The sequence below is a fragment of the Balaenoptera physalus genome (assembly GCF_965194825.1).
Source record: "Balaenoptera physalus genome assembly, chromosome: X".
Taxonomy (NCBI): Eukaryota; Metazoa; Chordata; class Mammalia; order Artiodactyla; family Balaenopteridae; genus Balaenoptera; species Balaenoptera physalus.
The window spans coordinates 132641418-132713506 of NC_138903.1; the positions used below are offsets into that span (position 1 = coordinate 132641418).

Here is a 72089-nt window from a genome sequence, read left to right on the forward strand (position 1 = left end):
TTCTTTCTAGCAAAACCTCTCCCTGAATTAAGGCCAGGCACAGCACAGGTAATTTTGAGGTTTATATTTCAAGTCCTAAGAGCTCCCATTTCCCAGAGCACCAGCAGTTCAGGGAAGAGTACCGCCCCCATCCCTTATTCTCGGTAGAATCTGGCCTTTCCTTTTCAGCTAGCCCTCCCTCTTCCCCTTGTGCCCGATGTCTGGGCAAACTGGTAAGAAAGCCTGGGTGCTCCTTCCTTTGGCACCAGAGGGAGATTAGAACCATGTGTGCCCCTGACCACATGTGAAAACGCTCACCTCGACCCCGCCTCCTCACCATGGTAAAATCTCAGGCCACTCTCTATCCTTGCTCTCACAAGTCACTTCACAGCTGGTTGACAGGCTTGTCCTGCTCTCTTGAGACCCCTTGATTCTGTAAGTAATGAACCATTTCTTGACTTCTTGGTGTGTGTGTGTGTGGTGTCATTGGTCTCCACGTCCAAAGCAAATTTTGGGTGGGGGTCTGTCTGTCTCTCAGGTTACATTGGTGGAAATTATGTGCAAGTCTATGGAACTGCCCCCCCCACCCCCCCCACACACAACCAAGAGAGTCAATTACAGACAGTATCACAGGAAGCATGGCAGAGATTAGAGCCGCTCTGAAAGATGTAGGGGTGGTGGTCCCCATCATATCTCCATTTACTTTGCCAGTCTGTTCACTGCAGAAATTGGATGAATTCCGTAGAGTGACTGTACACCCCAGGCTTCACCGACTAGGAATCCCAGTTGTGGATGCTGTGTGCTGGACGTGGTATAATTGCTCAAGCAGATGAATAAGGCCTTAGGTCCATGTTACGTGGCCATTGATTTGATGAGTGCATTCCTTTCTATTCCAACCAACCAAAGAAAGAGGATAAGAAGCAGTTCACAGTTACGTGGACATCTTTATTTACAGTTTGGCCCACTACCATGTTAACTCTCCTGCCCTGTGTCATATCTGTACTCTCTTATAACATAGTACAAAGAGATGTGGATCATCTAGACAGCCCATAGAACATCAGTCAGATCAGTTACACTGACACCATCATACTGATTGGACAGGAAGAGTAAGAGGCCTCTCTAAGACACATGTGCTCAAGAGCATGGGAGATAAACGCTAGGAAGATTCAGGGACCTGACATTTCAGTGAAGGTTTTAGGAGTCCAGTAAGCAGAGGCATGCCAGGATGCCCCCTCCAAAGTACGAGACAAATCATTGCGTCGTGAATCCTCCACCACAAAGAAGAAAGCAGCACACCTGGTAGGCCCCAGGATTATTGCTGCGGTCCGTGTATCAGGTGATGCAGAAGGCTGAGGGCTGGGGTGCAGGAAGGAACTTGCAGCAGAGGTGGGGTGCAGGAAGGAACCTGCAGCAGAGGTGGGGTGCAGGAGAGGAGCCTGCAGCAGAGCTGGGGTGCAGGAAGGAACTTTCAGCAGAGCTGGGGTGCAGGAGAGGAACCTGCAGCAGAGGTGGGGTGCAGGAGAGGAAGCTTCATAAGAGGTGGGGTGCAGGAGAGGAACCTGCAGCAGAGGTGGGGTGCAGTGCAAACAGCCGTGTGGACCATCTTATATGACAGACCCCATGGTGTCAGAGGTATCAGTAATGGGCAAGGATGCAGTGTCAAGTTCAAGGTCAGCCCCTGTAAGAGAATTGCCACTCAGTCCCCTGGGGTTCTGGAGGAGGGTCATGCCATCAGCATCAGAGATTATATGTCTTTCTAGAAATAGCCTCTGGTGTGTTTCTGGGCCCTGGTAGAGACAGATGCTTGACTATGGGACACCAACTGACTCTGTGTCTGGAACTTCTTTCTCATCATGAGCTGGGTCCTGTCAAGTCAAAATCAGATGGCCGATCAGCAACTCACTGTAGGATGGAAGTGGTGCATCTGGAATGCAGCCTGGGCAGGGACAGAGGTATAAGGTTTGTGAGCAGTAGCACAGGCCCTCATGTTACCCATCACGGTCATACCAGCTCACACTATGGCCACATGATCCCATACAGCCAGATGAAGAAGGAGGAGAAGGTCTAAGCTTGGCTTTTGGATGGATTTGCTTAGTCTTTGGGTACAAGTTGAAAATGGATGGCAATTACATTCAAGCCACACCTAGGGATGTCCCTGAAAGAAAAGGGGGAGGGAAGATCTAAACCCCTAAAATGGGTTAGGGTGGAGGCACAAGGGGTGTTTTTTGTTTTTCTTTTGTCTGTGTCCTGGTTTTATTGTTTTGCAGCAGAATGCCCAACATTGAACATAATTGCAACTATTTGGCTGTGCCAAAGATAATAATGCTTAAGTACAAATGGGAGACATGATTTTTTAAAATAAATATTTAAATAGAAGTTGGTCCTACGACCACCTGAAGTCTAGGTCTGGTCGGAGCTGCCTCACCTGTGGACCCGTGAAGACATCATGATTCCACTCCCTCCCTAATCAGTACACGGACACAGGGTGCCAATGGTCGTGATCACAATGAGCCTTTTGCCAGAGCCACCTCCACGTCTCCACAAACATGGTGAAATTTCTCGAAGATCAATGGTCCATAAAAGTTAAGTATTCTACGTGGTTCTCTTGGTCTGTGTGTCCAGCGGGGTGGGGCCTAGATGACCTCCTTCAGGTCATCATACAGGACCAGCATGAAGGCACCACCCATGAGGCAGAGGACGTTGGACAGGCGCCCTTGAAGAAGGCTTTGCCCCTTTCGTCTTTGAAGATCTTCTGCTAGCAGTTAAGGGCCCCCCCTGTACATGATGTTGGCTCCTTTGTGCCCTGACTGCATCATCATCTGCCACCACTTGGTGCTGAAGGGGTAGGAGACCATGCTGGCCACCGCTGTCACGTTCTTAGAGTCAAGGAGCATGACTTTGGCGCTGTCGTACATGCCAAAGTAGGTGGCCTGGTAGATGATGCTCTGCACGGAGACGCTGAAGCCCTGGCACAGACCCCGGATGCCATCAGACCTGGTGATCTGCACCAGTCTCCTAATCCTTTGAACTCGATGGCAGATTTCCCGAAGTCAGCCGCCAGGTGGGTTCTGGTGAAATCCAGTGGGTAGACGAAGCAAGAGGGAGGTGGATCTGGCCACCCCACCAGAGGCCAGATTGCCAGCAAAATACTTCCAGAACTGCGTGTGCTTGTCCAAGGCCCCCAGGAAGCTCTGCTTATACTTATCCTTGAAGGCGGGGTTGAGGACTTGAGTGGGAAGTAGTGGATGACCCAGGTTGTCCGTCCAGAAGGACAGCACGCCCTGCTCCTTGGGGATGCGCACGATGCAGTCCACGATGCCCTTGTACTGCTTGTCGGCTGCAATCTGCTTGCTGGTGTGCTGCAGCTGCACAGCAGTTTTACCCATCCATCGGGGCCACAGCCATCTGGGAGATGGTGGCGGCAATGCCTCTGGCCAGGAAGTCCTTGGCAAAGGAGAGGGCCTGTTTCGTTGTGGTGGCAGAACGGGCAGCTCAGTGAGTGGAGAACAGAGCGGAGGCACAGAGAGCTGGAGGGTGGGCGCTGCCGGTCAGCCCTGTTGCCGCTGGGACCAAAAATGCAGGCCTGGCATCCCATACAAGATGGTATACTGTCAGGGGATATACTTCAGACTGAAGGATGTGTCTGAGTGGGCGCATGAGCGTGGGATCCTCTGGTATCACACATTGCATCACCCAGAAGCTGCTAGCTTTGTAGCATGCCACAATGTCCTGCTGAAGGTGCAGCTGAAGCACATGCTTAGAGGCGATACTCTGCAGTGACGGGGTGCCATCCTCCAGAATGCAATATATGCACTGTATCTGAGACCTCCATGTGGCACTGTGTCCCCAATAGGAAGAATACGTGGGACTGGGAGACAAGGGGTGGAAGCCAGAGTGGCCCCACTTTCCATCTTTCCTAGTGACCTACTCAGGTGGACATTGTGTGTCACATCTCCTTAGCTCTGGACTTTGCAGGAGAGGATATTCTGGTCCCTAAAGACAGTGCACTCTCACCAGGAGACACAGCCAGAGTCCTGTGGTGCTTATAGATATGACTGCTGCCCGGCATTTTTTTGCTCCCTGTGTCCAGAGAGCAGCAGGCAGGAAGAGTCGCCATTTCAGCAGGGGTAAAGCAACACTTATCAAGGAAGAGGCAGAACTGCTCTGACAGCTGCGGCAGGCAGCAATGTGTGCGCAACACAGATGATGTGCTTAGGTGACTTGGTGCTCATCTGCCCAGTTGTGCCTGTGAATGGCCAAGTGCAGCAGTTCTGCCCTGAGAAGGGTATGGATGCCAGGGACTAAGGCCTCAGGGATGAAGGAGAGTGACCAAGACTGCAGAGGTGATAGCAGAGGGTGAGGGAAGCCTAGAATGGGCGGTGGAGGAGGGAGGTAACGAGTAGCTGTCACAACTGCAAGACCAACTGCATCAATGGCGTTGTACTTCCTCCCACCAATTTCTCTCTTCTAAGTGGACACTCAAGAAGACAGGCACGTGGGAGCCACAGAGAAACTGCTCCCTGAACATGTGTCCATGGAACAGTGGATCTGTGTGGCGCAAGGGGTGGACTGGGGCAGCTACGGAAGCTCACCACTTAGATGTCACTTCAAGAGAGGAGTTCAGTCAGCTGACGGCGTCCAGATGCAATGCTTTCAGGATCCACTGCAGCACTTGCACAGAGGTCATGCTATTCCCAGGCAGCACCCAGTCTACGACTTAGCACAGCAGGGCTACCAGAATCATTTCTGCTCAGTGTGGGACTCCTCAATGGGCCGTCTTTGCACCAGAGCTCCCAGTGGGCTGGCCAAGACTTTCTCAAAGCTGCACCATCGTCTAAGGCGCTCCCTTCCAGCCCTTCTTCTAGCTCCCTCTCCTCCCACAGGTGTCGTACATTCACTGTGGTCTGAAGGCTCTTCCTGCCTACCCCCCTTTATCTTTCTCAATAAATCTTTTGCACTTTCTAACTCCATCTTGGCTTCCTGGAGGACCTGAACTGACACATTTCATTTGCGGCAAGAGAGTACTCCGTCTCTTCTTCCATGGCAAAGGTAGGAGAAAAGCCAAAACACTCTTTCCTCCTAAAAATTTCCTTTAAAAATTACCTTCGAAATATTTTCTCTTCTCTTAAATAGCATTGATGGGATGGTGCTTGCTGCAGTGGCTTTACCATATTTTAGTAAATTCAGCACCGTAGGGGGTTTGTTTGAGGGATTTGGGAGCTGATCACACGCAACGAGCTTTATTGGGTTGCATGTGCTCCGTAGCATGAGACCATCCAGAGGCTTATGGGTGGGCTAAGGAAACACCACCCAGAAGGAGAGGAGGGTAAGGTAACTGTTAAGGGAGAGGGAATCAGAGAGGAGGCTTAAATGTCTTGGTGATGGCACTCAGCAGCATGGCAGGGAGTCTCTAGGTCAGAGAATTCTGAAGGGCAGCAGTGGCTTGGCGTCTTATCCATGGCCAGCGGATGTGGGGTAAGGTGTCCTGGGAATTGCAAGGCAGGCAGGCCCTAACTGACTAATAATCTGCTAGTTTGGACTATTTTAAAAATAATTTAATGTGTAAAAACTGGAGTTTGGCACCAGTGGGATTTTGAGCTAATGAATCTCAGCCTGCAACGAAGAAATAGAAAAGCGAGGGGCCAATACACAGAGGCCATCTGAGGCTGATTTATATAACAAGCATTTTGATGTATTTCTGTTGAGAACGGAGACCGTGCAGGGACTTAGCACCTCCTGTCCTCAGGTTTGGGCTAAAACCCTGAGGAGACAGGCAACATTCCATTTAACATCCTGTTACATATTTAATAAATATGTATTCAATACATATGTATATAGCTATGTTCTGCCATGCATTGCCCCAGGTGCCAGAGACACAATGGATAGCGAAACCACTCACGGTTCCCGCCATCATGGAGCTTTGAATTGCGGGAGGAATTGCACAAATACATATGTAATCATTATGTTAAGTGCTTGAGAAAGGCAAGTACTACAAGACTGCTACAAGAGTGTGTTAGAGAGGAACTTAAGTTAGATGGAGGCAGGAGTGCCAGTTGAGGTGCCCTTGGTGAAGGGACATGAATGCTGAGACCTGAAGGATGAGTAGGAGTTGGCCAGGCAAAGAGTGAGGGAGGTTGTGCTCAGGCAAAAAGAACAGAGCATGCAGTGGGCACAAAAGTGACCTCTACCTCAGCCACCCACTTCTGCTGTCACTTTCCAGGCTTTGTCATCTCATGTAACTGCCCCCACCTTGATATTCAGTGATTCAAGCTTCCCACTCTGATTACAGACTCCCCGCTGTGGTCATTTTCCAACCTCTTCAGGGCCTTCAGGCATTGCCTTTCTCTGTCTCTCCCTATCTGTCAGCCATCTCCTTCTTCACTTAATCTTTATTTAAATGACTTTACTCAGGTATAATTAAAATGCACATATTTAAAGTGTACAGTTTGATAAAGCTTTCTCATACCCCTTTGAAGTCCCTCCCTCCTGTATCCTGCAACCTTGCTAAACTCACTTATTACTTCTAGCAGCTTTTTCTTGGTAGATTCTATGAGATTTTTCTACATAGAAAATGTTGCCTTCAGATAACAGCAGTTTGACTTCTTTTCTAATAATGAATACCTTTTACTTCTTTTTCTTAACATGAGACAGAACTCTTCTCTGTCTTAGAAAGGCTTTTTGCTTAGCTCCTTAGCTTCTGACTCAGTCCTCTACCTCTTCTTTGTCATTGCAATCTTGGCTCCTTAAGTCTCCAATTTTGTGTCTCCAGGCCTGTGAGACCACTGAAAGCTGTGCTGGTTTTTTGGTCCCCAGATATATCCATCTACCTGGATGAAGCCTGGATTCTCAGCCTCCTTCACTGCCCTAGAATTGGCAAATGTCCCCAGAGGAGAAGAAGCTGCAAAATATCAGTGTACCTTTCCATGGTTCTCCTTTCTCCTGCACGTTGGCCCCTTAAGCTCCGATCACTTCAGTAGGTCTCCAGTGGTTTAAACCGATCTTTTTCATCATATTTTTTAAAATTGTTTTTGCTATTTAGAATGTTATTATTATTAAATATTGCATATATACAAAAGAAAGATAATGTATCGTGTACATTAACAGTCCAAGGAATAGTAGAAAACCAAACGCCCATGAGTCTGTAACAGAGGAGAACAAACCTGACTCCATATTCGATCTATTCCTTTAGCTCTAACCTCTGTGCTTAGTCATGCTGGCTCTGAACCTTTGTCTCTTCAATCGGTAAAAGAACACTGCCCATAGCCTGAAATATACAATAGTCTTTTCTCAAGGCTCTGCCTCCCAGGCTTAACCTTTAAAGCCATAACACTTTCATTCATATAGACATAAAAAGTTATAGAACAGAAAATCACATTTGTCTTATTGAAGGTTTACAGGAACTCCGTGACCTGACCTACCTGGACGCCTACAAGAACAAGGGACTATCACATCCTCTCTGGGGTCTGGCCAGCACCAAGAGGTCTGCAGCAACCAGCCACACCCTCTCCCCTTTTAGTATAAAAGAAGCCTGAATTCTACCTTGGGGAAGATGGTTCTTTGGGATATGAATCTGCGATCTTCTCAGTCTGCTGGCTTTCTGAATAAAGTCGCTGTTCCTTGCCTCAACACCTTGTGTCTCCATTTAGTGGCCTGTCATGTGCCGAATAGTATGAGCTTGGAGTCGGTAACAAACGCACCATGAAGGTGAGCTTTAGGTACAGAGCCCCCCGACCCTCCTCACTTACATTCAGCCCTAGTCCACCCTCCGGCCGCTATTCTACATTATTGCTATTTTAAAAATTCATTTAAAAATGAGATATAACTGACGTATAACTGTGTAAGTTTAAGGCGTACAGTGTGTTGACTTCATACATTTATATGTTGCAATGTGTTACCACCTTAGGGTTAGCTAACATGTCTGTCACATCACATAATTTTATTTATTTATTTATTTATTTATTTATTTATTTATTTTTGGCTGTGTTGGGTCTTCGTTTCTGTGCGAGGGCTTTCTCTAGTTGCGGCAAGCGGGGGCCACTCCTCATCGCGGTGCGCGGGCCTCTCACTGTCGCGGCCTCTCTTGTTGCGGAGCACAGGCTCCAGACGCGCAGGCTCAGTAGTTGTGGCTCACGGGCCTAGTTGCTCCGCGGCATGTGGGATCCTCCCAGACCAGGGCTCGAACCCGTGTCTCCTGCACTGGCAGGCAGATTCTCAACCACTGCGCCACCAGGGAAGCCCACATCACATAATTATCATTTATTTTTTGTGGTGGGGACACGTGTCATGTTTTAATGGGATTTTCCTGTGGTTCTCTATAGGAGCATTCGTCTGCCAAAAACTACCCTGTCATACCCATAAGCAGAAGTCAAATCAATAAAATCATGACCCCTTCAATGTTTCTCAAATTTTACCACCTGTTCTCATCTCTTCTACCACCATGTAGTCCAAATTAAGACCATATATCCCCTATATTAGTCCAACAGCCTCCTAAATTGATCTTGTATCCACTTTGCCTCCTTCTTATGCGTTCCTCATATAGCAGCCAGAATTATTTTTAAAAAACAAATCATAGTATGTTACTTCCATGCTCAAAACCCTTCAATTGCTTCCTACTGCTTTCTTACCATAAAATGAAAAACATTTTAAATCACAATAAATGGCATTTGCTGAGCTGTGATAATGCTCAGTGTACCAGGCACAGTATCGTTTGATTTTCAGAGTAATGCAAATGATTATTTCCATTATTTCCCTTGTTTATACCAATGAGTAAGTGGAAATCTATAAAGTTGAATTGAATTGGTTAAGGACACAGTTAGAAGCGGTGAAGCTGGAATTCCAAGCCAGGCCTTTTCAGCTCCAATGTACGTGTTTGAAACAGTTATATAGATATAGATATATAGATACCTGACTTCTTCAGGGCAGGCAGGTAGGCTGGAGACCCAGGGAAGAGTTAATGTTACAGCTTGAGTCCGAACGCAGTCTGGAGGCAGAATTTCTTCCTCGTGGAGGGACTTCAGTCTTTTCTCTTAAGACCTTCAACTCTTTGGATGCAGTGCACTCAGATTATGGAAAATAATCAGCTTTATTTATAGTCCACTGATTCAAATGTTAATCACATCTAAAAATACCTTCACAGCAACATCTAGAGACATGTTTAACCAAGCAACTGGGCAGTACAGCCCAGCCAAGTTGACACATAAAATCAACCACCATACTCCCTGACTATATTTTCATTGTAAAGAATTCAAACAATGGGAAGTGTAGAGAAGAAATACCGAGAGTCACACTCCCACCTCTGTCCCCTACCCTCCACAGAGATGAACACTGTCAACCTCTCAGTGAACATCCTTCCAGAGCTCTGCCTATTCCTTTAACATTCATACATATAAACTATATATATATATATATATATATATATATATATATATATATATATAAAATTTGGTTTATTTTATTTAAATGGGATCATTCTATAAGTATTGTTTGTGTCTTGTTTTCCCTCTTGATTGGTAAGTCACATATATTTATCTTTTATTTTTTTACTTGGACAAAACATTTATTCAGTGCTTACAATATTAGGTGATACAATTGAGTAAAGAGCAAAAGTCCATCTTTGACCCCCTTCCTGAACCTCGCCCTCTTCCTCAAAGGTAAACATTGTTATCGTTTGGTGTGTACACATGCAAACTTTGGACACAATATTACACACGGAGCTGAAGATGACAGAGTGTGACTCTGCATCCCCTTCATGTGCTCTATTCTTCTCCATCCTTACCCCTGCATAATTTACGTCAAGAATGGCATGTTATGACATTGATATTATGTCATGAGACAAAGTCTATATTAATAAGAGAGAAGCTTGTTTGTCTTGCAAGTGTGACACTATGAAGCATATGAGAAGCTTAAGACTATTCCTATGGAGGACTCTCAGTGACTGATGGCTGTAAGAATCACCCTTTCCTTTCAAACCTGGGGCCAGGAGCTATTAGCTCCCAGGTTGGGGGACGGGTATATAAAGGTCAAGAATAATTTTTCAACCAGAAAGCCAAGACTTTGTTTTACTGTGTGGATTTATTACACAATTATCTGCAGGAACTTTCCAACAGAAGATATCAGGGGAAGGGAGGATTTTGAGATGGGGAGCTTATCCTGGGTTATCAGGATGGGCCTTAAATCCAATCACAACTGTCCTTATAAGACAGAAGCAGAGGAGATCTCTTTCTCTCTCTCTCTCTCTCACACACACACACACACACACACACACACACACACACACATATACATACAGAGGAGGAGAAGGTGTTGTGAAGGAGCACAAAGAGATTGGAAGATGCTGACCTTGAAGGCGGACCTTGAAGTGATGCAGACACAAGGCAAGGAATGCTGGCAGCCAACAGAAGCTGGAAGAGGCAAAGAAGAATTCTACTCTAGAGCCTCCAGAGGTAGCTCAGCCCTGTCAACCTTGGATTCAGCTCAGTGATAATAATTTTGAATTTCTGGCCTCCAGAACTGTGATAGAATAAATTTCTGTTGTTTTATACCACCCAGTTTGTGGTAATTCATTAGAGCAGCCATAGAAAACTCATACAGGACCAAGTCTAACTGTTCAAGTGTCAGCCACAACTTCCATACACACCTAGTGTGTCAGTGCTAAATGTCAGATGGTCACAGAGGAGGTAGGAGCTTTGGAAAGGCAATTGCCAACATGCTTGGATCCACAGGCTCCAGGGGTAGGAACAATGCATGAAGATTTTGACCTTGGGGATCTCCCTGAGACTGAGGAATGGGAAGAGAAATTAAAGGGGAATCTGAGGACTTGGATCAATGTTTACTCCCCTGTGAGTGGTTTGTGAGGTAGACAAAGGAAGGCAACAGTAAATAGAGTTACAGGGCCCTCATTCTTTAAGCGAGCACTCCAGGGGAGAGGCTTGGTCAGAGGCCAATGATTCGAGGGACCATATTAATAAATTCTTAATTAATTAGTGGCACTTTGGCAGAATCTTAAAGCTGTAATGAATCTGCCATCACCATGGTGCACAAGAAATCTAGGGGACACGGGATGACTGTGCATGGCAGGATGCTGGGAAAATGGAGACAGAGACTGACTGGAGATCAAGATGCCCGAGACCACCTCAGAGGCCACCTATGGTTGTATGTCAGGCTCAGGGGAAAGGGGGAAGACATAGAAATAGTCACTGCTATTTGTACTCTGTTTAATGCCCTTTAAACCAATCTTATGAACTTTAAAGGAACCAGTGAATAATAATAACTTTAGAAAGACAAATGGCCAAGATTCCTCTGAATGAATATTCCCTTGTTAGTTTTGGATTTGACAAAGTAACTTTCCCCAAACCTTTAAACATTGGCCACAAAACTAATCAAACGCTCCTAAGCATTTAAGGAAAATTACCTGTATATCGGACTGTCTTTACTGTTTCAAATACCCTTAAAAGCCTGGAGGAGAGAAGCTTTAACCGTCAGGCTCACAGAGACAGGGGGCTAGATTCCAAGTCTGTGACCGCACTAGGACCTCCCACCAGCAGAGGGCAGTGGTCCAGACAGCGCGGCCTCTTGACTGGCCGAGGGAGGAAGGCTCTGAGAAGTGATGGGGATGCCGCTAAGCCCGTTGCAGCCCCTCACAAGCCTGAACGGCTCAGGAAGTGCTTTCCCCACAGGATGCTGGGGAACAGAAGGTGTTTCTCCTCGATTCCTGCAGGGAATACGTGTGCGCGGTACACATACCGTCCAAACGGGGGCGGCTCACAGCCCGTCCGGATGTCCCAACCAGAGTTAAAGTGGGCTTGCCGAGGCAGCTCTGGGGAGTTGCTCCGGGCGGCGATGGGTTCAGCCAGGTTATAACGCTCTGGCACGGCTTTTTCCCATTGAGAACACTCAGGGAGGAAGACAAGATCCGATGGAGCACTGCGGCTGGAGAGGCGTGGAGGCGGGAGGAGCGGAGACACCCAGTACGGGGAGCCCGCCACATCCCAAAGGAAGAAGTTGCATTCCTTTTTTCCTTTGTTTCTCTTTTGGGAAATCCTGTTAGTGCTCTTTTCCTCACGGTTTCCACTTCTTTGTCTTCCTGGGAGAGTTACTCAGTGTTAACTTTCAGCTATCTAATTTAGTCATCAACGGTGTCATTCCTTCTATCGGAATATTTTATTTTATTTTATTTCATTTTTGGCTGCATTGGGTCTTCATTGCTGCGCTGGACTTTCTCTAGTTGCCACTAGAGGGGGCTACTCTTCCTTGCGGTGCGCGGGCTTCTCGTTGCAGTGGCTTCTCTTGTTGTGGAGCGCGGGCTCTAGGCGCTCAGGCTTCAGTAGTTGCAACACGCAGGCTCAGTAGTTATGGCACGCGGGCCCTAGAGCATGCAGGCCTCAGTAGTTGCGGTGTGCAGACCCTAGAGTACGCAGGCTTAAGTAGTTGTGGCGCACAGGCTCAGTAGTTATGGCACACGGGCTTAGTTGCTCCGCAGCATGTGGGATCTTCCTGGACCAGGGATTGAACCCGTGTCCCCTGCATTGGGAGGCGTATTCTTAACCACTGAGCCACCAGGGAACCAGAATATTTTCTTAATTCAGGCAACAGAATTTTTAAATTTCAAGAATTCCCATGACTTCTTTTCAAATTAGCCTCTAGTATTCTCCAGGTTAGTTAGTTACATATGTCCCTAGTCTGTTGTTAGTGGCAACAAAGACACTGCTCCCAGAAGGCTTCTGGAGTGAGCATTGACCTTGGCAGCAACCTAGAGGAGACTCCCTGATTTGACATTGCAACCCATGCAGGGATAGGGCACTGAAGCTGTCACTGCAGAGAATGGACAGCTAATGGTGTTGGTGCATTTAAGATTTTAGTTCTTTGACTAGCCTGTCCAGGGCCTAGAAGCTGTCTGGGCTGGCTACCTACTAGCTTCAAGGGCCCAAATACCTGTGGCCATAGAACCTCAACACTTAATTTGCAAAGTGAACAAACATGCTCAAAGTGAAATCTTTTGGAGGCTAACTAGGTCTGGCATTTTCAGACTTGGCTGAGGAAATACTGTTTTTGGCAAAGGCCACCCACACCCTGAGGAATTCTTGAACCACCATTCAGTCACCCAGGGAAATTCCTCCTATGCTTCCAGTTGTCCCTTAGCATCTCCTTTCCTCCTCATGTCCTTGGGGCTGAGGTTTTGGATGTAATCAGTGCATGTTCCTTATTAGGGGAAGGACACTTAAGACTCCCTTTATGGAATATTGGTTATGAAAGCTATTTTCATTTTCTTTAAGAGATACTGATTTAAGTTTAAGCTGTCGCTGAAGTGTGGACTTTAAGATTTGTGACTCATTTCTTTACAGAAGTGAGTGAAACTTTTTGTATACGGCTCCCCAGCCTCTCTGAGATCCGGATGTGAGGAAGTACTGCAAGCGCTCATCGCGCCCTATGGCCTCCAGTGCGACCTGGAGCTTCTCGATGCCTCATGCAGGGGGCCAGAGCCCCTCCCTGGACCCCCACAAATCCATCTGCCATGGCCAACAGCCTCCACCGGATCACAGCAGCCCCAGCGCCTCCCCTCTCAGCATCACTTACGCCCCTCGTGGCCAGGAGGCTCCTCCCCGCCCCCCCCACTACATCCCCCCATACACCCTCCCCCACCCACCACCTGCTGGCGATCCGCTCTGGGCCCTGCAAGCCGGGCGCCCCCCATGCGTAGAGGTCAGACTGCCTCTCTCACCTCCCCACACCGGGGAGTCCTCCCCCGAGCACCCCCAGAGCCAGGGGCTCTCGCCTCTCGCACCCCAGACGCAGAGCCCACCCCTCTTGCCCTCGACCACCCGGGAGCCGGAGCCCCCTTCCTGCCACGAGCGTCCTCCGCCCCACCCCACCCCGCGCCCCAGCGGGAGCGCCCATAACGCCTACCGAGCCCGAGCCCGGGAATCCTCCCCATCGACCCGTGCCTCCGCCAGGAGTACCTCCGCCTTCCTCCCGCCACACGCGGCAGCCGTTAGCCCTCGCCTCGTGTCTCGGCCCGGGGAGGGGGCCCGAGAGTCCTCCCCATCGACCCGCGCCTGCGCCAGGAGTAGCTCCGCCTTCCTCCCGCCACACGCAGCAGCCGTTAGCCCTCCCCTCGTGTCTCGGCACGAGGAGGGGGAGTGGCCCGCCCGTCGCGTACTCCCCACCCCCGCAGCCAGTCGTCCTCTCCTCTGGCCCCCAAAGCCGGCCCCACCCGCCCAGCAGGAAGCCCTCCGCTCAGGGCCCCCCCACGCTTAGCCATTACCCCACCCTCTGCACCCCGACTCCAGAACGCCCCCCACCAGCCACCCCGGCAGCTAACGGTCCTCCCCTCAGACCCGCACACTGAGGGACCCTTCCCCCAGCCCCCCTTCAGCCCGCTGCCCTCCGCCGCCCCTCCCCCACTCCCCATCGAGCAGCGCGTACCCCTCCCCCCACCCCCACTCCTTCCCAGCGCCCCCGGTACCTGCGGAGTCCAGCCCCCGGCGAAGCCCCCGCCTGTCTCCTGACTTTCTCTGACTCTGTGGATGACGCCGGAGTCCCGCTCAGAAGGGGCTGAAGAGCTCGTCTCAGCACTGCAGCCAGGAACTGTGCAGCCCACTGTCCCAGGCACTCTGTGCGAACGCCACGTGGGTTTCCGGGTGCTCCCGGAAGCCCGAGGAAGATGAGGGAGAAAGATCTAGACGTCTCCTTACACAGAAAGTGGTTGGATCAGAAGCGCACGTGAGGAGGCGCTTTGCTACGGAAGCAGCAGTAGCCATGCGCACTGAGGGCGTGAGGTCCCAAGGCTTGGCGCCTCTGGAAGCAAAAGACACGCCCATTGGCCTTCCACCAATAGGAAGGCCTCCCTGCAAGGCTGCGGAGTTGGAGGAGCAAACTTGGAGGTGCAGAGCCCATGGTGGCACATAGGTCAATCTGTCTTTACAGGTGGGTTTGTACTGTGATTGATAATGTCAGAAACCTATTGTTTTTCCTTTTTCTTTTTTTTTAATTTTTTAATTTTATTTTATTTATTTTTTTATACAGCAGGTTCTTATTAGTTATCCATTTTATACATATTAGTGTACATATGTCAATCCCAACCTCTCAGTTCATCACAGCACCACCCCCCCCCCGCCCCCACCACTTTCCCACCTGGGTGTCCATACGTTTGTGCTGTACATCTGTGTCTCTATTTCTGTCCTGCAAACCGGTTCATCTGTACCATTTTTCTAGGTTCCACATATGTGCATTAATATACGATATTTGTTTCTCTCTTTCTGACTTCCTTCACTCTGTATGACAGTCTCTAGATCCATCCACGTCTGTACAAATGACCCAATTTCATTCCTTTGTACCGCTCAGTAATAAAGTAATAGTAATAAAGCTCTTCTTTATATGGACTGATTTCTTGTCTAGTTGTATCAACTAGCCATCTTCTCACATGGCAGAAGAGGATGAGGCAGCTGTCTGGGGTCTCTTTTATAAGGGCAATAATCTCATTCATGACGGCTCCCCCCTCATGAGCTAATCACTTCCCAGGGCCCCACCTCCAAATCCCATCCCTTTGGGGGTTAGAATTTAACAGGTGAATGAGGGGGAGAGGTTTACAAATATTCAGTCCATAGCACTGTCTGTCCATCTATTTTTGCTCCTATGTTCCCTTTTTCCTGTCTGAAATAATCAACTTTTTCAGTTACATTTTAACTTATCTACTGCCTTTTTAGGCAATTATCACTTTTCGCTAAAACTTTACAACTCACCTATGAAATGGAAGAGAAACCCTCACCATGTCTGCGTCTGCAAAGTGCCTACCCTACCCTCTCACTGGAGAGGTGTCCCATGGGTGCTGAGCAGGAATCTGACTCTGGACCCCCACCTTCACCCCCAGCAGCCCTTTCCCTCCATTGCCCACAGCAGAGGCCAGACTCAGCTGAAACTTTCAGGGAAATTTATTAAACAAAAACATTGACTGAAACCATTGAACAGAGGGCATGATGACACAGAGAGGAACTTCTAACGGCCACTGGACCCCACGGGTCCCAGCCCCCCCCCCAGGGTCCCCAACAATGTGCCTCTGCTACACCCCACCCGGCGGCCCTCCATCCCCCCACAGTCTCCCTTCCTGAGGGCCCCACGGGTGGCCTCTAGCCAGGACGATGGGTGCTGGCAATGCCTGCTCCCTGCAGGGAAGCCCCTCCCCCTATGGCCCACATGCCTGGGGCCTGGCCCTGCCCTATGGTGGGCACAGGACAGTCCCACAGCAGGGCACGCACCACTGAGCCGACGACGTGGTGTCCCTAGGAACAACCGGGTGGGCATTAATTGTACTGCTAATTACTTTCACATTTCCAAGTAAATTCCTATTGCAGTGCTGTGTTATCTAGGTTGGGATCACAAACTGTGAGGGAATGTTTCCAAATTGATTTTACAAATACCAAAATTCAGCCTTGTATCAGATAAGTACAAATATATGTGATCAATACCATTCACAAACTTAGAAACTGAAGCTTATTAAATATTATGATTAATATACAGAAATCAGTTGCATTTGTATACACTAACAACAAAGTATCAGAAAGAGAAATTAAGGAAACTATCTCATTTACCATTGCATCAAAAGGATAGAATACCTAGGAATAAACCTACCTAAGGAGGCAAAAGACCTGTACACTGAAAACTATGGCAGTAATGAAAGAAACTGAAGACAACACAAACAGATGGAAAGATAACATTGCATTCTTGAATTAGAAGCATCAGTATTGTTAAAATGACCATACTACTCAAGTCAACCTACAGAACTGCAATCAATGCAATTCCTATGAAAATACCCTTGGCATTTTTCAGAGAACCTGAACAAATAATTTAAAATCTTCTATAGAAACACAAAAGACTCTGAAGAGCCAAAACAATCTTGAGAAAGAACAACAGAGCTGGAGGAATCATGCTCCCTGACTTCACACTACAGTATAAAGCTACAGTAATCAAAACAGTATGGTACTGGCACAGAAACAGACAAATAGATCAATGGAACAGGATAGAAAGCAAAGAAATAAACGCACGCACCTATGGTCAATTAATCTACAACAAAGGAGGCAGGAATACAGGATACACTGGAGAAAAGACAGTCTCTTCGATAAGTGGTGCCGAGAGAACTGAACAGCTACATGTAAAAGAATGAAATTAGACCACTGTCTAACAGCATATACAAAAATAAACGCAAAATAGGGTAAAGGCCAAAATGTGAGACTGGATACTATAAAACTCCTAGAGGGAAACATAGGCAGAACACTCTTTGACATAAATCGCAGCAATATTTTTTTGGATCTATCTCCTAAGGAAAAGAAGTAAAAGCAAAAATAAACAAATGGGACCTAACTAAACTTAGAAGCTTTTTTGCACAACAAAGGAAACCACTGACAAAACTAAAAGACAACCTATTGAATGGGAGAAAATATTTGCAGCTGAAGTGACTGACAAAGGATTAATATCCAACATATATAAACAGCTCATACAACTCAACATCAAGAAAACAAACAACCCGATTAAAAACATGGGCAGAAGAACTGAATAGACATTTTTTCAAGGAGAAAATGCAGATGGCCAACAGGCACATGAAATGATCCTCCACATCGCTAATCATCAGGCAACTGCAAATCAAATCCACAAAGAGATATCACCTCACACCTAGTCAGAATGGCTATCATCAAAAAGAACACAAATAACAAATGTAGGCAAGGATGTGGAGAAAAGGGAACCCTTGTACGCTGTTGGGAGAATGTAGATTGGTGCAGCCACTGGGGAAAACAGCATGGAGGTTTCTCAAAAAACTAATAACAGAACTACCATATGACCCTGCAATTCCACTCCTGGGTATATATCCCCCCAAAACCCCACTAATTCAAAAAGATCCATGCACCCCAATGCTCATAGAAGCATTATTTACAATTGCAAAGATATGGAAGCTACCTAAGTGTCCATCGACAGATGAATAGATAAAGAACAGGTACTATATATGTACAATGGGCTACTACTCAGCCATAAAAAAGGAACAAACTTTTGCCTTTTGCAGCAACATGGATGGACTTGGAGGGCAATATGCTAAGTGAAATAAGTCAGACAGAGAACGACAAATACTGCACGATATCACTCATATGTGGAATCTAAAAAATACAACAAACTAGTGACTATAACAAAAAAGAAGCAGACTCAAAGATACAGAGAACAAACTAGTGGTTATCAGTAGGGATGAGGGAGGGGCACTACAGGGATGGAGGAGTGGGTATAAGACAGGCTACAAGGATGTATTGTACCACATGGGGAATAGAGCCAATATTTGGTAATAACTGTAAATTGAATGTAACCTTTAAAAATTGTATAAAAAATAAAAAGTATTGGCATTTAAAAAATCTTCTATGAAAAAGAACAACATTTGAAAAATCACTAAAGGAAACAGATGAATTTCCATGTCATCATAGAGAACAGGAAAACAAAGTTCTACACACCGGGTTCCCCCAACTCGCCCGGGCCCTCACTACTTAGAAGGCTGACCGCTCCCTCTTCAAACTCAGAGGGAAGGATCAGCCTCCCTTCCTGCCCCACGGGAGAAGCTGCTGGACGTGGGCCTGGAAGGAGCCTGGCTGCTGCTCTGGCTCAGGCCCCCTATGCCTCATCGCTCACAGCCTCTGCACACAGGGATGGGAAGGACCTGGGATCCCATCCACTGGCCCTGAGCAGATACTCCAGGACCTGCCACTTGCTGGTCTCCGCGTGGGCCCGGGGACCCCACAGGAACTCGTAGCGGGCGGGGTCGCTGTGGGGCACCTGCCGGTACTCCAGGTAGCCCTCCTGCACCCACACTTTGGTGAGGAGCTCCCTGGGCTCTCCATAGATGCAGTGCTGCTTCCCTGCATACACCCCCTTGAGGCTGAGCAATTCCCAGACCTCCTCCTCAGGGGCGCGGTCACCGTCCACGGTGATCTGGCACAGAATCAGAACCAGGAGGCCGGCCTTGGGCATGATCTGCCCATCGCTCAGCACTGCATCACAGGTGAGGCCCAGGGTGGGGACCAGGACGTAGGTGCACTCGCGGGGGTCCACCTCCTTCATGTCCACGCCAAACACCAGCTGCATGCACTCGCAAGCTCGGCTGAAGACCACGGGGAAGTGGTCCCGATGGTCACAGAGGACCATATTCAGCATCTCCGCCTTGCAGATCGGCTCCTTGGTGCGATACTTGAGGAGCAGGAACGCCACCAGGTCAGACTTCAGCACAGTAAGTGCCTCCTGGGGCAAGGACTCGGCATAGGCGGAGAAGGAGGGGGCAACGGGGGAGGAGGAGGACGAGGGGGAGGCAGCCTCCTCCCCCGCAGCCCCGAACAGCTGCGCCTCCACCGGGCCCTGGGCCTGGACTGGGTCCTGAAGGTCTGCCTCAGGCTGGCGCAGCTCGCTCATCTCGACCAGGGGCCTGATGACTGGGGTCGGGCCGCCGACAGGAGTCTGGGCAGGGGCGACAGGTGGGGACCACGGGCCTGTGGGAGAGAGGGGGTGTGAGCGGCCTCGGCGGAGAAACGCACCCTGGGCAGCTCTGACAAAGGCCACTTACAGGGCTCGCCTGGAGGGGTGCCCTCAGGCCTCACAGGGGCGCTCCTCCTGGGCGGCCTGTCCCCTGCCAACCTGAAGAAGGAAGCGAGGTGGCTCCTCAGGGTGCAGCCAGCGCAGCCCCAGGTACCGACCGGGGCTGAGAGGGCTGTGGGGAGGTGCGGTGACTTGGGCCTTGTGGGGTTCCCTGTGTTCTGGGAGGGGGAGCCCCTGGGTGCACACTCAGGGCACGCACCTCACCTTGACTCCTGGCGCTGCCTGGGCCCACGCACTGCAACTAGAGAAGCCCACGCACTGCAACGAAAGATCCCGCATGCCGTGGGACCTGACGCAGCCAAATAAATAAATAAATATTTTTTAAAAAACCTAAAAATTGAACTGCCATACGACCCAGCAATTCCAATCCTGGGTATATGTCCGAAAAAAACAAAAACACTGATACATGCACCCCAATGTTCACAGCAGCATTATTTACAACTGCCAAGATATGGAAGCAAACTAAGTGTCCATCAATGGATGAATGGATAAAGAAGATGTGGTTTAAACACCACACTCACACACACAATGGAATACTACACAGCCATAAAAAAGAATGACATTTTGCCATTTGCAGCAACATGGATGGACTTGGAGGGCATTATGCTAAGTGAAATGAGTCAGAGAAAGACAAATACTGTGTTATCTCACTTATATGTGGAATCTAAAAAATACAACAAACTAGTGAATATAACATAAAAGAAGCAGAGTCACATATATAGAGAACAAACTAGTGGTTACCAGTGGGGAGAGGGAAGGGGGAAGGGGCACGATAGGCATAGGGTATTAAGAGGTACAAACTGCTATGTATAAAATAAGCTACAAGGATATATTGTAAAACAAGGGGAATATAGCCAATATTTTATAATAACTGTGAATGGAGTATAACCTTTAAAAATTGTAAATCACTATATTGTATGCCTGTAACACATAATATTGTATAGCAACAATACTTCAATTAAAAAAATGAGTTTTCTGAATTGGTTTTGGGGTTCTAGAATTAGCTCTCTAATCTGATCCGAACTAAAGCTGCTAATGACTCTGTTTGTAGTAAAGACAGCATTGATAGTCCATGGCAATAGAAATATGCATAATATCTCCTCTGGATACTCCTAATCAACCACTTATAAGAAGTGCTGAGGACTTCCCTGGTGGTGCCGTGGTTAAGAATCCGCCTGCCAATGCAGAGGACACAGGTTCGAGCCCTGGTCCCGGAAGATCCCACATGCCGCAGAGCAACTAAGCCCGTGCGCCACAACTACTGAGCCTGCGCTCCACAGCCCGCGAGCCACAGCTACTGAGCCCACGTGCCACAACTACTGAAGTCTGTGTGCCTAGAGCCCGTGCTCTGCAACAAGAAAAGCCACCGCAGTGAAAAGCCCACACACTGAAACCAAGAGCAGCCCCCGCTCGCCACCACTAGAGAAAGCCCGTGCGCAGCAACGAAGACCCAACGCAGCCAAAAATAAATAAATAAATAATAAATAAAATATCAGTGGCTCCCATGGGACGTAGACGGGTTCCCGTGGCCTGCATTCCGGGCCCGGCCTGGCATGGCTCCTGAAAACATTGCTGCCTTGATGTTTTCTTCCTCTCATCCTATCCCCCAACATGGGCAGATGTCTAACCAAGGGCCTGGCTCAGAGAAAGAGCTCATAAAACGGTAGCCTACTCACATTTCATGAGGCTTCACTTGTAGGCTTGGTTTCTGCAGGGGCCACTTGGCTTGGTTCTCCCTTGTTAAAGCTATTTGTCCCCACGGATGGGGTCTACACAAAGCCCACGGCCTATTGGCCAGAATATGTGTGAAAGTCACCTTGTATAGACAAACAGATCCCTGCCTGACTATGCAGACCAGAGCTGCCTCTGCCCTCCCCCGCTCCTAACTCAGCTTACAGAACAGCCTCTGAACAAATTACAACCGCATGTTCAAGCCTTGGGGTTTGAGACGGATTATGGAGTTTTTCTTTCTTCTAATGCCTCCTCAAGAATGAACTCATGTCCTGCAGCACTGAACAGGGGATTTGAATCCCTAAAGCAGGTCAGTGAGGTCAGAACCTCAACCTACCTGCACAGGTGTTATTTGCCAGACAGTGTTGATCCGAGGCTGGCCTCCCCCACCTGTCTGCTGGTGCCTGTTCAGGGAAGGTAACAAACATGGTGGGTGATGGGGAACCCACATGCTTAGGGCGCTGATATCACTCTTGACGCCGCAGCTGACAGTCGGCAGATGCCTCGCACTGGCCTTTGGAATACCTGCCCTTTTGCTACTTCCCTTCAGCCTGAACAGCAAGCATTATGGAAAGCCACATCACTGAGAATTCTGCTGCCCTCTCACGAATTGGAAGTCGTAAGTGAGTTGCAGCTGTATCAGAGACAAGCAAACGACTAAAGCAGTGAGTTGTAATTTCTTCATATCCTTCCAAAAGTTGTCTTTTTAAAAGTTATATCACTTCTATAGGTGTTACTGGTAAGAGTTCAAGCAGAGAGAACCTGTAGCGTGTACGTGTGCGTGAATGTGTATATACATCTACTCCCAAGCCCTACCTAACGTCTGAATCCCCCTCTAAGAAAACCACTGAATAGAAATTACCCATCACATCTGTCTCCAGAAAGACAAAAGCTGTTCTCTGGAGGCACGCCCCCCAAGCTCAAATATTTAAAGGTGGATCCATGTTGGAACAAGTATCAGTACTTCCTTCTCTTTTCCCCCCTAACTTTTTAGTTCATTCCTTTTAAATGGTTGAATAATAGGTCATTGTATAGATATCCAGCATTTTTACTATTCATCCACTGTTGTACATTTGGGTTTATATTGGTATAGATTGGTACGTTGATATATATATATATATCAGGCGTGAGCGACAGAATACCTGAAGATTAGATCAGAAAAGTCATGGAGGACCAGAATCACCTAGCCTTTCCTTCCCGATGTAGTCCCTAAGGGCCCTTCCAGCTCCAACATCACATGCATCCAAAAGCAAAGGTGGAAGGGAAGATGGAAGGAGCAGTTCAGATTACGTTATAAATGAAACAAAACGTAAGTGTGGACAAATCCACCGGCATGCCTTTTGTTTCCTTCAGTTCCTCCGCCAGCCTGACATCTCCCAGGAAACTGGGTCACCGTGTATTGGCTACCTCCAGTGTGCCAGGCAGTGTGGCAGTCCTTGACGTGATTCAGGAATTAAACACCATGGTGAGGCCTGAAAGGTTTCTTAAGATGACAGCTTTAATTTATTCACAACTAATTTGAAAGTAACTGGTTTGGGCTCCCTAGAACAGAAGTGGCATTACTTACAACAGCTGTTTCTCTGAGAGCGTCACAGGAAGCTGCCCATCTGACTCTTCTCACTGGTACTCCTTCCCTGCAGGGGACTGCCTTTGCAGGTGCTGGGTTATGTTGTCTACCCTGGGCTACTGACAGCCAGTGCCAGAAAGCAACATGCATCCTCAAGCGCCAGGGAAGCAGATGTATGGGAAAACCCAGAGCTGGGCTCAGAAGAGCAGAGAAATGATGGAACTATGTAGAAGCTGGTCGCAAATAGGAGTACTCCTGTTGATATGACTTTTCCACTCCGGCCAAGGCTCCCAGTTACCTCTCAAATAACAGCACGATGAGTTGGATGCGCAGCAAAAACACATGCCCTGTCCTGCCTGATTCATACATCACGGAAGGGTGGTGGAAAGATGTAAATGAGTATTTGGGGCTGAGCAGCAGACGTCAGGATGTTGATCTACTTACTTATCTAAATGAGAAGAGGCTAAGGAATAGCAAAAGACTGGTTTCAAATTGTCACTGTGACCCCTGTGATCTGAAATGGCAGCACAAGTGAGTGGAAGAATGAAATGCAAGTTAATGCCCTGCAGTTTGGCTGTTGGAGGCTTAAGTCATGGGAAGGGAGACCATCCATGTGTTCTGTCACAAACTCCAGAAACAGCGCTCCCCAACTACCACTATTTGCCTCGGGCTCAATCAAAAGCCAGAATCTCAAGCCTACTGTGCCCTGTTGTTTGTTTTAGCAAATGAGATCATCTCCGTGATCCACTGTGTAAACTGCAACGTGCTGGTAAGCAGTTACCATTGTTACTATGATAACAATATTGATGCACGCCACAGTAAGCCACTGGAGCCATTTACTACATTCAGGGTGTTAAACGGCTTCACCAGAATTGGCCACTGGGTGGCTGCAGAGAAAGTAAGAACACTCGACAGAAGCAACAGTGCCCTCCGGAGCGTCGGAGGACCTGAGGGCTTCCGGGCCTCCATCAAGGATGAGGATGACCACACGCCATGTACTGCAGGGGGCTGAGTGTTTCAAAGGCATCACAGCTCTATGGAGTACAGGTTCTAGCCCTGTTTTACAAACTTTCCCAGTTCAGTCAGTTTAATGAGCTGACTGACTTAATCCAGTGTCTGGTGAGGTGAGGATCTGCTGATTTAATAAGCAGTCACTTGGCATTTACTATGTGCCAGGCACTGTTGTATGTGCTTTACAGATATTACCTGGTTTTGTCCTCGTAACTGCCCCGTGAGGTAGGTGCTATTGCTGCCCACAGTTTACAGGTGAGGGAACTGAGGCACAGAGAGGTCAGAAGCTTACACAAGATCACACAGCCAGGAAGTGGCAGAGTCAGGATTCGAATCCGGGCTGGCTGGATTCAGAGCCCCTGCTCACAGCCATGTACTTTGCTGCCTCCTTTAAACCTAAGTCTGGCTAAATATTCTCACTCAGAAACAAACACTTTTTTTTTTCTGTAGCACATTCTGTAATTTTTATTACAAAAGGAAGTTCAAACCCTTTATATGGTATGACATTAAATGTCACCTATGAGTTCATTGCAAGCAAACCTCTCAAAAAACGTACATACTATATATATTTACATTCAAGTTTGAGTAGCTGGTGTCAAGGTATTGTTCAGGATCTCTACCCACCCTGTGGATTTGTTCAGCTACTAACTAAACAGCGACTGTATCTTCACTCGGGCACATGGAGAGGTAGAACCTGCTTTTTAAAGAAAACGAACAAACAAACAAACAAAAAACCTGTAGCGCAAACATGAAGATCATTGTTGAAGCAGCTTATACATCAAGGAGGCCCTGACTGTAGCTACCTTTGGTCATCTCAAGACTACATGGAGTCTTGTCTTTTAAATTAAAACCAGATGAAACTTTGGGTAGACGCTCTTCTGAGCACATCAGGCGGTTGGGAGAGCTCAGCACCGAGAACTGCACACGACTAAGTTAGGCAACATGGCAGCAGGGCTAGGCTGGCGGCTGGGCACCTTTTCCCTGATAAGACACAGTTAATACACACATCAGTGGCTTTAGAGACTGCAAATTAACACCCAACTGTACACCCTCAGCTCCGAACTCAGAAGCCACCAAGATACTTCCTCTCCCAAGTGAACCCTCCATTATTTCTGCCAGGCCCGCCTCCATCCCAAATTGAGCTAACAAGTCCAGATAGGGGTGGGGTGGCCTGTGAGTTCTGCAGGCCACGGTTCCTCAGCCTCGTGACTGAAGCTCATGAAGGTGCTTGGGCCTGAAAAGGCTCCCCGGGTTCTGGCCAGACTTAGTGGGGCTCGTTCCGGAGAGGGGAAGTTGCAGGGAAGTCACGGTGGTGGCCGAGGGCAGAAGCCCTTCTCGTCTCGTTCCCTTTTCTTCTGTTTCATCCTGCGGTTCTGGAACCGGATTGTGACTTGGGTGTCGCGCAGCTGCAACGAGTTGGCTACCTGGATGCGTCGGGCCCGAGTTAAGTACTTACGGAAATGAGACCCCTTCTCGAGTTCTGTTGGTTGCTGGGTGCTGAAGTCCGTGCGGATCGCGCTGGAGGAGCTGGCGAATCTGCTTTTCTTCGGGGGAGGCGTTCCTCTTCACTGTCGTCCACTCGAACGTGCTGAAGGCGGCGGGGAGGCCGCGGGGCGGGGGCGCGGACTTGGGGCAGGTGCCGCGGGCGCGGGACGCGGTCTGGAAGGCCCCGGAGTGGCCCTCGGCCGGCTCTTTGAGACACGCCGGGAAGGGGGCAGCCCCGCCGAAGGCCCCGCGCGGTCCGCCCGGCTGCTGAGGAGGAAGGAGCCACCGCCCCGGGAAGACGGTCGAGGCGGCGTAGCGGACGTGCGCCCCGCCGTCGCCGGCCGGCCGCCCGCGCGCGCGCCGGAAGTCGTACGCGGGCCCGGGCCCCGGGGGACCGCAGTCCGCGCGCCCAGCCGCGGCAGGTGCGGCGCCCGGCTCCTCGTCGGTCCCCTCCGCGGGGGCACAGCGCGTACGCGGCCGGGGGCGGCGCGGGAGGCCGCGCCGGAGCGGCCGGGGGCAGGCGGCTCACGAAGGCGCCGTCGCCGCTGCCCAGGGGCAAGGCCGGCTGCGGGACCACTGGCCGGGCGTCGGCGCGGCAGAACTTGGGCGCGAAGCTCAGCACGTCGCCGCCGCCCCTGCCGCTGCCGCGCGACACGTAGCGCAGGTAGGAGCTCAGGGTTCCGGCCCACCCACCTGAGCGCGGCGGCCGGGCCCCGGTGAGGGGCCCGCAGGACCGCCGGGGTCTGCGCCGCTCCGCCTTCCCTCTCTAGCCGAGCTGCCCTCACTGAGCCATGGGCAGGAACAAGCACATTTGTAATTATCAGTGTTTGTTGTCTGTGTGCCTTGACACTTCTGGAAGCCTGCAGAAGGAACTCTGTTGTGTGCCCGCACCTCCTATGAGATGGTGAGCTGCAGAGTTCACACGTCATGCTCCGTGGTCCTGGTGCCCATCATGGGCCTTGGCACCCAGCAGAAGATCGGAAAGTGCCTCACAGCCCACACGATCTGGTTGCATCAACTTTATTTGGCCTCCCACACGTGTAACACGTCAACACGACCATAAACACAAAGCAGGAGCAGTAACATGAGTACACCTCTCTAAACGTCTTTAGAAGAGGTGCCTGATCCTCACGCAGCCAACGTAGACAGAACCGTTTTAGCCCACGTGTAACTTGAAAACATCACATCTTTCGTGAAAACCAGATCCGTGCTGTGAAAGAAGCAAATGATGGCAGGAGAGAGCTCCTCACAGACTGAGCAAGTTGAGACACTGTCCTCCAAGCGGTGGAGGGACGGAGGTGGCACTTAGGAAGAAATGACCAACCAGGCGCAAGAGGAAGGCAAGTTAAGCTTGGGGTTGGCGGTGGGGTGGAATGCGCTACAATATCCCAATGCTTACAGAAGTGTGAGATGGAGCCCCTTCCTAAAATATCCCCCAGCAAACCCAAGTGTTTACACATCCAGTTGCTTTAAATGTAGTCCGAATGAGCTGAGTTTTACCCTTTAGAGCCTGCCTTCTTTGCCTACCCTGCAAAACTGTACCCCAAGCCTGCTGGGCGTAGATAGGATAACCCTGAGGCTATAAGACTCCAAGCCACTGCTGCCTTTTGGAGCTCTCTGACCCAAAGACTCCCACTGTGCCGAGAGGTGGCCTCACTCTCTGATCCCTCCTCTCCTCTGGGACTTCCCTTGCGTCTTGCCCTATTGGGTGGTGAGCCTTTGCCGTTATCTCTGCAAGGCCTCTCGCTGGCTGTGAGGGACTTCCCTTCACATGCCATCCTGTCGAAGTACTGCCCATATAAAGCTTGTCTTATGCTGCTGCCATGTTATGGTCATAACCAGCCCCCAGATCCTCAAACTCACAAACACTTCGGTATGAAAGGGTCTAGAATCAGCTTTAAAAGTAACATACACCAGATTGTTAGTTGTGGTCGTTTCTGAAGATGGGGCTGAATTGTGAAGAAACTCTGTAAAGGGAGAACTATGATTTGTCTGAAGTTTTAGGATTTTTTTCAGCAAGAGTGCGTGCACTATTACTATTCTACTTACAATACTTGAGTAACTCTAACAGAAAGAGTAGCTGTGTGTTAGTCAGCTAAAGTAACTGTGAGTTGACACAACAGGGAAAACCTGAAATTTGAATGGCTTAACACAATACAAGTTTATTTTTGGTGCACATAAGCTCTGACTTTTTTTGGTAGGGGCTCTCTGCTCTCAGGGGGCCCAAGTTTCCAGGCTGTTTCCTTTTTGGAGTTCCACCACAGGATTGCCATGTTTGCTGCTGAGCGAACGAAAGCACAGAAATGGCACGTTGGCTCTGGATGTGACAAGTAATGCTTCCACTCATATCCCGATGGCAACGGCTGGTCACATGACCCTTCCTGACTACAAGTGGACTGGCCATGTAGCATCCCCTGTGTCCAGGATGGGGGAAAGGAAGACAAGATATGGACGAGCACTGGTAGTCTCTCCCATACCGTGTGACTTAGTAGGTGCTTACTTAAGCGTGACCGTTATAATTTGTTAGGACAACAAGCTTCTTCATTTCTTGGAGGGGTTTCTGAGAAGGCCAGATCTGCCTTGCTATCCTCCAAATATTTAAGTGCCTCCTGTATGACAGATGTTTTCACACACAGTATCACATCTCATTTTAAGAGGATCACATAAATATCAGCCGGGTGGATTTGCGCTTCACCACATAGTAGCTTTCTGCACTTACTTCCCTTTGCAATACTGTCTATCATGCTGACTGTAATGTCAGTTGGCTGGGAATGGTCTCCTTCCTTTTGATGCAAAGGTAAAATCTTAACCTGGGAGTCTCAGCGGCCTCCACAGGGCGGAACGTACCTGAGCACCTGCACAGCTGCCCTCGGGCACCCTGACAGCCACGACCTTCCTGTGGGGCAGGGACCAGACAAGAGGCCATGGAAGGATGGTTAATTCTTTTTTCTTTTAAAAGCTGAGCTACCAAGGAACTATGTTTCACCTCCTCGGAGGATCCCACGGTTTTCAAGAGTTCAACCTTAGTAGATGTTGGCTCCGCAGTGGCTTCCGTGGTCCTTCCTCATGTACCATTTAGGAGGGAGGCTTTGGGTGACCTAGGTAAGCTCATGCATCTGTGCATGGGTTCAGTGGCCAGTTTCAAAGAAGGCACCCCATTAAAATCCTGCTGCAAATGTCAGGGAGGTTTCAAAAACCCTCTCTCTCAATTCAGGGCTGTCTCCAAAGAACCAGTCGATTACGTGGCAAATCAGACTACTCACAAACCCAATTGCAAAACATTTTGAGAAAGCGTTGGAGTTGCCCAGAAGGATTACCAGGTGTCTAAAGGTTATTATCCGAAGTCAAAGGGACTGTCGGGGTCAGAGGGGTTCCGGAGTGAGGGATGGGAGAGTCGGAGGATTCTTCTGCAGGGACTAGGAATGCTCTGTGTCGGGGGAGGGCAGGAGATCCTGTGCAGCCCTCAGAAGGGGCAGCAGGTGGTCAGCAGGTTCAGGTTCCAGAGCCTGACAGGAGGGCACGTGGGGGAAGAGCAGGGGCAGGGTGCTGTCACAGGGGAAGGTGCTGGGGCTGGACAGACATGCCGGAACCTCAGCCCGCAAAGACCCTGGGACTCGGGCGGGAGGACCTCAGGTTAATAAAGCTCACAGGCAGCACTGAGGTCGTCTTTGATTCTTGTTGTCGCCTTTCTTGGGCCTGCTTTTTGTCAACTGAAAGACACCGTGTAGCACCGAGAAGAGCAAGGAGTCGCCAGTCAGGAGGTCGGCCACGGGCCGGGGGTGGGGGGGCGCAGCGTGGGCTCGAGAGGAAGTCAGACCAGGGCTCTGGTCCCCACCCCGTCACTTAGCAGCACGTGACCCTGGGAAGATTCCCAAGCCCCGTGGCCTCAGGTTCTTCACCTGTGAAGCGAGTGGGTGTGACGAGCCGTGTCTTGTAGGGGCTGCAGGGATGCGCGTGAGCTTCGTGAAGCAGCTCACAGGACCTGGCGTCTGTGGGAACGTTGACGATGGGCAGTTATTTCTCATATTGTTTGGATCACAGACCCTTCCCCTCTCTCCTCTGGGATTTTACTTTTATTGTCCTGTTCAACACAGTCTTGAGTCTTCTCCAGAGGTTTCTCACGTTCTGTTGTTTAGCTTTGGTTGTTGATACTGTGTTTTTCATTAGTTTCATTTGTCCCTTCTCTAGTTTGCGAGGGTTGGTTGTGGGAGCAGAAGACAGCAGTCTACACTTCATCGCCATCGTGGCAGCTACAGGTAAGGCCCTAAACCTGTAAATAATTTAAGCAGACTTGACACCTTTACAACAGTCTGTTCCCCAGAAATGAATGTGATATACTGCTTGATTTATTTGCGACTTTTTTTTTTTTTTACCTGAATCTATCAGTAAATTTATACTGATGAGTAGCCTGTACTGTATAGTAGCGTCCATTAAGATCTTATATACTTTTGTTAGGCTTCTTCTTAGGTAATTTTTGGATTTTGTCGCTGTTGCGAATGGGGTAGTTTCTATTATATCTTCTAAATAGTTGGTGCTTTTTGTGTGTGTGTGGCAAGGCTCTTGGTTGTGATCTTCCATACAATATTTCTCTGGTCTCTTATTAACTCGAGTATTCCATGTACCGATTTCTTTGAATTCTCTAGGTAGATGACCATATTGTCCCAAAATATTATCTCTTTTTCAATATTCATACTTCTCATTTACTTTGATATGCATAGTTCTGACTGTGTGTTCCAGTGAACTTTTGCATTGTAGAGGGGAGAGCATACATCTATGTCTTGTCCCTGTCTTTAATGGGAGTGCCTCAAACATTTCACATTTAAGTATGTTTGCTGTAGATATTAGGAAGGGGCAGTTCCCTTCTAATCTTAATCTGCTAAAAGTTGTACTCATGTTGAATTGCTTTCAGAGGCTTTTTCCATACCCACTGACACGCTTCAATGTTTTCTCCTAACTTGTTATTGTGGAGAATTACAATTGAACTATTTTCTAGTTTAAATCATATTTTCATTCTTTAGCCACACCTGTCTGTTCATTTAACTCACTGCTACATTGAATATGCTATTAGTTTGCGTAGGATATTTGCTACTGTGTGGGTGAACTTGGCTCAAGTGTTCTGTTCATGGGAGGAGTGGGGTACTCATCTGGCTTTATAGTCAAGCAGAGCTAGTCTGGGAAAATAAGTTAAATCACTTCCCAGTTTTTTTACGCTTTAGAAGACTTTACTTAAGATGGTGATTAGTTTTTCCTGACCATTGGTAGAATTGGCCACCCAAAATGCCTGTCCTGGAGCATTTGCGGGTAGCTTGGGTGTTGAATGCAGTTCAAGTTTGTATTGTTTAAAGTTTTCTATTTCTTTATGGACCGATTTGGTCTTTTTTTTTTTTTTAATATTGTCCATTTCACCCAGGATTTCAAATTTAATTGCATGATATTTATAATAAAACTTTTATTACAGAAACTGTGAAACACACACAACAGTAGAGAATAGTATAACGAATCCAATATACTTGACACCCAGCGTCAATAATCTTCAGTACATGGCCAGTCTGGTTCCAGTGTACCCTCACCTTCCCCACATCTCTGCCAATAGAATACTGTGAAGGTAGTCCAAGACATCACGCTATTTCATCTCTAAGTATGTCAGTATGCATTTCTAAAAGACCAGGAATCTTTTATGCAACATAAACCCAAAACAATGATCATTCCTAAAAATTTAAATAAGTTTTAACTTCACCAAATATCTAGTCATTTTTCACATTCACCTTATACATTAAAAAATGTTTTTTAGTTTGTTTGGATCACAAATATGGTCTATATATTGTGATTTTTTTTGCTTAGGTCCCTTAAGTCTTTTTTAATCAGTAGGTTTCCCCTGTACCGCCTTTTTTTTCCTTGTAGTTTTTTTGTTGTTGTTGAAAATAAATCAGGTCTTGTACTTTGTCAAGTTTCCCGTTATATGGATCATGTGGAATGAAACACTTTGGTGTCATTTAACATGTACTGTGGCCCCTCAATAGTTCTTTAAGTTGGTAGTTACGGGTAGGAGCTTGATTAACTTGTTTGTTTATTTACAAGACTGCTACATAGGTGATGTATGCACTTCCATTAGGAAGAACGTAATGTTTGCTGTCCTTTGTGCTGAAGTTGGCAGTCACTGATGATCATCACCTTCATTTATCCATTGGGGGTTGCAGAGGGGTAATTTTCAAATTCTCTCATTCATTTGTAGTTTATTACCTGAAATACTTTCATATGTAGAAACTTTTCCTTGTCCACCATTTGCTTATCTTGAGGGAATCATATAACATACTTGCTGTGTCTTTACATCACTTAAATATCTTTTGCATCTATATTTTATACAGTTTTAACTTATCTTGTTTACTTGTTATTTTTTCTTTAATATCTGGTCATATTTTCAAAAAAAGTCTGTTTCATAAATATTTTCAAATAATTGGCATTTGTTTGTTGGCCTTACTCTTTTCTAATTCATTATTTCTACACTTATCTTCATTATTTCCTACCTTCTACTACTTAAGGTTTAATATAATGTTCATTACCTAGCTTCTTGAATTTCTTGGGTGATTTAAAGATTTCTTCTTTTCTAATGCATCTAGTTAAGGCTATATATTTCCCTTTGAGTACCATTTTGGCTCTACTGCACAGGTCGTACTATATAACTTCATGTGTATTGATTGAATTGTTTTACAAGTTGACTAAATCACTCTATTACTTAGGTTATTAGAATTTTTTCAATATATATCAGAAAACTAGGGAGTGTAAAAATTATTTTTGAGAAGGCTGTGAAGATGATGATGAGAGATGTGTTATTTGGGGGAAGTTTCAGAGCCCGGGGGTGTTTTATTTGATTATTATTATTATTAATTACAGAAGAGACAATCGTATTTAACTGCTGGTGACAGAGCTGGGTTTATCCCAGTAATGCAAAGAAGTTTAACACTAGAAGATCAATCAATATAATTGGCCACATGTAACAGTCAGGGATTGTCCAGGGAAATAGAAAGCACTGTAAATATTTAACACAGAGGGAATTTAATGCAGGGGATTGGTTACACAAGTGATAGAGAAGCCAAGCAGTGGAGACTTGGGAAACCCATTTATTAGCAACACGAGAAAATCACTCTCACGTCTAGCACGGAAGGACCAAGAGAGGAGATAGTGTTACTGGAACCTGGGTGTTGGATTCAACAGGATCTGGAGCCATGATGGGTCAATCTGATGGTGGCTGAAGCCATGGAGAATACATAACCATTGAAGGAGAAGCCACCTGATGCAGAGGAAGGAGAAAATCTCTGACTGCTCTATCTTCCAGGGTTCTAATCTCTTGATGGTATTTCCAGTTAGCTGAACCAAAATGGCAGCCACATGTTGGCTAGTTTGAGTTGCAGCCTGCAGGGGTCAGCCCCTGTATAATCTAGAGCAGAGCAATGAGGAATGAGGGGTGCATCTGGGAATGAGTAAGCCCAGGATTGCCTTATTACAATAACAGATTGAATGAGAAAAATCAGATCTAAATCGACACAGGCAAGTATCTAATAGAAATCGACATCCATTCATCGTAAAAAGAAGTGTTAGTCCAAAGTGTTCAACTGGGATTATGAGTTTTGGGGAGGAAGACCAGAGAGATAAAGTGCCATTCTGATGACATTATATCAAGGGTACATACTATCAACATGATTTATCACTGTTGATATTTACCTTGATCACCGAGCTGAGGTAGTGTTTGTCAGGTTTTCTCCTCTCTTGAGCTCAGATGTAGAAGTAAGGAAGAGAAGGAAGAGAGGAATCTAGCACTTGGATCATTTCCTAAATAACCAGCCCAGGAATCAGTGCTAACTGTGGCTAACTTGTCACATGGATTACAACCCAACACAAAAAAATCAGCCCTACTTCCTGCAGTGTAAGAGAAGTCGTCCACCGTGGAAAACAATCAGTAGGATCACAGTGTGTATAGAGAAGATATGGGGGTTTGTGTCCAACTTAGAGGGGCCCTGAATATCAGAGTAAGGGGTGTGGACCTTATTTTATGGGTGGTGGAGAATTAAGCAGCAGAGTGACATGATCACATGTGGGCTCTTCTCATCCTTCTTAGTTCCTTTTGGGTGTGGGGTTTGGATCTGTTTTCTCATATACTGCCTGTCTGCCAACTTTCCTCACGGGGTATGAGGAAGGCTTAAACGTTTTCAGTTTGAAGTGTACCTATGAATACCTCCAAAGAAGGGTGCCATTTAAACTCCCATCTGAGAACAATCCTTTGCTCATTTTGAGATCAAGGTGTTTCAATAAGAAACACATTCAGGACTACAGTTCTGCAGCCTGTGGAAGGAAAACCACATTCACAGAAAGACAGACAAAATGAAAGGCAGAGGACTTTGTACCAGATGAAGGAACAAGATGAAACCCCAGAAAAACAACTAAATGAAGTGGAGATAGGCAACCTTCCAGAAAAAGAATTCAGAATAATGATAGTGAAGATGATCCAGGACCTCGGAAAAAGAATGGAGGCAAAGATCGAGAAGATGCAAGAAATGATTAACAAAGACCTAGAAGAATTAAAGAACAAACACCTAGAAGAGTTAAAGAACAAACAAACAGAGATGAACATTACAGTAACTGAAATGAAAAATACACTAGAAGGAATCAATAGCAGAATAACTGAGGCAGAAGAATGGATAAGTGGCCTGGAAGACAGAATGGTGGAATTCACTGCCGCAGAAGAAAATACAGAAAAAAGAATGAAAAGAAATGAAGACAGCCTACGAGACCTCTGGGCCAACATTAAATGCAACAACATTCGCATTATAGGGGTCCCAGAAGGAGAAGAGAGAGAGAAAGGACCCGGGAAAATATTTGAAGAGATTGTAGGTGAAAACTTCCCTAACGTGGGAAAGGAAATAGCCACCCAAGTCCAGGAAGCGCAGAGAGTCCCAGGCAGGATAAACCCAAGGAGAAACACGCCAAGGCACATAGTAATCAAATTGACAAAAATTAAAGACAAAGAAAAATTATTGAAAGCAACAAGGGAAAAACGACAAATAACATACAAGGGCACTCCCATAAGGTTAACAGCTGATCTTTCAGCAGAAACTCTACAAGCCAGAAGGGAGTGGCACAATATATTTAAAGTGATGAAAGGGAAGATTACTCTAGCCAGCAAGGATCTCATTCAGATTCAGCGGAGAAATCGAAAGCTTTACAGGCAAGCAAAAGCTACGAGAATTCAGCACCACCAAAGCAGCTCGACAACAAATGCTAAAGGAACTTTTCTAAGTGGGAAACACAAGAGAAGAAAAGGACCTACAAAAACAAACCCTTAACAATTAAGAAAATGGTCATAGGAACATACATATCAATAATTACCTTAAACGTGAATGGATTCAATGCTCCAGCCAAAAGACACAGGCTCGCTGAATGGATACAAAAACAAGACCCATATATATGCTGTCTACCAGAGACACACTTCAGACCTAGGACCACATACAGACTGAAAGTGAGGGGATGGAAAAAGATATTCTATGCAAATGGAAATCAAAAGAAAGCTGGAGTAGCAATCCTCATATCAGATAAGATAGACTTTAAAATAAAGACTGTTACAAGAGACAAGGAAGGACATTACATAATGATCAAGGGATCAGTCCAAGAAGAAGATCTAACAATTATAAATATAAATATATATGCACCCAACATAGGAGCACCTCAGTACATAAGGCAACTGCTAACAGCTATAAAAGAGGAATTCGACAGTAACACAATAATAGTGGGGGACTTTAACACCTGACTCACACCAATGGACAGATCATCCAGATAGAAAATTAATAAGGAAACACAAGCTTTAAATGACACAATAGACCAGATAGATTGAATTGGTATTTATAGGACATTCCATGCCAAAACAGAAGATTACACTTTCTCCTCCAGTGCACACGGAACATTCTCCAGGATAGATCACATCTTGGGTCATAAATCAAGCCTCAGTAAATTTAATACCCCGAATAGCCAAAGCAATATTGAGGGAAGAAAACGGAGCTGGAGGAATCAGACCCCCTGACTTCAGACTATACTACAAAGCTACAGTAATCAAGACAATATGGTACTGGCACAAAAACAGAAATATAGATCAATGGAACAGGATAGAAAGCCCAGAGATAAACCCATGCACCTACGGTCAACTAATCTATGACAAAGGAGGCAAGGATGTACAATGGAGAAAAGACAGTCTCTTCAATAAGTGGTGCTGGGAAAACTGGACAGCTACATTTAAAAGAATGAAATTAGAACACTCCGTAACACCATACACAAAAATAAACTCAAAATGGATTCGAGACCTAAATGTAAGACCAGACACTATAAAACTCTTAGAGGAAAACACAGGAAGAACACTCTTTGACATAAATCACAGCAAGATCTTTTTTGATCCACCTCCTAGAGTAATGGAAATAAAAACAAAAACAAACAAATGACCTAATGAAACTTAAAAGCTTTTGCAAAGCAAAGGAAACTACAATCAAGACGAAAAGACAACCCTCAGAATAGGAGAAAATATTTGCAAACGAATCATCGGACGAAGGATTAATCTCCAAAATATATAAACAGCTCATGCAGCTCAATATTAAAAAAAAACAAACAACCCAATCCACAAATGGGCAGAAGACGTAAATAGACATTTCTCCAAAGAAGACATACAGGTGGCCAAGAGGCACATGAATAGCTGCTCGACATCACTAATTATTAGAGAAATGCAAATCAAAACTACAATAAGGTATCACCTCACACCAGTTAGAATGGGCCTCATCAGAAAATCTGGAAACAACAAATGCTGGAGAGGGTGTGAAGAAAAGGGAATCCTCTTGCACTGTTGGTGGGAATGTAAATTGATATAGCCACTATGGAGAACAGTATGGAGGTTCCTTAAAAAACTAAAAATAGAATGACCATATGACCCAGCAATCCCACTACTGGGCATATACCCGGAGAAAACCATAATTCAAAAAGACACATGCACCCCAATGTTGACTGCAGCACTATTTATAATAGCCAGGTCATGGAAGCAACCTAAATGCCCATCGACAGATGAATGGATAAAGAAGATGTGGTACGTATCTACAATGGAATATTACTCAGCCATAGAAAGGAACGAAATTGGGTCATTTGTAGAGACGTGGATGGATCTAGAGACTGTCATACAGAGTGAAGTAAGTCAGAAAGAGAAAAACAAATATCGTGTATTAACGCATATATGTGGAACCTAGAAAAATGGTACAGATGGACCGGTTTGCAGGGCAGAAGTAGAGACACAGATATAGAGAACAAACGTATGGACACCAAGGGGGGGAAAGCAGGGGTGTGGGTGGTGGTGGTGGTGCTGGGATGCATTGGGAGATTGGGATTGACATATATACACTAATATGTATAAAACAGATAACTAATAAGAACCTGCTGTATAAAAAGTAAATAAATTTCAAAAAAAAAAAAAAAGAAACACATTGAGTTCACCTGTGTTCTCTTTATTCTTTCAGGTCAGGCTCCGTCCAGTGGCTGCTCGACATCGTGGCCCCAGACCCAGGCAAGCATGAAGTCTCGATGAGGGGCCAAAAACACCAGCTGAGCATCCTCATTGTGTATTATGAATTCTCTAACCTATGGTTGGTCATGTGCACAATTGCATTTCCATCTGAATTTTGGTCATAGGCTTATTTTTTTGCTTAGGTATCTATCAACTTACTGTCTTGACCTCTCTGTCACTAGAATGGTGGAGCTGCTAACCAAACACAAAAGTCTTAGGTCCTTTTGACTTAAGCAAAAATGACACTAAATTACTAAATACTTGTTTCGTACGCTCACTTTTCTGTAATAATGATAGGAATGTGAGGCCTGGAATTTGGACTGTGCAGGCACTTGTTTCTTGTGTACTGACATTTAACGTGTACACTAGCTGGGAGGGGCCAGAATGTTTATCCTGTTAGGAGGAGAGTCAAAGGTCTCTGTCTCTTGAATGTGCCAGAGGATAATTTAGGAAAGGACTTGGTTTTGTGCTTCTGGAACTCATCAGAACATTGTGCCCCTCCCCAGACCTAACCTGCCCTCCTACTGCGCCTGGTTGGCCATTTCCTCCTAAGTGCCACCACTGTCCCTCCAGCACGTGGAGGACGCTGGCTCAGCTTGCTCGTTCTGTGAACAGCTCTCTCTTGCCATCATTTTTTTTTACAGAGCTTTTTTTCCCATTTATTTGTTTGTTTATTTATTTATTTATTTATTCATTCATTCATTCATTCATTTATTGGCTGTGTTGGGTCTTCATTGCTGCACGCGGGCTTTGTCTAGTTGTGGTGAGCAGTGGCTTCTCTTGTTGTGGAGCATGGGCTCTAGGCACGCAGGCTTCAGTAGTTGTGGCTTGCGGGCTCTAGAGCGCAGGCTCAGTAGTTGTGGCGCACGGGCTTAGTTGTTCCGAGGCATGTGGGATCTTCCCGGACCAGGGCTCGAACCCATGTCCCCTGCGTTGGCAGGCGGATTCTTGCCCACTGCGCCACCAGGGAAGCCCCTCTCTTGCCCTCATTTTGTTCTTTCACAGCATTGATGTGCCTGTGTAACGATCAGGCACCTCTCCTACAGATGTTTGGAGACGTGTGCTTGTGTTACTGCTCCTGTTTGTGTTTATGGTCATGCTGACATGTTACATGTATTGGAGGCCAAATAAAGTTGATGCAACCAGATCGCGTGAGCTGTGAGTAAGATGTTATTTAACAAACACTTTCTGATCTCCCACTGAGTGCCAAGAACCATAGTGGGCACCAGGACCACAGAGCATGACACATGACCCTTACCCGGAGGTGCTCACAATCTTGATAGCTTGGTTGCTGCAAACCTTTGACTGTTTTTCAGAGTTCTGACAAAGTTGGTTCTGACAGTTTCCGCTTGATTTTTTGATGTTTCTCTGGTTCTAAAGATTTCCTCTTTAGAAACTTTAAACGTATGATATCAGTTCTTGAACAGTTGTAGTACTATTCAGGTTATGCATTTCATCTAGGGTGAGTTGGGTAGTTTCTGAATTTTGAGGAATTGTGCAGTTCCATTTAGGTTCTTGAATTTAGGTACGTAGATTTGTTCTTAGTGTTTCCTTCCGATCCCAACATCTTTAGTGTAGGGCTTGTAGACTTGTAGTGATATTCAGTGTTTCCTTTCTGATATTAGCAATTCATGTCTTCTCTTTTTTTACTTTGTTTATCTGGCTAGAGTTTTATCAACTTTATTGATCTTTTCAATGAACCAGTTTTGCTTTCCATGATTTTCTTTTCTTTCTGATTTCTATTGTTTTCTTCTGTTTTTTGTCTGTTTATTGGTGTGTGTTTGTTTTCTGATTGCTTTGGGTGAAGTTTTTTCTTCTTTTTCTTTCTCAGTTAAGGTGGAAGCAAAGATTATTGATTTGTGGTCTTTCTTCTTTCTTAATCTAAGCATTAAATGCTATAATTTTCCCTCTTAACACTGATTTAGCTGCATCTCAGAAATTTTAATATGTTGCACTTTCATTTTAATTCAGTTCAGTACCGTTTCTATTTCCTTGAGAATTTCTCTTTGACCTATGGATAACTGTTTAATTTCCAAGTGTTTTGAGATTCTTCTTATCCTTCCATTATTGTTTGATTTCTAGTTTGATTCCTTTATTGTCAGAGAACATACTCTGCATCATTTAAATTTTTTAAATGTGTTTTTATGGCACAGGATGTAATCTATTTTGGTGGATGTTCCACATGTGCTTGAAATAAATGTGCATTTTGCTGTGGTTGGTGCAGTGATATTTAGATCCATAGTGTTTGTGAATCACCCAGGGCCCAGTCTGACCCTTGGGCAATTGTTCAATTCGCCATGCTTTTCGTATTCTGTTTATGGTGAGACTTCTGCATGCACAGCTCAGGTCAAACCCAGGAATTCCTACAACTTGATGGAACCCCTTGCTTATATTTGCTCCTTTCCGCTATCTTCCCTCACTCTCTGGCCACCAGGAGACTCCCCTCCTGGTCCTCTAACTCTGTGTGCGGGGTCTTTAGTCTCCTCACTCTGTTGTGTACGTCCCTTGAATGGACTTGCCTAGATGACCGAGTGATGAGATAATAGAAAAATAGCAAAACAGTTACCTCTCACGTTTTGGACAAAGGTTTTCCCTTACGGAGAGAAACATTACCCTCCCTCAGAGTTTTAGGTGTCTGTCATGCTGTTACTGAGGCTCCCGCCACAGGGTTACAGCTTCGGGCCTGGGGCTTTTGCTTCTACCTACGTTATAAACCCGTCAATATATTCGTGTTATTTTGCTTTACATCAGTGGTCAACAAACTTTTCCCGCAAATGGCGAAATTGTAAATATTTTTGGCCTTGTAGGCCGTATTTTCTCTGAGGTAGATTTTGTATTTTCTTTTTGTATTATATTCATGATAACTATATGTTTATGTATTCATATTTAACATTTATCATTAATTTAATTACTTAATTGCTCAACTTAATTACGTAATATTAATATTCAATTTAATACTTATAATAGTAATTAATTTATATTATATTTTTATATTTAGTCTTTACCTAATGTTCTTTCTTTTGTTATAGGATCACATCCAGCATACCACGGTCCATGTAGCTGTCATATTTTCTTAAACTTCTCTTTGCAGTGCCAGTTTCTCAAACTTTACTTTTTTTTTTTTTTGATGACATTGACAATTTTGAGGAGTACTGGTTAAGAATACTGTAGAATGTCCCTCTACTCGAATTTGTCTTGTGTTTCTCTCATAATTAGAGTGTTGTTATGAGTTTGGGGGAGGAAGACCAGAAAGGTGAAGTGCCCTTCTCATTGCATCATATCAAGGGTACATACTATCAACATGACTTCCCACTGCTGATATTGACCTTGATCACCTGGCTGAGATAGTGTTGTTGAGGCTTCTCCACCAAATAGTTACTCTTTTCCTCCCCTGTTTCCATACTCTAGTATTTGGAAGGAAGTCACTATGTGCAACCCACAGTTAAGGAGTGAGGGTTATATGTTCCACCTCCTTAAGTGGGGGAGTGTCTACATAAATGATTTGAAATTCTTCAGCACGAAAAATTTGTCTCTTCTCCCCCATTTATGTATTTATTCAGTACTTTTGAAATCTTACTATGAACTCATGGATATTTATTCTATGCTTTGGGTTATAATGCAGTATACTTTTATTTAATTGCTCAAATTGTTCCAGATTTGACCATTGGGAGCTCTTTCCATTGACTCCTGTGGTCCTTTGACATACCCCCATCATTGTTTGTTTGTTTTCGAGCATTTCCTTGCTTTATGGCACAACAAGATGTCCCAGGCTTATCTTGTATACTTCCTGCCTCAGCTCTAGAATTATCCATTTCTCTAAGGATCCCTGGCTTCCTTTATTGGGAAATCAGATTAGAAACCAATGCTAGGTGTGTCCATTGCTACTGGTGTGTCCTTGCTTCTAGGCCCTGTCAGCTGACAGAGCAAGGAAATATATGTGTGTATATTCCACTTATGTTTCATAGTTCTCAGGTAGCTGCTTCATAATTTTTCCTAAGGTTTGTATTTGCTTTAAGTGGGAGGGACAAGGAAGAGTATGCTTAATCCATCTTGACCCTAGACCATTTACATTTAATGTAATTATTGAGATGGTTGGTTTAAATATACTATTTGCCTGCTGTTTTCTATTTGTCAATCTGTTCTTCCTTTTTTCTCTTTTCCAGACCTTTTCTGATAAATTGAGAATTTATATGATTCCATTTTATGCATACTATTTGTTGACAGCTATATATCTTTTGTGTTTTCTTTGTGGTTGCTCAAATGTTTTCAGTATCAAGTTTTACTTACCACAGACTATTTTCAAATAATATTATAACAATTCGGGCATAATGTTATATCCCTAAAATAGTAAACTTCCATTTTCTCCCTCTCATTCTTTGGATTATTGTTGTCACAAGTTTTACTTGTACGTATTTTATAAATTCTTCAATGTATTGTTGCTGCTTTTGCTTTACACCAGGAGCCAGCACACTTTTCCCATAAAAGGCCAGATAGTAAATATTTTAGGTTTTGCAGACCATCCAGTCCGTAAAATATATGTGTTTAAAACTACTCTTGGGCTTCCCTGGTGGCGCAGTGGTTGAGAATCTGCCTGCCAATGCAGGGGACACGGGTTCGAGCCCTGGTCTGGGAGGATCCCACATGCCGCGGAGCAACTAGGCCCGTGAGCCACAGCTACTGAGCCTGCGTGTCTGGAGCCTGTGCTCCGCAACAAGAGAGGCCATGACAGTGAGAGGCGCGCACACCGCGATGAAGAGTGGCCCCCGCTCGCCGCAACTAGAGAAAGCCCTCGCACAGAAACGAGGACCCAACACAGCCATAAATAAATAAATAAATAAAAACAATGCAACCTGGCTTTAAAAAAAAACCAAAAAACAAAAAAAACTACTCTTCGTTCAAAGGCTGAAAACAAACAGAACAATCCAGATTTGGCCTACAGGCAGTAATTTGCCAACCTTTGCTTTAGACAATTATCTTTTAAGGTGTCTAAATGTAAGAAAAAATTATCTTTTATATTTACCCTAATTTTTACCATTTCGGGTGCTCTTCATGTTTTGGGTATATATCCACATTTACACATATTAGTATACTCCACCTGCCTGAAGAACTTTCCTTAAAATTTCTTACACTGTATTGCTGGCAATGAATTATCTCAGATTTTGTTTGTCTGTAAAACTCTTTATTTCCCATTCATTTTTGAATAATATTTTTACTAGGTATAGGGTTCTGGGTTCAGAGGGTTTTTGTTTTTGTTTTTCCCTTCTTTTAACACTTTAAAGATCACTCTTTTGGGGACTTCCCTGGTGGTCCAGTGGTTAAGGCTTTGCCTTCCAGTGCAGGGGGTGCGGGTTCGATCCCTGGTCGGAGAGCTAAGATCCCGTATGCCTCAGTGCCAGAAAACCAAAAAACATAAAACAGAAGCAGTATTGTAACAAATTCAATAAAGACTTTAAAAATGGCGCACATCAAAAAAAAAAAAAAGATCACTCTTTTGTCTTCTGGATTACATACTTTGTGATGAGAATCTGCTGTAATTCTTGTCTTTGCTTCTTCGTATATAATTTTTATTTTTCTTCTTGTTGCCCTTATTTTCTTCTTGTATATTTCTCCTTATCTTTGTTTTTCAGCAGTTTGAGTATTAGGTGTCCTTCTTTTTATCATGCTTAGTGTTCCATGAGCTAATTGGATCTGTGTGTGTGTGTGTGTGTGTGTGTGTATGTGTGTATTTTCTCTTTCAGTAATTTTAGAAAATTCTTGTCCATCATCTTTTCAAATATATCATCTACCCTGACCTTTCTCTCTCTCTTTCTTATTCTGGAACTCCACTAACATACAAACTACATCATCTGATATTGTCCTACCACTCTTGGATGCTCTATTCGGTTTTTCACTCCTTTTTTTCTCTTTGTATTGATACTATGTCTCTCTACTGATTTGCCTATTCTGTATATTTCATATGAACGCAATAATAAAGTATGTGGTCTTTTGTGTCTAGTTTCTCTCCCTAAACATATGGTATTCAAGGTTCATCCATGTTGTACTTCGTTTATTTTTACTGACAAATAATATTACATTGTATGAATAGATCATATTTTTATGCATTCATCTGTTCATGGACATTTGGGTTGTTTCCTGATTTTGGTTATTATGAATAAGGAATGCTGCTATGAACATTGTGTATAGGTTTTTGCATGGACATACGTTTTTGTTTTCTTGGCTATATACTTGGGAGTAGAATCGATGGATCGTATAGTTACACTCTATGTTTAAACTTTTTGAGGAACTGCTGACTCCTTTCCACAGTGGCTACACCCTTTTATGTTCCCACTAGCAATGTATGAGGATTCCAATTTCTCTCTATCATCACCAACACTTGTTATTTTCTATCTTTTTCTTTCAGCCAGTGAGTCTGAAGTCCTATGTCACTGTGGTTTTGATGTGCACTTCCCTAAAGATCCTGTTGAGCATCTCTTCTTTTGCTTATTGGCCACTTATATATCTTATTTGGATAAATGTCTATTCAAATCTTTTGCCCATTTTTAAATTGGTTTATTTGTGTTTTCTTAGTGGAGTTGTAATAGCTCTTTATATATTCTGGATACTAGACTTTTATCACATATATGACTGTCAAATCTTTACTCCCAATCTGTGGATAGTCTTTTCATTTTCTTGATGATGTTCTTTGAAGCACAAGCAATTTTAATTTTACTGGAGTCCAATATATCTTTTTCTGGTCACTTGTGTATTGGTGTCTGCTGTGGACTAAAATGCGTCCCCTTCAAATTCATATGTTGAAACCCTACCCCACCATGGGATGGTATTTGGAGATACGCTTTGGGGAGATAATTAGGGTTAGATTAGGTCATGAAGGTGGAGCCCTCATGATGGGATTAGTGGCCTTAGAAGAGAAAGATCTCTCGCTGTCTCTCTCTCTCTCCATTTTTCCAAGTACACAGGAAAGGCCATGTGAGGACATAGAAAGAAAGTGCTCATCGGAGGGTTCTCACCAGAAACTGAACCCTGCCAGACCTTGCTCTAGGATTTCCGGTCTCCAGAACTGTGAGACATAAATTTCCATTAAGTCCTCTAGTCTGTAGTATTTTGTTATGGCAACCCAAGCAGACCGTGTCATATCTAAGAAATCATTGCCTAACACAAGGTCATTAAGATTTACTCCTATGTTTTTCAGTAACTATTACTCATAATAGTTTATCATACTTACACATACTTGAAGCATTTCATGTTCAGTAACACTTGTGAGACTGTCCTGTGGAAAAGAGATGCAGAAAGGGGAGAATGGGGCATTCCAAAGAGTGGACCTCCCTGGGTGAGTGAAGAGAGTATCCACTCCACGAAGTTCTCCCTGAACCCAGCAGGAGACGGCAGGAACAGTATCCACATGTCTGTGGCTGTCTGTGTGTGGGATGTGTCTGGCAGTCTGCAGGGGTAGCTGACAACCCAAAGCTGAAAAGGAGACACAAGGAAGAATAGTTATCGCTTGTTTTCTGCAATAGAGAATGCAGCCATTGCTTCCAGAATCCAATCAGATGTTCAAGCCCTGCCTCCATTTACAGTACAATGAAATAGAGTTTCAAAAGCAAACTAGGTTGTGGCAACCACAAGTCCCTCTTTATCCCTCACCACTTTACTCATTTTTTTAAAATTTTATTTATTTGTTTATGGCTGTGCTGGGTCTTCGTTGCTGCACGCGGGCTTTCTCTAGTTGCGGCGAGCAGGGGCTACTCTTCGTTGTGGTGCACGGGCTTCTCACTGCGGTGGCTTCTCTTGTTGCGGAGCACGGGCTCTAGGTGTGCGGGCTTCAGTAGTTGTGGCACGCAGTCTCAGTAGTTGTGGCTCGTGGGCTCAGTAGGTGTGGCTTGCGGGCTCTAGAGTACAGTCTCAGCAGTTGTGGCACACGGGCTTAGTTGTTCCGAGGCATGTGGGATCTTCCCGGACCAGGGCTCGAACCCGTGTCCCCTGCATTGGCAGGTGGATTCTTAACCACTGCGCCACCAGGGAAGTCCACCACTTTACTCTTGAGCTCCACACACTGCAAGACACTCTTGCTAACCCCTGGGTTGAGGTGGGGTGCACACCTGTTTGGGTACCATGATCCTTTTCTCACCTTAAAAGACAACTCCATGGACTCCTACAAGAAAGCAGTGGGAGTTCCAGGAAATAGATTACAGCCACTCTCAAGTCAGCACAGCTTCTGCAGACATTGGTGTTTACTCATCACAAGAGCAACTGCAAACAGTCTGTGGGAGACATGGAGTTACCATTGTAGAGAATCTCTCAAGTTCCCAGAGAGGGGTAAGGCGACTTCCTCAAGATCTCACCCTGGAGAGCTAGCGCTGTGTGTGGCCTCCCATGGCTGGCAGTGGTTGGCGAAAAGGGTTTTGTGGAGGGAGAGTGGGAAGGACCCAAATACAGTCAGAGTGGGGGTAGAGTGGTCCTTGTCCTGGTCTCTGTAAACTTGGACTTTGGGTTCAACCCTGTAGCTGGAGAAATGGCCTGGGAAGCCCAGGGTCGGGGCAGAGGGCTCCTCCACATCGAGAATGAAGGTCCCTAGGACTTCCCTGGCGGTCCAGTGGTTAAGGCTCCACGCTTCCAACGCAGGGGGCACGGGTTCAATCCCTGGTCTGGGAACTAAGATCCCGTCTGCCATGTGGCACGGCCAAAAAATTTCTTAAAGTTGAAAAAGAAAAATGAAGGTCTGTGTTTATTCTCTCTACAGATGTTGGAACATGGATGCCCATCTCTTTGGGAGACATTCTGACTCCTGAGACTCTGGGGGTGGGGCTGGGGGAGGCCTTGGCTCTAATCCAGGCCAGGTAGATCTCTGAGCCTCTTCATTCATGTAACTGGAACCAAGAGTAATTCTTCACTTTGTAAAGGATTAATCAAATGTCTTTCAAGTTCACTCCAAAGACAGTTCAATTGATGAAAATATACAAGACCCGTTACACCTGAGGGCCCTAGACCAGGTGCAAAACTTATAGTAGGACCTTAGGAGAGCAGAGTGCTCTAGAGATACTGTTAGACAGCTTTCACCTGTGTCTTCTGCTGTGTTGCGTCTTGCTCTGTCACATGGTGCTTCTTAAACTTGACTATGTGGTGATAATTGTGGAAGCTGGGAAACAGACTCACACTTTTCTCTGTGTGCATGTGTGGAGGGGAGGTGACACTTTCTGAGTAATAAATGTTTGAACCAGAAAAGCAATTCTTACCAGTAGGTGTCCTCTAGTCCCATTAGGTGTTCCTGCTGTTCAGTCAGGGATGGCAAGGGAATTTGAAATTGGAAAAGTTTGACAACTTAAAGATTCCAATTAAAGAAACTTAAAACAACCTGAAAAGGATTATGATCCGTAGGCTAATTTCCAGAGTGTCATCTGGGATGCTGTACTGGAGTTGGGACAGCAGCTCCTGAGGGATGTTAAAAATTTTGCTCACGACTGTGAACTGTTTCTTGCTTAAATCTGGAAGTATCACATGGGTGAATGAAAGCAGAATTGCAGTTAGGTTTACTCCGCTAAAGGAAAAGCCTCGCTAGCAAGGAGGGATGGAGTTGAAGCAAAAATCTTGACGTGTTGATATGATACATTTATAAATTGCAAGATGATTACTGACATAGTACTAGCTACCACCTCCATCCTGTCACATTTCTTTTTTGTGGTGAGAACATGTGAGTTCTACCCTCTTAGCAACAGTCAAGTATATGATACACTATTATTTGCCATAAGCACCATACTCTACATTAGATCCCCAAACTCGTTAATCTTATAACTGGAAGTTTGTACCCTGTGAGCAATATCTCCCCATTTCCCCCATCCCCCAGCCCCTGGGAAACACCACTCTCCTCTCTGTTTCTCTTGAGTTTGTCCTTTTTATATTTCACATATAAGTGGTATCAAACAGTATTTCTCTTTTGCTGTCTGACTTATTTCATTTAGCAGAATGCCCTCAAACTCCATCCAAGTTGTTGCAGATGGCAGGATTTCTTTCTCTCACGTGGCTATACATACCACATCTTCTTTATCCATTCATCCATTGACGGACACTTAGGTTGTTTCCTTATCTTGGCTATTGTGAATAATGCTGCAATAAACATAGGAGCGCAGATATCTTTTCAATATCATGTTTCCATTTCCTTTTGGATGTACACCCAGAAGTGGAATTGCTGGATCATATGGAAGCCTTCGTGTTCTTTGATGCACAGAAGTTTTTAATTTTGATGAAGTCCAATTTATCTATTTTTTTTCTTTTTTTTTTTAACCTGTGTTTTTTGGTGTCCTAGCCATGAAATCATTGCCAAATCCAATGTCATGAAGCTTTTCCCTTATGCTTTCTTCTGATAGTTTTATACTCTTAGCTGTTAAGCTAAGGTCTTTGATCCATTTTGAGTTAATTTTTGTATGTGGAGTAAGGTAAGGGTCCCAGCTTTATTCTTTTGCATGTGAATGTCCAGTTTCTCCAGTATCATTCGTTGGAAAGACTGCCCTTACCCATTGCACGTCATGGTGCACTTGTCAAAAATCATTTAACCGTACATGCAAGGGTTTATTTCTGGGCTCTTTCTTCTGTTCCATTTGTCTGAATGTCTGTCTTCTTGCCAGTACCACATTGTTTGATTATCTTTGTAGTAAGTTTTGAAATCAGGAAGTGTGAGTCCCCCAACGTGTTCTTTTTCAAGATTGTTTTCGCTACTAAGGGTCCCTTGAGATTCCATATGCATTTCAGAATCAGCTTTTCCATTTCTGCAAAAAAAGTTTGTTGAGATTGTTTAATAAGGATTTTTTGAACCTGTAAATTGTTTTGGTTGGATTGCCATCTTAACAATATTAAGTCTTCCAATCCACGGACATAGGATATATTTCCACTTGTTGAAGTCCTCTTTAATTTATTTGAGCAATGTTTTGTACTTTTGGTGTACAAGTCTTGCACCTCCTTGGATACTTATTTCTAAGTATTTTGTTCTTGTACTTATTTTTTTACTTCTTTCCCAGTGTGGATGTCTTTTATTTCTTTTTCTTGACTAATTGCTCTGGCTAACGCTTCCAGTACAATGTTGAATAAAAATGGCAAAAGCTGGCTTATTTCTGATCTTAATGGGACAATTTCCGCCTTTCACCATTGAGTGTAATGTTAGGTTTGGGGTTTTATGAATGCCCTTTATCATGTTAAGAAAGTTTTCTTCTATTTCTAGCTTGTTGAAAATTTTCATCATGAAAGAATATTGGATAGTTTACTTTTCTTTTGATGTCTTTGTCTGGCTTCACCATCTTAGTAATGCTGACCTCATAGAATGAGATGGAAAATATCTCTTCCTGTTCCAAATTTGGGGAAGAAACTGAGAAGGATTTGTGTAAGTTCTTTAAAGTCTTGGTAGAATTCACCAGTAAAGTCATCTAGTCTTGGGATGTTCTTTCTTGTGAGATTTTTGATCACTGATTTGGTCTCTTTACATGTTAGCTCTGTTTGAATTTTCTATTTTCTCTTGAGTCAGTTTTGGTTGTTTGTGTTTCTAGAAATGTACCCATTTCATTAGGTTATATAATTTCTTGGAGTACAATTGTTCAGAGCATTCTCTACTAATCCTTTTTATTTCTATAAGATCTGTAATACTATCCCCACTTTCAGTTTTTTGTTTTTTGTTTTTTTTTAAAATTTGGTTGCGCCGGGTCTTAGTTGCAGCACGTGGGATCTTCGTTGTCATGTGTGGGATCTTCTTTGTGGCATGCGGGATCTTTTAGTTGTGGCATGTGGGCTCTTTGTTGTCGCATGCGGGATCTCGTTCCCTGACCAGGGATCAAACCCGGGCTCCCTGCATTGGGAGCGCAGAGTCTTAGCCACTGGACCACCAGGGAAGTCCCCCCACTTTCAGTTTTGATTTCAGTAATTCAGTCTTCTCTCTTTTTTTCCTTGGTCAGTCTTGCTAAAGGTTTGTCAATATTTTTGATCTTTTCAAAGAACCAACTTTTGTTTTATAGGTTTTTCTGTTTGTAGAGTGAGTTCTATAAACTATTTTTAATGTTTGTAACCAAAATTAAAATCCCAGTCTTTTCGGATGTTCTGTGTGTGTGCGTGTGTTGGGGCACAGCACACCACAGAAGGTGACCTAGTATACTATTTTCATTTCCTGCCAATTTAAGAGTTTTCCTGAACACAGTAATACCATCATCATTCATCTAGTATCATTTTGGAAAATAGTCATACTGTATACAATAGCAGAGTTTCACAATGGACAGTTTTATGCTGGTTATTCCAGGGGCAGCTTGAGAGGATCATAATTGTGATACTCATGATTTGCCATGATGTGTCACCTTTAATCTGAGAACTTGGAAACATTTCTCAAATTCTAATAAGGCTTTCTAACACTCACCGGAGAATGTGTATTATTATATGTTAGTTTTAAGGATGATTAACATATAGCAAGTTTGTCAGATGTTGAATCAGAGGGGCTCCATTTTTGGTCCAGCTATCCTGCCCACCCTTTTGACAGAGTCCAGTTTCCATCCCTGAGGCGTTTCCCAGTGAATGTTCAAATACAGAAGAAGAACCAAAGCACACAGGAGTTCTATAACGTGCCCTGAGCCATACAGCTCGTTAAGGGTGTAGGAACAAAGATGTACCTTGGGGTCCGGCTTACTCTGAAGCCCGTGATCTGGTAAGAAAGAGATACTTTCCCATGCAACTCAGCAACAATAACAAAAAACAAACAACCCAATCGAAAAATGGGCAGAAGAACTAAATAGACATTTCTCCAAAGAGGACATACAGATGGCCAAAAAGCAGATGAAAAAAGATGCTCAACATCGCTAATTCTTAGAGAAATACAAATTAAAACTACGATGAAGTACCACCTCACGCTGGTCAGAATGGCCATCATTAAGAACTCTACAAATAACAAAGGCTGGAGAGGGTGTGGAGAAAGGGAACCCTGCTACACTGTAGGTGGGAATGTCAGTTGGTGCAGCCACTATGGAAAACAGTATGGAGGTTCCTCAAAAAACTAAAAATAGAGTTTCCATATGATCCAGCAGTCCCACTCCCGGGCATATATCTGGACAAAACTCTAATTCCAAAAGATACATGCACCCCTATATTCATAGCAGCACTATTCACAATAGTCAAGACATGGAAGCAAGCTAAATGTCCATCGACAGATGAATAGATAAAGAAGATGTGGTACATATATGCAATGGACTACTACTTAGCCGTAAAAAAGAATTAAATAATGCCATTTGCAGCAACATGGATGGACCTAGAGATTATCATACTAAGTGAAGTCAGACAGAGAAAGACAAATACCATAGGATATCACTTATATGTGGAATCTAAGATATGACACAAATGAACTTTTATGAAACAGAGAGAGACTCTCACAGACATAGAGAACAGACTTGTGGTTGCCAAGGGGGAGAGGGATGGGGGAGGGAAGGATTGGGAGTTTGGGATTAGCAGATGCAAGCTAGTATGTATAGGATGGATAAACAACAAGGTCCTACTGTATAGCACAGGGAACTATATTCAATATCCTGTGATAAACCACAATGGAAAAGAATAATTTTAAAAAGAATGTAAAGAGAAAAGAGATACTTTCCTGTGGACAGATTGAGCAGCCCAAACTTAGCTACAGGTGGCTTCAATCCAAACAGGCATGAAGAGTTAGATTGTCAGTTCAGACACCTGAATAACAGACACTGTTGCCCTGTCAAGAGCTTCACAGACAGAGACCAGGCAGGCTTCTCAGAGTCCAGAGCCTGGAAGGCAGGCACCACTTTGATGAGGTCCCAGGGAGTCCTGGAGCTGCTGCTTTGCAGGCCTATAAATTCAATTTTAGCAGTTCCTCCAGAGATAACCAGGTCCTGGAGGTTGCTCAGTAGAGACAATGGGACACTAACACACAATTTATCAATCTCAAGGTTTTTCACTATTGAGTGGAAATTTGCAGAGAAGCAAGCAGGGGAGGCAGTAATGATCTATGTGATAGTGGGTCAGAGTTGGAGACATCAGTAAGCACTCTTGTTTAGCTTAATATATATGCAGATGATTACATATAAAATATTTAGAGATATATAAATAAAGAGTAGTAAGCACACATATAATTCTTTGCTCTGTCAGCCAAGGGGTCCTAGAAGCCAAGACACCCCAGTAGCAATGAGCACACGTAGTGCCCAGATCTAGTTTTTTCATAGCATTTTACAATAAAAGGAACAAGGGCTCCATGGAGAAATTGATGATTCTAGAATTGGGACAGGAAATATGCAAAATGAGCCTGGGGTATCTTGTAGTGTGTGAAAAGAAAGTACTCAAAAAAAAAAAAAAAAGAGCAATATTTCCAGGGGTATGACAAAGGTATGTACGAAGGGAGCTAACAGGAAGAGCACCGAGGGCCAATCCTACAACAATTTGAAAATAAAAATATATAAAGTTACATTGGATTTTACCCCCAAAGTGTCATACAAATACCATGAGTCCATACTGAGAAAAATAAATGATTTATTAATTACATAAATAAGGAAGAATAGACACATCTCCCATAGAGAAAACTTCCAGTTTATACAGGTACTTGCACTTCAAGAAAGTGCAGCACAACTCCTCGCCCCTGAAGTATGGACCACACGTAGTGACCTTCTTCCAAAGAGGACAGTATGAAAAGGGGGCACAAAACAGTCACTTTACAGTGTAGACACCTGACAAGCACTACCTCAGCCAGATGCTCAAGGTGAACGTCATCAGTGCTCAATCGTGCTAATAGTGTGTACACACTTGGCATGGTGTGATGAGAATGGCATTTTACATCTGTAATCCTCCTCCTCCACACTCATAACCCCAGACTAATCATGAGTAAAATAGCAGACAAATCCCAACTGAGGGACATGGTACAAAATATCTAATGAGTGCTCCTCAAAACTGTCAAGATCATCAAAAACAAAGAAACTGTTAAAGCTAAGAGGAGACCAAGGAGACATTACAACTAAATGTCATGTGGTGTCCTGGCTGGATTCCTGGAGTGGGAAAAGGACATTTAGGTAAAAACTACAGAAATCTGAGTAAAGTATGGGCTTTAGTTGATAATAAATAATGCATCAATACCTGCTCATTAATTGTAATAAGTCTATCATATTAATGCAAAATGTTAGTAATAGAGGGAACTGGGTGAGGGGCATGTAAGAATTCTGCTTTCACAAAATGTTTTCAAATCTTAAAGGAAAAGGTCAAAATAAATAAAGTCTATTGACATTTTCAAAATAAAAAGGACAAAAGGAAACTTTGGACAAAAGGTGATGGGTATGTTAGAAAAGGAAATAGAAAGGAAACCAAACACAAGCACACAGAGCCTGTAAGTGTGAAACAAACCCTTCCTAAGTTATCTTCAGCTTTCCCTCTCCCTTAACCTCCAAGCCCATATGATACACAAGCCCGGCCTCTTCCACTGCATAAACATATCTGGAATGCACTTTCTTCTCAAGCCCCGCAGTCAGTGCCTTGATCCAGCCTCATAGATGTTTGCCTGGACTACGGCAGGAGCCCCCTAATGAGGCCAGGTGTAGACCTGGAACCCCGTACTTGCTCGAGAATGGCTTTAGGATATCTGCCAGTGTTACTTAAAGAGGTCTGTCAAGACCCAGGCAAGATTCAGCTTGTTGCCGAGGAAACGGGAGTTCAGAGCAAACCATTAGGTATGCGTGGGGAAGCACGGGCTTCTCAGAGGAGCGGGACCTTGACTGAGAGTCCTCAAGCCAGGGCTGCTGTCTAATCTTCCCCACTCTGGGTAAGATTGGTTTGGGAACTGCGTGGTGTGTGCCCACACAGAGGCTGCTGCTAAAGATGCTGGATCCTGGAAATGCCTCCAGATAAGTCAGCGGGGTTGGGGGGGTTGCTTTGGGCCTCTTAGCTGCCACGACCCTGAGGCAAGACGTCACCCACACCTGACGGTCGCCTCCAATAAGGGGCAAAAGGAGTGTCTGTTTCCAGAGGTGCACTTCTTCCATCCTGGAGTGTCCCACAGGGACGTGTCCCAAGAGTACACATTTCATGATGGGGTCCAGGGCTACAGCCTGGGGAAAGGTAGATCTTGGATACGCAGTAATAATAGCCCCTTGGCATTGAGCACCTACACTGGGTCAGGCACTTCATATGCAGGTGACACCTTGTGGCATATTTGTTTGGGGTTAAATTATGCCCCCCAAAAGATATGCTGAAACCCTCATCCCCAGTACCTGCGAGGGGAACTTATTGGGAAATAGGGCCTTTGCAGATGTAGTCGAGTTAAGATGAGGTCATTACAACAATCCCACTACTGGGCATATACCCTGAGAAAACCATAATTCAGAAAGAGACATGTACCACAATGTTCACTGCAGCACTATTTACAATCGCCAGGACATGGAAGCAACCTAAGTGTCCAACGACAGATGAATGGATAAAGAAGATGTGGCACATATATACAATGGAATATTACTCAGGTATAGAAAGAAACGAAATTGAGTTATATGTAGTGAGGTGGATGGACCTAGAGTCTGTCATACAAAGTGAAGTAAGTCGTAAGTCAGAAAGGGAAAAACAAATACCGTATGCTAACACATACCTATGGAATCTAAAAAAAAAAAAAAAGGTTCTGAAGAACCTAGGGGGCCGGCCAGGAATAAAGATGCAGACGTAGAGAATGGACTTGAGGACATGGCGAGGGGGAAGGGTAAGCTGGGACAAAGTGAGAGAGTGGCATGGACATATATACACTACCAAATGTAAAATAGATAGCTAGTGGGAAGCAGCCGCATAGCACAGGGAGACCAGCTCGGTGCTTTGTGACCACCCAGAGGGGTGGGATAGGGAGGGTGGGAGGGAGACGCAAGAGGGAGGGGATATGGGGATATATATATATGTATTCATTTTGTCATACAGCAGAAACTAACACAACAATGTAAAGCAATTATACTCCAATAAAGATGTTAAAAACAAACAAACAAAAAAAAGATGAGGTCATTAGACTGGGCCTAATCCCATATGACCGGTATCCTTAGAAGAAGAGGGCAAATTGGCCGTAGGCATGACCAGAGGGGAGACAGCCATGTGAAAATGAAGGCAGAGACTGGAGTAATCTAGCCATAAACCAGGGAACACTTGGGGACATCACGAGATGGAAGAAAGAAGAAAAACCCTCCTCCAGAGCCATCAGAGGAAGCATGGCCCTGCCAGCACCGTGATGTTTTTCACTTGAGCCTTCAGAAAAGGGAGAGAAGTCGCAACCCCACTGGCGACTTCAATTTGTGCTACCTTGTTGGGCGGCTCCAGGAACCGAACACAATCTCATATCAAGGCTCAGAAGTTGTACTGTTACACTCTCCATTCTACAGATGAGGACGCTGAGAGCCTGACGCCGGACCCTGCCCACGGGGACTCTCCTAAACCCTGTCAAGACGCCACCTCCCCTGAAATGAAGATGAGGCCCTGGAGGAGAGGTGGGATCTAGCAGAGAGGGCGTGAGGATGGAGAAGGTTTCGTCTGGACGTGGGGGTCCGAGGCACGGCCCTCTGAAGGCGGCTCTTCTGCGCAGGCTTGGGCCCTGCTCTCTCCTTCCACTGCCCACTCTGCTCCCGTCTCTCCCGGCGGCGTGGTGGCCCCACCTTCTCCTGCAGGCTCACTTCCCCCGGCAGACTGGCTGTCAGGCAGGCGGCAAGCCTGCATTCAAAGCACGGGGACCGCCGGGCTGGAGGACTCTCACAGTGTCCTCACGGGCGTGAGTGTCTGTGCCCTTCAGGGCCCTGTGGATGACCTCCTCTGGATGCTTGAGCGCACGTGGCTTTGCACCCTGCTGCTGTCTTGTGAATGTCCCTTGGCTTCACACCCTGCATCCCGCCACCATCCCAGCCCTATCCCTGTGCCCAGCCCCGTCCCTGTGCCCAGCCCCAGCTCAGGGACCAAGGACAGGCAAAGGCCCGGGACCCCTTACTTGCTCACGAAGGCCCCTCAAGCAGCAGCCGGCGATGTTTGCCACAGAGGAGGGTAGGCGAGAGGCAGGCAGGAGGTCAGCGCTTTGCCAAGGGGGCTGGAGCTCAGAGCAGACTTTAGCTGGGGCCCGGGAACGGGGGCTTCTCGGGAAACAGGGCCACGGCTGAGACAACTCACACCAGCCCCTCACGGGGCAGGCTCAGGGCACGTAGAGGACGTCAGACCTTCCCGCTGATGGGCAGGGAGCTCCCGTGTGCTCTGCCCCGCCCTGGTCAGGACTGGCTGGGTGCCGGGGTGGTGTGTGCTCGTCCAGAGTCTACTGGGGAGGGTGCTGCTGCCCCCCTGAAAAGTGCCTCCCGGAATGTCCCTGGGGTGCTCTTGGCGTGTCCCGGCCGCTGCTGCCCTGCCTGCCGCGGCCGTGCCTGGGCTAGCACTGTCCCCCATCAGTCAGTTCACTGCACAAACGGGCACTAGGAATCCCTGCTTTCCCCCGGGAGCGCCCCACGGGGGTCTGGTCCTGGAGCACCCATTTCCTGCTGGGGTCCAGGGCTGCAGCTCGCCGGCAGAGGCGCCTGCTCCCACCGGCCGCCCCCGGCCAGCCCAGGGCGGGTCACACGGGGTCTGGTGGGCGCTGCCCCTTCCCCCTCTCTGGGGCGGCTGACCCTCTTCACAGCCTGCATCACCGGGACCCCAAAGCCCTCCCCTGCCTGGCTCCTTTCCACATCCTCATGCGGGTCTGCGGGTGGCTGGGGCCTGGGGGAGCGTCCTGGGGACCACCCCTGCCATCTGCTGCAGCCTGGCCCTCTGCTCAGACACCCTGATCGGGGACACCAGAGTCCTAGCCGGCTCTGCGCGGGGCTCACAAGACGCCCCTCTGCCTCTCACACTCAGGCTCAAAAACCAAAACCTCACGGTCACATTCAGAAGGCCATCAGTGTACTCAAACATTTGGGCATTACGTAGGGAATGATTTCAAAATAACTCGGAAGCACAGAGATTCGCCCCACATCCACGCGGCCATGATTATCATTTACCAACCACGAGGAGACTCGCCGAGTGGCTACATCACATCCTGCCAGCTCCACCCGAAGCATGATATTGGTGGGAGGGGATGCTTCTCTGGCACTTCCAGATAAACACACATGCATGAGGTCATCAGGACCGGGGCCTAAGCGGCTCTCAGTGCGGGGACAGGCAGGGCAGAAGCCAGGCTGCGCAGACCGAGGCCAGGTTCCGGAGAGAGTGGGCGCTGGGGGCAGCGGGGTCACCCCCGGGGGGGACTCGGGGCTGGGCCCCCCGAGGACGCCCCCGACCCCAACAGGGCCGTTTGGCAGCTGGCGGCTGCCCTCCTGACAGAGACTCAGCACAGCCCCGCAGGGACGGATGGGTGCAGCTCAGGGACCTAAGGGTGCGGGTGGCTTGGGGGAATTCCCTCCGCGGGCTCCCTGTGGGGCAGCCTCTCTCTGGAACACCTCCAACCCTGCCCAGGGCCTTAAAGGCACAGAGTCTGGCATCTCACATCTAAGGGTCAAAGGTGCAGGACTTAAGACCCTGGGGGAGGAAACACAGTGGTCTGTGTCTGTGTTGTCATGCCTTGAGGATTAACCCCCGGCCCCGCTGTGCCTTCTACACAGTTGGCCGTGACAAAAGTGCTTCTGCTCAGAATTCAGTGGCAAAAGGTCATCACATGACCCCTCCTAAGTAAAGAGGACTGGCAGTGCTGTGTCCCCATTTGTGCGGGGAGGAGAGGAAGACAAGATGGGGACGAGCACCTGACGTCTCTCCAAGTCCACACTGCCTAGTAGAGGCTCAACAGAAGCAGCGCTTACCATTTGTGATGACAAAATCCCCTTCTTTTCCGGCAGGAGTGTCTGAACACGTCACATTGGCCTTGAAATTCTCCTCCTTTTCCAAGTGCCCGCCTGCTATGTGGCAGGTGCTTCAAATCCAGGATCACACGTAACGTTCACGTTGCTCTACGGCGCTCAGCAGGGAGGGCTGCCTCTTTAGCCCCCGGCGCCGTCTGCACCTCCCACTGCAGTGACCTCACAATCTCATTAGGCCCAGAAGTTGCTCCTTCCTTTCGATGCCAGGTCACGGCCCGAACCTGTGGGTCTCTGATGCCGCCACATTTCTGAACCTGCCTGAACCCGGGGACACTGGCGGACATTGCTTCTTTAGTGGCTAGGACTTATTTCTAGTATTATTCTGATCCCAGACTCTGTCCCTCTTTCCTCTGGAAATTCTTTTCTTTTCATGACATCTCAGAGAATTTGCAGCTCCATAGGAAACGGAATAGAAAACCAGCCAAAATTGCTGCTCTGTGTGTTTTACTCCTGGAGGATGTATTATTCAATTTGGACGTGTGTGTGTGTGTCTGTCGGCGGGGAGGGAGGGGTGGTGTTTTCCCCAGCTCGGCGCAGCTCACGCAAAGCTCCCAGGATTCCAGTCACACAGCGAGCCCTTTCCGCTTTGGCAGCCTCTCTTCGTTCAAACCACCTATTTTCATCCGTTTCATCCCAGTGAAATCTAGACCTTGCTCACAGGTGGCCAAAGTAAACTCCAGGTGACTAAAATAGTCGTTTCAATATAGTTGGTAACTGGCTCTCCCAGGGCAGGGAGAGCAGGGCCAGCCCAGGGAATACTGAGCAGTACTTCAAAGCGCAAGATCCTCATTTCTCTGGAAATGCTTGCAGATGGTGGGGATAAAACACCTGCCGCTTCAGTGTCTGCAGGGTCTGCCTGGTCAGGGTCCTCTGTGGGCCCGCCCGGAGGGGCCGTGTATTCCCTGAAACAGCGGGAGCCCACGCAGTAGTAGCAGAAGGGGCTCAGGGGCCGAGGGATCAAGGTCAGGGAGGCGGCAGGCCTGGCGGCCACCTCGGGCATCCAGGGGGCGCAAGAGGCAGCGGCGCGGCCACCGGGAGCCACGCGCGGGGGCAGGCTGAGAGCTGGGGGGGCGCGGCGGCCAGGCCCAGCACGGGCCAGGGAGGACTCATCTGGGCGGGAGGCCAGGCGAAGCAGAGCCCTCCCCTCCCAGACCCCCCAGCCAGGGGCCGTCCCAGCCTCTCTCTCCCAGTGCGGGACCTGGAGCGCCCCTGCCCCCTACGCCGACCCCGGCAACCTGGAGACCCCCTCCCGCACCCCCCATCCTGAGTCAGGAGCCCCTCCCCCTCCCACCAGCACCTGCCCCTTTGCAGCTGGAGCCTCCATCCCCTCCCCTCCCTCTCCCCCCGCCGCCCGCAGACAGGAGCCCCACCCCCTCCTCGCCAGCGTGACGGGACCGCCGACGCCCCTCCCGCCCCCACTGCCTGTCGGGGCAGCCATCTGGCCCCTGCCCAGGGCGCCCGCGGTAATTCTGGGGTCCCGCCTGAGCGAAGCCCCTGGTCGCGCGCTCACTTTCTCCGACTCCGTGGGCGCTGCCTGCGGGCTGCCGAGCGGACTCCAGAGGCCACCTCGAAGCCCTGGACGGAGCCTGAGAGCCAGAAGAATGCGCCTCAGGGCTGCACAGTCCAGGGGTGTCCCAGGCCCTCCGTGCTGAGGCCACCGTGGGCTTCCCACTGCTCCCAGAAAGCCCAGGTGGACGAAGGAGAAAGGCCTCAGCGTCTCTGTGCAGGGCAAACGGCTGGGTCAGGGAGCCCTGGAGGCGTCAGCGTTGCCGCAACGGGACCTGCTTGGTAAGGGCTTGATGTGGCAGGGCTCGGAGCATCCAGGCACACTCATCGGCCCTCCAGCAACAGAATGGCCTCCATCGGTAACTGTCCCAAATGTGTCGGGGGTGGGGTGCCGGAAGCCAGGAGTTGTGGGGGCAGAGGAACCTAATAACAGGACCCCACCCTGCACTCACATCCTGCCCTCATTAAGCCTGGAATCTCCACAACAGACACAGGCTGGCTGTTCCCAAGCCAGGAGCCTCATCACACCTCTTCACACTGTAAAGCCTGCCCTCAACCACCCGGGCAGCCATGGCATTAGAAAGTGTGTGGGCTTTGGGTCAGGTGAACATAAAGTCTCTTAACAGCTGAGTGGCCTATACAAGTCACTGAATATCTGTGCCTCACATCTGTGAGTAGGCAATAGAAAAACTTTCCTATTTATGTATTGCTGGATTTGACTTGCTGATAGTTAAATATTTTTGTTACACTGTTCATGAGGGGTATTTTTCCATAATTTCCCTTTTTTCCAAAATCTTTTTTATCAAGGTTTAGTACTTAACAATCTTCTAATCACTTCTTTAGCTGTCTCCCACTAATTTTGACGTTTTATTTTTATTATTATTCCATTTGAAATATTTTCTAAATTCCTTTTATGTTTTCTTCTTTGACCCATGGGTTTTCTAGAAGTATGATGTTGAATTTCCAAATATTTGGAGATATAGTATGGTTATTAATTTGTAGTGGAATGCCACTGTGGACTCAGATAATTTACTATATAAAATTTCTCTCTTTCTGTTGAGACTTGTTTCATTGCCCAGCATTTGATCTACCCAGGTGAATGTACAATGTGCCCTTGTAAATAATCTATATTTTGCAGTTGTTAGGTATACTGTTCTATAAGTGTCAGTGAAGTAAAGGTGATTGGTTATGTCATACAGATCTTCTATATATTTACCAATTTCTTGCCTAGTTGTTCTATCAATTGCTGAAGCAGCAGTGTTAAAATCTCCAACTAAAATTGTTGAAATATCTGTTTCTCCCTTTATTCTGTCAAATTTTATTTCAGATATTTTAAGTTCTGTTATTGGGTGCAAATACACTTATGAATTCTATGTGTTCCTGATTAATTGATCCTTATATTATTATTACCCTTTATCTCAGGTAATACTCATTGTCTTTAACTCCACTTTGTCTAGTATTAATATAGCCCTTCCCATTCTCTTATGCTTACTCCTTGCATGGTATGTCATTTTGCATCCTCTTACTATCAAACATCTGTATCTTTATATTTAAACTGAATCTCTTGTAGACATAAAAGGTCTTTTTTATCTATTCTGATAATCTCTGCCTTTTAATTGGAATGTTTAGCCCATTTACATTGAATGTAATTTTATAAACGGTTGGAACCTAGGTCTATCCTTTCACTATCTATCCCACTTATTTTTGTTCATGTGTTCCCCTTTCCTGTCTTGGTTAATCAAATATTTTTTAAGAATTCCATTTTCATTTATCTGCTATATTTTTGGCTATACCTCTTTGCAGCGTTTTTTAAGTGGTTGTTCTAGAGATTATAATATATATATCCTTAACTTTTCACTGTCTGCTTAGAGTTAATATTGTACATAAATGTAAGAACCTTTCTACTACATAAATTTGTTCCCCCTCTACCCCATCCTTTATGCTGTAGTTGCCATATATATTACATCTACATATGTTATGAACCCTATAATACACTTTCAACTTTTTTACTTTAAAAAGTCACATGTGTTATAAAGAAATTAAGAGAAAGTATTAATATTTACCCACATATTTACCATTTCTGGTATTCTTCAAGTCAAGGTTTCTCTCTACTGTCATATTTATTCAGATTGAAAGCATTTATTGGCATTTCTTTTAGTGCAGATCTGTTGATGAATTCTCTTAGCTTTCATCTATCTCAAAATATACTTATTTCACCTTCATTCTTTAAGGATATGTTCCCTGGATATAGAGTTCTGGGTTGAAAGTTTTTTCCCTTTCAGCACTTTAAAGATGTTGTTTTGCTGTCTCCTGGCTTCCACTGTTTCTAATGAGAATTTAGTGAAAATTCTTGTTAATGTTCTTCTATATGTAATGCTTCATTTTACTCTGACTGGTTTCTTTTTCCTTGCTAAAATTTCCTATTTTATAAATTCATTATTATTCCCTTCGACCATGTATTTTTTATTTTTACATTTTACACTTTACATTTATATTTTTACATTACACACTTGATTATGTATATAGGTCATAATAAACACAAGAGCCAAAGTGTTATTTAAGTAGTAGGGTTGATACATATCATTCATTCATGTATTGATCTATTCAACCAGCATCTACTATGTACCTACTGTGTCAGACATTGTCCTAATTCCTAAGAATTTAGAAACAAACTAGAAATGGTCTCCAGAGTGGTAAGGAGAGGCAGGGGATAATATGATATGACTGAGGTGGTGGTAAGGTGTATACAGAGTATGGCAGGCGCAGCAGGTAAGAAGATCTATTAGGAAAGGTCAGAAAAGTCCTCACAGAGAAGGTAACCCTTGCATTGGTGTAGAGGAGCTTAAAGAACATCAGCGGAAGGTGTCCAGTGGGCAGATGGGCATTGGGATTTGGAGAACAGAAGAGAATTCGGCCCTGGAGATCCAGGTTTGGTGGTCTTTAGATTTGAGTTGGTTTGTGAAGCTGAGGGGATGGCTGAGATCCCCCAGGTGGCCCTACAGGTTGCCTAAGAAGATGAGGGTGAAAGAGAACTGGTCTGAGCCTTAGTCAACAAAGGAGACCTGGGCAGGACATGTTAGAACTGAGGGCCAATCTCCAAGCCTGAGACACCCAGAGTAAGCTTATCTTAATACTTTAAGAATACAGACTCTGGATCACACAAATCTGCTTTCTAACGCCAGCTAGAAAGCAGTGTAGCCTTAAAGAGATTGCTTAAAATCTATTTGGCTCAGTTTCTGTAACAAGAGAATGGGAGTAATAATAGTACATGCCTCAGGGTCATTGTAAGAATAAGATGAGATACTATTTATAAAACAGTGCCTGGCACATATCAAACAATCATCAAATAGTAGCTTTTGTTATCAGTTCATTATTTTTTTAATAAATTCTTTAATTATTTATTTATTTTTGGCTGCGTTGGGACTTCGTTGCTGCTGCACGGGCAGGAAGTGGGGGCTACTCTTCGTTGCGGTGCGCGGGCTTCTCATTGTGGTGGCTTCTCTTGTTGCAGAGCACGGGCTCTAGGCATGAGGGCTTCAGTAGTTGTGGCACGTGGGCTCTAGAGCACAGGCTCAGTAGTTGTGGCACACGGGCTTAGTTGCTCCGCGGCATGTGGGATCTTCCCAGACCAGGGCTCGAACCCGTGTCCCCTGCATTGGCAGGCGGATTCTTAACCACTGCACCACCAGGGAAGCCCCTCAGTTCATTATTAAGATGGATGTGAAAGACTAGGGAACATATTTTAATCCCTTAACCACCAGACTGGAACACAGATGTATTCATGTATTTAAGAAATATTTTTGAGCACCTATTATATGCCAGACATGGTTTTTTGGTTTTACTGGGAAAAACAGTATCTGTGACCTTAAGATATAAACCTGACATTAAGAACTCAAGGAATCTGTAATTGAATGGGGGAAAATTCATATTTATTTTTACTCAAGCAACTAAAATATAGCATATCCTTCAATTATGAATGTGGACAGCAAGCCACAGTACTATTAGCAGTACATGTTACTTCATCACCAACAAAAATAAATATTTCGGGCTTCCCTGGTGGCGCAGTGGTTGAGAGTCTGCCTGCCAATGCAGGGGACACGGGTTCGAGCCCTGGTCTGGGAGGATCCCACATGCCGCGGAGCAACTGGGCCCGTGGGCCACAACTACTGAGCCTGAGCGTCTGGAGCCTGTGCTCCGCAACGGGAGAGGCCGCGATGGTGACAGGCCCGCGCACTGCAATGAGGAGTGGCCCCCACTCGCCGCAACTGGAGAAAGCCCTCGCACAGAGACGAAGACCCAACACAGCCAAAAATAAACATGATAAATAAATAATAAATAAAAATTTAAAAAATAAATAAATAAATAAATATTTCTATATCCCATTATAGTTATTGCAGATATCTAGAAATATTTACTAAAAATAGCATTACCTCAAAATTAGACAGTTGGTAGACCAGTTTTAGATACTGTTATATTTTGTGTTAATGAAGAAGCACATATATCACTGTAAAAATATAATTATGAGCATGCTTTATGTCCTTAAGCGTATTTATAATAGCTGCTTTAAAAATATTGTCTGTGAATTATAGTATCAGGGTCAGTTTCCTTTGAATGTTTTTTTTTTCTTGAGTGTCACCACATTTTCTTGTTTCGTCTAGTAATTAAGCATCATATCCTGGACATTGTCAATAATGTGTTCTAGTGGCTCTGGCTTCTTGCTTTCTGTTATATTTCTCCAAAGAGGTGTTATTGTTGCTGCTGCTGCTTTAGCAGCCAGTTAACTTAGCTAAACTCAGACTCCAAACTCTGTCTCCCCTGTGTTGAGCGTCACCTGAAATCTCTGCTCAGTTATTTTCTTGGAGTCTACCCTGTACATACACATCCCAGTGTCACCAGAGATTTGGGTAGAGTTTATATGCCAAATTTGGGTTCTGTGCCTGTGGTTCTTTCCTGTCCAGGATTTTCCTTCTCACTTTCCCTCCACTGTGGTCACCCTGAACTGTGTCCTCTGGGTCTCTGAAGTTTTAGCCACCCAGCATGACATCCTCTGCAGCCTGCCCTCACATGTAAACAAATATGCAAGCGGGAATATCAAATTCTACCAATTATTTACGGAAGAAATAATGTCAATATTACACAAACTCTTCCATAGACGTGAGGAGGAAAGAATACTTCCAACTCATTCAACGAGGCCAGCACTAGCTTTATATCAAAACCATTCAAAGACATCATATAAAAGAAAATTACAGACTGATGTGTTTCATCAACATACACGCAAAAATTCTAGACAAAACTTTAGCAAATGGAGTTCAACAAGATACAAAAATGATAACATATTATGACTAAGTAGTCTATAATGAGAATACAAGTTTAAACATTTGAAATTTTATCAACGTAACTCAGCATATTAACAAAATAAAAATAAAAACAATATGACATATCTCTTAGTCTATTCAGGCTGGTATAACAAAATACCACAGACTGTGTGGCTTATAAACAACAGAAATTTCTCACAGTTCTGGAGGCTGGAAGTCCAAGATCAAGGTGCCAACATGGTTGCATCCTGGTGAGGGCTCCCTTCCTAGTTAATAGCCAGCAACTTCTTGCTAGGTCCTCACATGCTAAAGGAGCAAGGCATCTCTGGAGCCTGTTTTATAAGGGCATTGATCCCATTGGGACCTAAATACTTCCCAAAGGCCCCACCTCCTAATACCATCACCTTTGGGAGTTAAGATTTCAACATACGATTTTGGGGGGGGGGCAGGGGGGATACATTCCGACTATAGCAATATTCTCAATAGATGCAGAAAAAGCATTTGACAGAATCCAACATCCATTCATGATAAAAAAAAAAAAAACTCCCAGAAAACTAGGAATAGAAGGGAACTTCCTCAACCTGATAAATGACATCTATAAAAAACCTACAGCTAACATCATCCTTAGTGGTGAAAGACTGAATGCTTTCCCCCTAAAATCAGAATGAAGACAGGGATGTCCACTCTTACACTTTCTATTCAACATTGTATTGGAGGTTCAAGCCTGGGAAATTAGGCAAGGAAAAGAAGTAAACAGCATCCAGACTGGAAAGGAAGAAGTAAACTGTCTTTGTTCACAGATGACAAGATTATCTATTTAGAAAATGCAATGGAATCTATAGAAAAGTTACTAGAACTAATATGTGAGTTCAGCAGGCTGCAGGATATAAGATCAATATACAAAAATCAATTGTATTCCTATATGCTAGCAATGATCAATCAGAAATTAAAAATTTTAAAAACAATACCACTCACAATAGCATCAAAAATGTGCAATACTTAGGAGCAAATCTGACAAAAAATATGAAAGAACAGTGCATTGAAAAATACCAAATATTGGTGAGAGAAATTAAAGACCAAAATAAACGGAGAGAGACCTAGTTTATGGCTCAAAGAACTCAATATTGGTGAAAAGATGTCAATTCTCTCCAAATTGATCTACAGAATTTAAACCAGTCCCAATCAAAATCCCCAAATCCCATTTTTGGGAATGCAAGAAAACCTAGACTAGTTAAAACAACACTGAAAAGAACAAAGTTATAGAACTTACACTATCTGATTCCAAAGATTATTACAAAACTACACTAATCAAAACTTCATGTTATTGGTATAAAGATAGAAAATACATCAATAGAACAGTATAGACAGCCCTGAATCCACAAATTTCTGGAAAACTGATCTTTGATATAGGCAAAAAATTACAGTAGAGATAGTCTTTTCAACAAATGATGATGAAATAATTGGATATCCACATGCACAAAAATGAACTTTGACCCATATCTCACAAAACACACAAAAATTGACTCAAAATGGATCAGAAACCTAAGTAAATATAAAACCTAGAACCATACAACTTTTAAAAGAAAACAAGATCTTTGTGACCTTGGGTTAGACAAAGATGTCTTAGATATGACACCAAAAGCACAATCCATAAAAGAGCAGATTGATAAACTTAACTTCATCAAAATTTAGAATTTGTGCTCTTCAGAGGACAAGCTACAGACTGGGAGAAAATGTTTGCAAAGCATATACCTGACAAAAGACTTGTATTCCGAATATATAAAGAACGTTTGCAACTTAATAAGAAGACAAACAACCTGATAATAATACTGTAAAATGGGCAAAAGGTTTAAGTAGACACTTCACCAAAGAAGAGTAACAGATGGCTGACATCAATATCACTAGTCAGGGAAGTTCAGATTAAAATCATAATGAGATTACACTACATACCTATCAGCATGGCTAAAATTAAGACTGGCCATACCAAGTATTGACAAGGATAGGAAACAACTGGAGCTCGCCTACACTGTTGGTGGGAATGTAAAATGGTACAACCATTTTGGAAAACGATTTCATGGTTTTTTTTGAAAGTTAAACATACCTCTACTATATTATCTAGCCATACCACTCCTTGGTATTTACCCAAGGTAAAAGGAAATGTATGTCCATATAAAGGTTTGTACACAAATGTTCATAGAAGCTTTATTTATAGTTGCCCCAAACTGGAAACTACCCAAATGTCCATCAACCAATGAATGGATAAACCCATTATGGTACATTAATGCAATGGAATATTATTCAGCAATAGAAAGGAGTGAACTGTTGATACATGCAACAATGTGGATAAATCTCAAAATAATTTTGTTGGGTAAAAGGAGCCAGATACAAAAGTACACTTATTATATGATTCCATTTACATAAAACTCTAGAAAATGCAAACTACCCTATAGTGACAGAAAGCAGATCAGTGGTTGCTTGAGGACAAGAGGAAGAAGAAATGACAAGAGAAAAGGACTACAAAGGGACACAAGGAAGCTTTGAGAGTAATGGATATCTTTAATTGCCTTGATTGTGGTGATGGTTTCATGAACATATATATATATGTATATATATATGTCAAACCTTATCAGATAGTACAGCTTAAACATGTCCAGGTTATTGTTTGTCAAATATACCTCAAAAGAGCTATTTTTTAAAAAAATACACCTACAAGTAAATAATAAAAAGACAAACAACCCATAAATGTGGGCAAGCTATTTGAACAGACACATAAAAACATCACACGCAACATGATTAGTCATCAGGGAGATAATTAAAATCACAATGAGTTACCACTTCACACCCACTTAAATGGCTAAAAATAAAGGCTTACAACCCCAAATACAGAGGAGGATTGGAAAGAAAAGGAACTCTCATACGTATCTGTGGGAACATAAATTGTACAACCACTTCGGAGAATATTCTGGCAGTTTCTTATAAAACAACTCTACTATGATGTGGCAATTCCCTTTCTAGGTAGTTACCCAACTAAATGAAAGCATATGTCTACACAGACTTGTACACGAATGTTCACAGTAGCTTTATTTATAATACTCCAAAATGAAAAGAGACCAGATCATAAACTGGTGAATGAATAAAAACCAACTCGAATATATCCAGATAATGGAATACTATTCAGTTATTAAAGGAAAGAAGCAACACATTAAACAACATAGATAAATCTCAAAATCATCATACTGAATGAAAGAAACCAGACACAAAATAGTACATACCACATGATTCCATCCATATGAAGTTCTCAAATAGGTGAAAGTAATGTAAGATGGAAAAAATTTAGAACAGCGGTTGCCTCTGTGTGGAATTGTGGTGGGAGCTGACTGGGAATGGGCACAAAGGGAATTTCTGGGGTGTTGATAATGTTCAGTATCCTGACAAGAACTTGGCGTATGCATTTGTCAAAACTCACTGCATGGGGCACTTAAGACTTGCGCATTTCACTGTATGTAAATTTTACCTCCAAAAGCAAAAAAAAAAAAACAGTAAACAGGTATTGATCCCTAGGTAATGCTATGCGTGCTGAGGTGTTAAGGAGTGAAGTGTGCTTGTATGTCTGCAACTTACTGATACTTTGAAATGGATCAGTTAAATAAGGATGACCATGCAATCAAGCAAGTGTAGCATAATGCTAATTGTAGAATACTGGTGATTGGTATATGCGTACAAATCTTTCAATTGATCTGTATGTTGCAAAGTTTTCATAATAAAATGTGGAAGGTAAATTTTAAAAAGTTGGTAGCATCTAACAGATAAAATTGTTACAAGAATATTTAAGAAGTTGGTTATAATCATTATCACTAATAAAACGATAAATGTATATTAATAAAAAATGAACAAAAGAGTTAGACCGTGTCCTTCAGACTTAATTTCAGTGCCCAGCTAGTGTGGCTCTTTTTCCCTTGGCTTACTGCTGTCCAGCATTTTCCTTTTGATCCTAGAATATGCCCGGTTGGTTCCTATCACAGGGAATTTGCACTTGCTGTTCCTTTTACCTGTGGATGCTCTGCCTATCAACAACCTTCACACGGCTGAGTCCTTCTCGTCATTCAAGTCTCATATCAACCATAGCCTCACTGAAATTCCCCACCCATCACTCCCAAACACCCCCCTAATTGATGTTCTTCACAGTTCTTGTCATTCTTGTGTGTTGTTTGTTGACCCTTGTTTATTACTGTATTCCTTACGAAACAGGAATCTTCAAGAAAGCATCGATGGGCTTAGCACACTGCCGGGTGCAGCAGATTCCTAGATCTTTGTTGACTGGCAGAAATTCCTCTGGAAGTGGCTGTCACTACTTGCAGCAGCCCCGATCCAAGAATCCTGTTCTTTTCTCTTCTCAGTATGACCTGCCATTTTGAAATTAACTCAAGTGACTTTCCCCTCCACCTTTACCCGAGCACGCGGGCGCGCGCGCGCGCGCACACACCCACACACAAACATACTCACAGGAGCTCTTGGGCGCCAAATGCGCGCCCCCTGAGGGCAGGGATTGCAGCCTGGTTTTGCTCACAGCTGTATTCTCAGTGCCTGGCACGGCGAGAGCTCACACCTTCCGTGACTGAGCGAGGCGCTTTGACCCCTCCAGTGGGGGCTGGCTTTGCTCTCCGTCGCCCTCCGTTCTCATCCCCCCACCCATATTCCCGTCCTAAAGGCGCCCAAGGGGGAGGGGTCCTCTTCATTCCTTCGTTCCCTCCTTCGTGGTCTTGTTGGTTCATTCGCTAGTTCATTCATTCATTCATTAGTACATTCACCTGGCCCCACCGCGCAGCTCCCCTGGGGTCTGGCCTGACCCACCCACCCCGGGCTAGGCCACGCCCCCTTCCAGCCCCCCCACTCTCCGGGCCAATCGAGACCGGCGGGCCGGGCGGGGCCGGAGCCGGGGCGGGGCCTCGCTCTCCCACTACCCACGGCGGCGCCCGCGGCTCCGGAAACGCGCCGTGGGGCTGCTGGGCTCAGCCGGTTGCTGGCGGCTCCGTGGCGCTTCCTGCCACGCCGGGCCTGGGCCGCGCCAGCGCCGCTCCGCCGAGGACCGCGCGTTGGCCGCCGCCGGGCCGAGGTGAGCGTCCGGGCCACAAGAGGATGTGCGCGGAGCCCGGGAGGGTGTGCGGGGCCGCGATGAGCGCGCGGGCCGCCAGAGGATGTGCTGGGAGTCGCGGATGAATGTGCGGGTCCCGGGTGATCGTTTGGGCCTCGGGAGGATGTGCAGGGGACGGCCCAGGAGAGTGTGCAGGACTGGGGTGAGTGTTCCAGAAGGTGTGCGGTGGGGGGGCAGGGGGCGGCCAAGCTTGTTGGGGGACGTCTCTGTTCCCGCGGGAAGCTGCTCGGCCCTGGGGCCAGGTGGAGCGGGAGGCGGGTCCGGGATGGCGGGTGCGAAGAGGCCGAAGGCCTTCCCGCGGCGGCCAGGGGGCGACGGTTAGGGGCGGGAATCGCTGGACGTGCTGAGGCCTACGCTGCTTTTGGGGTGACGCTAGGGGATGGGAACCGGTCGCTATGGGAAGAGGGGACCCCCCCACCCCAAGTGCAGAGGAGGCCAAGTGGGAGGGGGCGTTGGGGGGGTGTTAAAAGGGCTTTTCCCTAGTCTGGGGGAGGGGCTGAACAGCAGTCAGAGACGCGGGTAGGTGTACTGGGGAAGGTACTGGGGACTTCCTGCTGGCGGAGTCTCTCCTTTCCTTTTGGGTGGGGGTCGAGCGTCAGCTTGTCGGGGAGGATGGGGGGGGCAGCCTAGAGCCCAAATGCTGTGAGGGAGGGGGAGGGGCAGCCCTTGCTGGGTGAAAACAAGCTCAAGGCCCTGGATCTGAACAGTGCTTTTTCTGTCGCCCTTCTGGGGCCACCATCACCCGCTCCAGTGCCCCCCCCTTAAACTCCTTTGCTGCCTTCTCTAGTCTATATTTGGGTGATTAATTACATGTCTTTTTCCATCCTCCCCCCCACACAGTCGCCTGCTGCCCGAAGCCCATGGTCCCTTTCAAACACCAACCCCCCCCCCAGAATCCTGGCCCTTTTCCCGGAGGTCCCATCCTGTTCCAACTGACACCCTCCAGCCAACGTTGGCGCAGCTGGGGGCCACCAGCCCCCTCCAGTCTCCTTGGTCAGTGAAATATTTCCTCTTCAACCTCAGACCCGACATTTTTCTTTTACCAAAGGATTTCAGATGGGATCGCTAGAACAGCACCCCCTCTGGGTACTAATGCTGCCTCACCCCATCCCTCATGCTCCCTCCTGCCCTGTGCCTGACACAGTCCAATCCATTCCCCCCAAATGTCTTAGGATCTACATTTAGAATCCTATCGAACAGTGATTTTCAGCCTTCTTTGGGTGAGGAGACCCCTTAGAAAATCACTAGAAAGTGTGAATTCTCTTCCCAGAAATCTGACAGTCAGCACAGAGAGTGGGATCCCATTCAGGAGGCTCATGGGCCAGAATCCTGTCTGATGAGCCCTGGAGGTGAGGAAGCCTCCGGATTCTAGATGGGCCCAGTGCTAACCAGGCACAGATCAGCATCCCAGTTTCCTGAGTGCTGGTTGAAAATGCAGATTTCTCATCCCCACCTACACCAGCTACTCTGTCCCTTGAGTTCTTAGCAAACCCCAGGCCAGGGTTCTAACCCACCCGTCCAACCCTGGCCCTAACCTGCCTGGGCTCCCCAACTGCCCAGGGCCCCTTGGGATTTGCACAGCATTCCCCCATCCCCATTTAGAATCGTTCATATCCTGGGCAGTGTGACTTAAACGAAGCTATACTTAAAATTTATTTTGATTTTCAGTAAGATAGCGTGCGTCTTCTTGGGGAAATGGGAACATAAACCTTCCCTCAATTAAGTACAACAAACACTACAAAATCCCCTTCTGGTCTACCTTCTGGCTTTTTATAGAAGGCAAAGAAAATGGAAACCTAAACAGAGAGAGACAGGTGCCCAGGCAGAGTGACAGAGGAAAACGGGGAAGACGGAGACAGATGCCTGCCACCCACGCACACAGAAAAAGGCACACACAGACACAAACATCCCAAGAGAAACAGACTTTCCTGGTGAAACACCCTCTCTTCTGGCCCTTTAGGATTCACTTCTAGTAGCAGTGCATTTGCACAGTACAGGGTGGGCCCAAATGGGGCCTTTGCGGCCACATCCTGGCGGGACGGGTTGAGAGCTGGTGAAGGCTAAGCCCAGCTCCAGCCCAGGGGCTCGGCTCAGGATCCCAGCCTTGCCTGACTCAGGTGGATTGGGGTCTCAGCAGTGTGTTCAGTCTCACAGCCTGTCCTTTGGTTGAGCACTCATGACCCAAAAAGACGTGTTCCCGGAAGGAGTACCCAAGTCTGCTTCTGTCCCCCCCAAATTATTTCAGTCCAACAGGTGGGATCTTACCTGCCTGACTAATCGCTCAGAATTTTTCTGAGACACGATGCCATCCCTGCATCTCTCTTTGGGGCAAGTCTGGATGCTTATAGACCATGTCTGCTGGCCTTAAAGCTGGCCATGCTGCTAGAAGACCCCATGGGGATGCAAGATGGTGAGAAGTATTGTTTTTGATTCTGGAAGCACTTATATTTTTATATATGCCAGTGCCGTTGAACCATCTTTGCCCAGAGATAGTTCTCTCGATCTAAACAACACAACTCAAGGGAGAACAGATATCCAGTAAGGAGAATTGGGAATCTAGGTAATTAATAGGATGATTTAGGGTTAGGGTTAAGGGTGGGAGAGGGAGCTGAAGGCACCCATCTGAATTAGATGGTCGCGAGTGCAGTCTCTCGTGTGACCTATAAAGATTCCCTCCAGGGCATTTTTGCTCTGGCCCAGAACTGAAATGAACACCATGAGCCACCTGTTGTCTTCTGGGGGCCTGAGGACATTCTGTTTCAGGTCCTTATCTAGATGCTCCAGGGAGTCCAGGTGTTTCTGGCACCCCTTTGAAGTTTCTGGAAGCTGCCAGATTGATCTAGTTTGGGTGGCCTTGCTCCCTGTCCCCTGCCCCCACTGCCCAGGGAAGGATGGCACCTGCTGAGGAGGTTGCTTGGCTACTTGTGCCATGGAATTAGTCTAACACTGATCTTTTAGGCTCAGAAGTGAACTTTCCTAGTAGCCAGACATCCTAAGGAGGGGTCCCGAGCTCAAAGGTGACCAGAATACACCTAATTATTCACTATTTTTTGTGACACATGTTGGCTTTTGTCTCCATTGGGTTCAGCTGTTAACTTCTGTTCTTTCAAATCAGAGTGAAATGGTTGTTTTGGTTCTCAATGTTTCTGATGCAATACGGAAAATTGAATTTAAATAAGTTGGTTAAAATTTACATTGCCATCTAAAGCACATTTCAGGAACATTTGTTCACTCACGTGAACTCTCATGCTTTAGGAAGCATGATTTTTCAGAAGTGTGTCTGTGAAGCAGCTGCGGTGTCTGT

At 45.7% G+C, this 72089-nt stretch overlaps 1 protein-coding gene and 3 pseudogenes across 11 annotated transcripts in view; 1 reads left to right on the top strand and 3 right to left on the bottom strand.

Annotated features, from left to right (window-relative positions):
• Window positions 1-1561: 1561 nt before the first annotated feature.
• On the bottom strand, window positions 1562-5890 carry LOC309652768 (ADP/ATP translocase 3 pseudogene; annotated as a pseudogene). Its single transcript has 2 exons — window positions 5879-5890; window positions 1562-3441 (listed from the first exon to the last, which is right to left on the bottom strand). The product of its transcript is annotated as an ADP/ATP translocase 3 pseudogene (transcript).
• Window positions 5891-18615: 12725 nt separating this feature from the next.
• LOC309652769 (melanoma-associated antigen 10 pseudogene) lies at window positions 18616-19571 on the bottom strand (annotated as a pseudogene). Its single transcript has one exon. The product of its transcript is annotated as a melanoma-associated antigen 10 pseudogene (transcript).
• A 5012-nt stretch (window positions 19572-24583) lies between these two features.
• LOC309652770 (homeobox protein Hox-D1-like) lies at window positions 24584-58890 on the bottom strand (annotated as a pseudogene). Its single transcript has 4 exons — window positions 58847-58890; window positions 58232-58398; window positions 57645-57874; window positions 24584-26150 (listed from the first exon to the last, which is right to left on the bottom strand). The product of its transcript is annotated as a homeobox protein Hox-D1-like (transcript).
• A 9718-nt stretch (window positions 58891-68608) lies between these two features.
• ZNF275 (zinc finger protein 275) overlaps window positions 68609-72089 on the top strand; it is a 20789-nt gene continuing 17308 nt past the window's right edge. For 4 of the 8 annotated variants that reach the window (XM_082446717.1, XM_082446718.1, XM_082446720.1 and 1 more), the window contains exon 1: window positions 68617-68746. The gene's annotated coding sequence lies outside the window, so the exon portion shown is untranslated. The other 4 variants (XM_082446719.1, XM_082446716.1, XM_082446721.1 and 1 more) reach the window with 2 other exon arrangements.